The sequence below is a fragment of the Chrysoperla carnea genome, chromosome X (genome assembly GCF_905475395.1).
Source record: "Chrysoperla carnea chromosome X, inChrCarn1.1, whole genome shotgun sequence".
Taxonomy (NCBI): domain Eukaryota; kingdom Metazoa; phylum Arthropoda; class Insecta; order Neuroptera; family Chrysopidae; genus Chrysoperla; species Chrysoperla carnea.
This window is the reverse complement of record NC_058342.1, coordinates 522,597-594,685: the sequence shown is the minus strand read 5'-3', so window position 1 is coordinate 594,685 and position 72,089 is coordinate 522,597. Positions and strand designations below refer to the sequence as shown.

At 40.3% G+C, this 72,089-nt stretch overlaps 1 protein-coding gene and 2 non-coding genes across 3 annotated transcripts; 2 read left to right on the top strand and 1 right to left on the bottom strand.

Moving 5' to 3' along the window:
- Positions 1-27,880: 27,880 nt before the first annotated feature.
- LOC123303169 lies at positions 27,881-30,040 on the top strand. Its single transcript, XR_006535595.1, has one exon. It is a non-coding gene; the product is annotated as a small subunit ribosomal RNA (ribosomal RNA).
- A 924-nt stretch (positions 30,041-30,964) lies between these two features.
- Positions 30,965-31,119, top strand: LOC123303145. The gene has a single exon (XR_006535579.1). It is a non-coding gene; the product is annotated as a 5.8S ribosomal RNA (ribosomal RNA).
- Positions 31,120-34,828: 3,709 nt separating this feature from the next.
- LOC123302273 lies at positions 34,829-36,043 on the bottom strand. The gene has a single exon (XM_044885134.1). It carries the CDS (start codon positions 36,041-36,043, stop codon positions 34,829-34,831), a length of 1,215 nt encoding a protein of 404 aa, XP_044741069.1.
- Between the last annotated feature and the right edge of the window lie 36,046 nt (positions 36,044-72,089).

The following is a 72,089-nucleotide window of genomic DNA, read 5'->3' as shown; positions in this document are numbered from 1 at the left end:
AGTGGGACGAATTCCGCCTAGGCAACCGATAATGAGGACAACCATTTTGACTGAGTAGCCAGGGTTTAGTTATCGTAGTTCTTGTAAGAGATCAAGATAGTTAGCTCGTTTTTGCTCCTCCTTCGTGACTAGGTTCGTTTTTGCAGGCGCAGAGAACTCGATGACGTACATAGTCTTAGATAAGATATCTTGGAGCACTATATCAGGCTTAGTAGCAGAGAGCTGCCTGGTAGTTGGGAACGAGAAATTCCAGAAGATGATGCATATCTCGTTCTAGACGACGGACTCGATCTCGCCTGGAGCGTATGGTAGGACTGGCGTAGGGTCCACTTCATACTTGTGTCTCAAGAAGTAGAACGGCACGCGGAGGGCAGCGTTATGGCGATGTATGTAGGTGTTCGTGACATAAGAAGGACATGCCGAGATGAGGTGCATCAGCGTCTCCGGCTGAGATTTGCACGCTCTGCACATAGTGGTGGAGACTGCTTTCTTATATATATACTTTTGGTGCGTTAGCGTCGCTATCACACCATCTTGGGCAGCGATGATAAAGCCTTCTGTTTCGGACTTGAGTCCAGTTGATCGGAGAAAAGAGAACGTTAGATCAACGGAAAGACTACAGGTGTCTAGATGACGGTAGAACATTCCCTGATGGTCACGAAGAGGGAGCGTATTTCAGCTCGTTTCACAGCTGAACGGAGTCGACATTTGGAGAGAAGGACCACGTTATCATCAGGATCACGATTAGACGGATCAAAAGCAAGGCCCAATTGAGACGGTGCATGTTGTGCTGCAGAGAACAAGAATGCTCCTTTACCCTGTAACGTGATCGCGCATGAGTTCCATAAGAGGGTCAGAACTATTTATGACCTGACAAGCTATTCCTAAAACTACCCTATCATGTAGACATTGAACGGATAGGAGACTTCTACCTCCTTGCTGGCGTGGGAAGTAATTACGGGGTACAGAAGCACGTGGGTGCAAACTACGATTGACGTTCATGAGTTTGCCAGTGCCTCTATCAAGTTCCTTAAGCTCCTCTATTGTCCATTTGATGGAACCAAAAGAATAGAGAAGGATGGGTATTGCAAGCATATTAGTAGCACGGATCTTATGGATCCCAGACAATTCTGATTGCCATATTTGTCGAAGACGGTGCCTATATCTGCCGCGAAGAGGTCCTTGACAGTAGACACATTCTGAATGTGGTTTTCACCGACACTCAAATATGTGTAGAGGTCTTCCTCATCGAGATGTTTCACGATGCTTTCATCTGTGAGCTGCACGTCTGGGCATCAGGGACACGACCCCTCTTACAATGAATGACGGCACATTTACCGAGTCCGAATTCTATGCCCATAGCCTTCGTGTACTGATGGACAGCTTTGAGAGCTGGTGATAGTCTGCTCTCAGAAGAAGCATAAAGTTTCAGGTCATCCATATAGAATAGATGATTTACCTGATGCTTCCTGTTTGTCGGGGGGCCACAACGGTAACCAGTTTCTTCTCGCAAGCGCAAGGAAAGGGGCATAAGGGAGATGCAGAATAAAAGCGGGCTAAGGCTGTCGCCTTGATAGACACCACGCTTATACGTTACCAGATCTGTTGAGACAGTACGTTTACCACATCTAATGGTAAACTTGGTCTTCCACAAATGTAGCAGCTCTTCGATGCATCTGATGATATCGGGGTGAATTTTCAAGCATTTGAGCAGCACCAATATGAGTTGGTGCTGTTGTAGCTGGAGAGGTAGTGTCAAATGCTTTCCTATAATCCACCCAGGCCATACTCAGGTCGCGTTGATACTGACGGGCGTCTTGACAGATACATCTGTCAACAAGAAGATTATCTTTGCAACCTGATATACCTCGTTTGGAGCAAACGAGGTATATCATGTTGCAAAGACCAAACCGGCTCTATGGTTGTGAGTATGCGTTCATTAAGAATGGAGGTGAACGCTTTGTACACGGTATTGAGACATGTAATCGGGCGATAATTGCTCGGAACTGAAAGGTCTCCTTTCTTGGGAATCAAAACTGTTCGTCCTTCCGCGAACCACGTTGGAAAGGTCCCGTACCCAAGGATGTATGAAGTAAAGTGCCTAGCAAAATGTGCGTGTGTGGAAGTTAAACGTTTCCACCAGAAGTTGCACACAGCATCCATGCCAGGCGCCGAATTATTCTTCTTTCCTTTGAAAGCAAGGGATACTTCATCAGCGGTAACAGATGTTAGGACCGCTTGTTCTGCTAGGCGCGCGTTGCAGAACTTTTCGAACAGTTTGATTGGTCGATTATCGAAGGTGGATTCTCGAACAGAGAAAGGGGTTTTGCAAATAAACGGGAAGGATTCGATACAAAGATCTTGTTCTCTCGAATACACTTCTCGCGTTTAACTAGCTTTTCTGAGCGAGAGCTAGTGCACGTATCTTTTCAATGTTTCGCTGCTTGATAGTGAGCAGGATACACTTGTTTAGCGTGTGGTGTTGGTGCCTGAGTTCACGCGCGAAGGCTCGCACCTTTGGGGTGTAGGGTTTACCAGCTTTCTGGTACTCTAACACACACTCGATACGTGATACCGTCTGTCGAGAGGGGTCAAATTGGAGTCAAGTTGCTCTATACGCTTGCGTGTTTTCTCCTCGGCTGTCTCAGTAGACTTGGGGGCAAAGAGCACACATTGCAGCATAGACTGAGCCATCGATTTCGAGTAGGCTACTTGTGTGATTTAGATGATCGTCGACGATCGGGTTGATTAAAGCAAGGTCTTGTACTTTGGCAAACGTTTTGCGGTACTTGGGACGTTTGCGTTTGGAAAGGTCATTATCGGTTTTGAACAGGATATTTTGAAACCGTCCTTTAAGCTCTTCCAAACGAGTGTTTGGTGGCTCAGCAGGAAGGATCGGAGTTTCTTCTACGTTCCTTCCGTGGTCGAAGTGAGTGGCGTGGCCGTTTCCGCCGTTAACACAGGCAGTGCTGGAATATCTTCGGGTATCAGAGGCGTAGGTGGTGAAGCCTCTAACGCAGGTGGTGGTGGGGTATTTTGACATACCCGATCCTGTGTCTCAGTATCAGATCTCTCACTCTCTAATACAGGCTCATCCTTAGATATTCCATCCTGCGTCTCAGCGACTAATGTCTCACGGGTAGAATGAACTACTCCAATAGCAGCCGGCTCCATCTCACCACCTCGATTCAGAACTGGCAGCCCGACGCCACGCCCCGAAACAGCGCCATCACCTGTAACTACAAAAGATGTCGTACCTTCTAACAAGAGGCACGATAACACGAAAAGTACAGCACAGGAACATCACCAATTTGGACTGCAACTCGTCCAGTCGGACAGGGACAGTCAGACATGCACCATCAGTTTCCAACAGCTACCTCTTCGCCTTGTTGTGCCCCAGTAAGCCATCGAGTGCGTAGAGCAAAAGCCCTATGCAAAAACTCCCTGAAGCACTTGCGGCTACTTGTGGTTGCCACGACCCTATCGAGACGCCATGAACCACCCTCCCACCAAATGGACATGCCATCCAGGTTACGAAAGCGATCGTATGCTCCGCAATCGCACAAGAAGTGCACTGCATCCTCCCATACCACACCACAGAAGCAACCTGGATTGTCCGCCAAACCCCTTGCAAAGAAATGGCTGCAAAGTCGTCCGTGTTCCGTTAGGAGGAAACCCTCCTGGAGGGAAAACTTCCAATTGCGCCACCCATCCATGTCCCTGACATCCGGGATAAACCGGAACGTCACACGGCCCCTCCCTTGTTTGGCACTACCTCTCTTGCCACCAAACAACTGCCCTCTCGTTGATGAGAGTTTGGAGTTCGGCCATACCCATCTCCCCTACCTCTTCATTGCTGAGCAAATCAAATTCCCCAAAGCGGTAACGCCTTTTACGTTTGAAGAGGCCTGCTCTCCTCAATACTTCGAGGTCCCAGGGAAGCATCCCACCTAGCACTTGATGGGCTTCGGTCGAGACCGTCCTACACACCCTGAGTGCCTCATAGAGAACAACCCGCTGTGCCGAGTAGATAGGGACAGTGGAAATCTCGTTAATCCATTTATGCGCGTCACTAATTAGATTTCGAGGCATTTGGCTATTTGTCCGGACTAAAAGTTCTGATACCCCCAGACATCAATATATATAAAGAAGCTGGGTGAACTAGGCGCCGGCCTTGCGCTCGAGAGCTAACGCACTTTTGACACACAGAGTGATAAAAGTCACTTAGTCTCGATGAAAAAAAATTATAGGAATTATAAAACACAGGATCGGAGCAACATCACGTTCCTGCAAAGCGCCTGTAGGGAAAGTGGTCGTTCGGTGGTCCACTCGGTGATATAAATAGTACTCACCCACTTATATAGCTTAAAGAGATTAAACTTCCTGCTTCAAACTCAAAAATATCAGTTGCGTTAAAATGATTTAAAATGTTATAAAACGTAAAGATATATCAAAATTTTTGAAAAAAAATTAAAAAAAAAAAATTTTTTCAGCCAAAAATCTTCGATTACGAACAAAAAAAATTTTTTTTCATAAAAATGAAAATTATCATATGAATTGTAAAAATTACTATTTATTATTCAATAAATACATATTATCAAAGATATTAATAAAAAAAATTTACATATTTTTCGTAATTCATATACATTTTTTTTTTATCATACCCCTTTTTTAAATATACCCTATATCTATATCGTATATGTATACCGATATAAGAGTTATATATGTATATCATCAATTTTTTTCGCATTTCTTATGATAAATAGATTATAAATGTTATATAAAGTTTAGCTTTCAATATTTCATATTAAAGTAATAAAAAAATTTTTATTTTTACATTAATCTACTTTATTATGTTATAAAACGTAAAGATTTTTTTACATTAATATACTTTAATTTATTATAAAACGTAAAGATATTGAAAGAAATTTTCAAAGAATGCATTTTCTAATCATTTTTAATAATAAATGTAGAACTTTTATGAATAATTTTTATTATTATTATTCATAAAACATTGATTATAAAATTATAGAGATATGACTCGATATATACTTGTAACCAATTGTCAACGACCATACTATGTTAAAAACACTGGTTCTCAACAAAACACAAACTAATTTTCAGTGGTCTTTCCGAGCCTTTCACCTTATCTCCTACCACACACTTAAAAATCAATAAATTTTTAAATAAAAGTTATGTAAACTATACACACAAAAAAATATTACAAACTGTCCGTTAATAATAAAACAATAATAAACAGTATAGATACATACAAAAATCCGACAAAAAGGCAAATAGATTACTTTACAATCTCGGCCAGAAGTGTGGTGAGAGGACTCGCCTTCCGTTCGGATGGCCAGTGTTCAAATCTACACACGGTCAACAAAATTTTAATTTTATCTTAATTTATTTTTTCAATTTTATTTCTGTTTTATTACAGAAAGATAAAGCTAAAGAATAGAAACCAAATAAAGGGTAATATGTAAAACAGGTTTTTGTATATTTTCCTGTAAAATAATTTTAAAAATACAAGTAATGTTAATATCTTTTAAGTTTGAATAAAACAAATCACACTTATGCATACAAATGTAATAATAAATAATTAAGGGCTGAAGCACGACTCGTGCTAGAAATCATAAGCTAAATAAACATTGTATTCACATGCTTAAGCGGCGCAAGCCAAAGTATTTATTGTAATTTTACTGTAATTTTTATATTTTAAATAAATAATGTTTTGAATTGAATTGCATTGGTTCTCGTCCGATCACCAAAGTTAATTAATATCAGGCAGTATTAGTACCGACATAGGAGACTTTTCTGGAAACCCCTGTGTTGTTGTCTTTAATATTTATATTTATATATATATATATATATATATATATATATATATATATATATATATATATATATATATATATATATATATTATATATATATTTATATATATATATAAATATATATATTTTTTTTTCGAGAGAGGAGGAAATGCATTATGCACTGAGTGTCGGACCCTCCCCGACGAAAACCTCCTCTCTAAAAACTTCTCCACTCTTGGAACCGCGTGAGCATTACTTCAGGAGTGGAGTGCCTTTTGACTTCTCAGGTCATTCAATCTCCCCTCTTCTCTCTTGCACGATATTACGCACCAGCGCAGCAATTATCGACCAATTTTCGTCACTTCCAAGCATAAAATCTACACAGTCGTCAGGGGTTAGAATTTTGCCTGCTTTTGAGTTTGCCAGTTCAATTAGCAGACTCCACTTTTTGCAGTGAAAGAAGACATGATGCGCATCTTCCACAACATTACAAGCACCACAAAGATCACTCTCCTTCAGGTGGAACCGTTTAGCATAGCTATTAAACCACCCATGCCCGCTAAGAAGTTGACTGAGATAGTAGTCAACTTCTCCATGTTTACGACCCAACCACTTGTATAAATCAGGTATAGGCCTTCGTGCTTAATTAATAAGTGCTTTTATCGGTATCTATTGTCCACCTTTTTTGCCACTCGGCGAGATCCTCATTTACTCTCACATCACCGATACCTCGAGTGTGTCGATATTTCTGACACCTAGTATCTATCTGAATATCGATAGGTAAGATTCCTGCCAGCACCAGTGCCGTGTTTGTAGACATTGTTCGAAAACCACAACAGATTTTCAAGGCAATTCTGCGTTGAACCCCTGAAAGTAGTTTCCTGTATTTGTTCCATTTGAGAGCTCGACTCCATATGGGTGTAGCATACAACATGATTGAGTATATATATATATATATTTTTTTTTTTTTTTGCTATATATATATGTAATTTTTATTAGAAAAAATTATTTGATAATATTTATCGCTTAATACCAAGAGTCGTAGCATTTATAAGTATTATCGCTAGCATTTATTATAAATATTAATAGGTTTGAGTATTTTCGGTAGTATTTATTATAAATATCGATAAGTTCAAATATTTTCGATAGCATTTATTATAAATATCATGAAGTTATATTTAGCTTATTTTAATTTTTATTTATAAAAATTTTTCGCTCTTTAATTTAATAAAGAGCAATTATTATTATAATAATTATTTAATATGTATTATAATAATAATATTAATATTAATATTAACGTGACCATCAGGGAATGTACTACCGTCATCTAGACACCTGGAGTCTTTCCGTTGATCTTACGTTCTCTTTTCTCCGATCAGCTGGACTCAAGTCCGAAATAGAAGGCTTTATCATCGCTGCCCAAAATGGTGTGATAGCGACGCTACCTCACCAAAAGTATGTATATAAGAAAGCAGTCTCCACCACTATGTGCAGAGCGTGCAAATCTCAGCCAGAGACGCTGATGCACCTCGTCTCGGCATTTCTTATGCCACGAACACCTACATACATCGCCATAACGCTGCCCTCCGCGTGCTGTACTACTTCTTGAGACACAAGTATGAAGTGGACCCTACGCCAGTCCTACCATATGCTCCAGGCGAGATCGAGTCCGTCGTCAAGAACGAGAAATGCATTATCTTCTTGAATTTCTCGTTCCCAATTACCAGGCAGCTCTCTGCTACTAAGCCTGATATAGTGCTCCAGGATATCTCATCTAAGACTATGTACGTCATCGAGTTCTCTGTGCCTGCAGAAACGAACATAGTCACGAAGGAGGAGCAAAAACGGACTCAATTTCTTGATCTCTTACAAGAACTACGACAACTACACTCTGGCTACTCCGTCAAAATGGTTGTCCTCATTATCGGTTGCCTAGGCGGAATTCGTCCCACTCTCGAGTCGAATCTTTCTCAAATTCCGGTCTGCAGGTCTCATCTTGGTCACCTTATCTCTCCTATGCAGAAGGCTGTCATTATAGGCACCCTTCGTACATTGAGATCGCATCAGACTGTCTTCAAGTAACAGCCCTTGAAGTTTATCTATTTTTTTTCCTTTTAGTAGGTTCCACATCGCTGCGGTGCAGGGACGGAGCCTGCTTGACCAGGACATCAGGCAGACTTACGTACCCCCGACTCGGAAGATAGACGGACAAACGAACGTCGCGTTGACTGACGGACTGACTCATGTACGAAGGGTGCATATAATGACAGCCTTCTGCATAGAAGAGATAAGGTGACGAAGATGAGACCTGCAGACCGGAATTTGAGAAAGATTCGTCTCGAGAGTGGGACGAATTCCGCCTAGGCAACCGATAATGAGGACAACCATTTTGACTGAGTGGCCAGGGTGTAGTTGTCGTAGTTCTTGTAAGATATCAAGATATTTAGTCCGTTTTTGCTCCTCCTTCGTGACTATGTTTGTTTCTGCAAGCGCAGAGAACTCGATGACGTAAATTGTCTTAGATAGTCTTAGTAGCAGAGAGCGGCCTGGTAGTTGGGAACGAGAAATTCCAGAAGATAATGCATTTCTCGTTCTTGACGACGGACTTGATCTCGCCTGGAGCATATGGTAGGACTGGCGTAGAGTCCACTTCATACTTGTGTCTCAAGAAGTAGTATAGCACGCGGAGGGCAGCGTTATGGCGATGTATGTAGGTGTTCGTTGCATAAGAAGGACATGCCGAGACGAGGGGCATCAGCGTCTCCGGCTGAGATTTGCACGCTCTGCACATAGTGGTGGAGACTGCTTTCTTACATACATACTTTTGGTGAGTTAGCGTCGCTATCACACCATCTTGGGCAGCGATGATAAAGCCTTCTGTTTCGGACTTGAGTCCAGCTGATCGGAGAAAAGAGAACGTAAGATCAACGGAAAGACTACAGGTGTCTAGATGACGGTAGAACATTCCCTGATGGTCACGATTCCGATGATCTTCGAAGAGGGAGCGTATTTCAGCTCGTTTCACAGCTGAACGAAGTCGAGATTTGGAGAGAAGGACCACGTTATCATCAATATCACGATTAAACGGATCAAAAGCAAGGCCCAATTTAGACGCTGCATGTTGTGCTGCAGAGAACAAGAATACTCCTTTACCCTGTAACTCGTGGCTCTGCTTCCACTCTGAAGTCTTTTATTAATTTCGGATTCTTCTTCACTTTTGTCTTCAATTATCAACCCCAAATAGTCGAATTGTCTTACTCTTTCGAATGCATATGCTTTTTCGTTCGATCGAATTTGTATACCATTTTCATTTTCCTCATCATGGTTTCGTAGCTTAAGAAACTTTGTTTTTTGTTCATTTATGGTCAACCCGTACTCTTTAGCTTTATGTTCAAGGTTTTTAAACACAGTGATCAACTCTTGCTTTGTTCTAGTTATAATAGCTGTATCGTCCGCAAAAGCTACAACCTGATGTCGAAAGTGGTTTACAGTTCCTTTTTTTTTACAGTCTGTAATTTACATTCCCGAATAATTACTTCCAGCACCAGATTGAACAGCATTGTGGACAACGGGTCACCTTGCCTTAATCCTTTTTGAACATTAAAAGCTTTTGATATTTTCTCTTCCCATGTTACTTTACTCCAAGTTCTCTTCAATGTCATGAGTACCAATTCAATCAATTTTTTGGGTATCTTTAGCGTCGTCATAGCTTCTATCATTTTTGTTCTAATGATCGAGTCTTATGCTTGTTTAAAATCAATAAATAGGATATGCAGTTCGAGATTTCTATCAAAGCTATCATTAATTATCTCTTTGACAGTAAAAATTTGGTCAATCGTTGATCTTCCCTTCCTGAATCCTCCTTGATACTCACCAATTACATCCTCCATGTAAGTAACTAGCCTTGATCTTAAAATCGGCGCAAACTTTTTGTAAATTACATCCAGAAGGGAAATTCCTCGATAATTTTCACAGAGAGATATGTCTCCCTTTTTATTAATTCGGCAAATCAAGGATCCTCTACATTCTGTGGGTATAGTTTGTTCCTTCCATATTTGCAGGATGAGCTCAAAAATTCTTTTATGCAATACCTGACCACCTGCTTTTAGCATTTCCCCTGTAATGGCATTTTCTCCAGCGCTTTTGTTATTTTATAATGAAGAAATAATTTGCTCTAATTCTGACGAGATTGGCTCTTCCAAGGTAACTTCCACATTTTCACATACCGGCTGAGAATTATTTACTGCATTGTCACTATTCTTTCCTTCATCATCGAATAGCTCTTGAAAATGTTCCTCCCACCGTTTCAAAAATAAAATATATATGTTAAAAAAAAAATTATATTAACATCACTCTTATACGCTTGGTTCAAGAACACCATGATATTTGTAATCCGTTAAAGGATTTACAAAGCATGCGCTCCGCCGTATCGAGTAAGTAAAGAAACGATGAAAGTAGTGGTATTTCACCTACTATATATATCCAAAAATGAAATATATATCTCACACTTAAGCTACACCTCTCATGTCTCCTTAGAATGCCAGACTAGAGTCTAGCTCAACAGGGTCTTCTTTCCCCGCTAATTTTTCCAAGCCCGTTCCCTTGGCAGTGGTTTCGCTAGATAGTAGATAGGGACAAAGAAGAAAGAAAGTTTAACGTGAGGTACCTGCTATTTTAGCCTTACCCTCACGCCCCCATGGAGACGGGATTGAGATACGCTCAATCAGTGCGCCGAGAGCAAATTGCCAACGGCTACCAATTCTTCCTTTCGGTGTAATCCTAGGAAAGCTCCTAGGTGGAGAGCGCGACCTACCTAAAACACTAGGGACTCTGCAGGTCACCGCCCGAGCAGAGGCCGAAGCCAGACGCTGCTCACCCGCCGATACAATGTAGGCAGGAGTGCTTCCTCAACCGCAGGTCTCAGCAAGCCTGCGCTACCCCCTCTAGCTTGCGATGTTAGCTCTAACACACTGCCCCCACGAGTCTGTCCTCAATTCACTTGCACACACACAGGCAAGGTAAACACCCTTTGTATGGGGCTTGGACGCAAGTGACCCATGGTACCCAATTAACCGCCAGGGTTCGGCGATGTCCCTTAAACATGCCTTGTTATGTCATTAGTGACTACTTGGCATGTCCAGGCCAGGCCAGCGCTCTAACAAACACCAGCCAGGCAATCACATGACATTTTAACAAAATTTAAAATCAAGTTGAAGCCAAGTCGTCCCCCCCCCACCAGATAGAATACAATATAGCCCCTGGTGAAGAGTAAAAGGAAGAAAAAAAAAAATGAGTGTCCGACAATGGAAACATTGTCGGACTAACGCCACAACATAGACAACTGGCAGAAGGAATCCTCTGCCAGTCTAAAAACTCTCAAACCTGTTAGGATAAAATCAAAATGGGATGAGGTCGCCGGGTCACCCCGACGCCACGCCCCAAAACAGCGCCATCACCTGTAACTACAAAAGATGGCGTACCTTCTAACAAGAGGCACGACAACACGAAAAGTACAGCACAGGAACATCACCAATTTGGACTGCAACTCGTCCAGTCGGACAGGGACAGCCAGACATGCACCATCAGTTTCCAACAGCTACCTCTTTGCCTTGTTGTGCCCCAGTAAGCCATCAAGTGCGTAGATCGAAAGCCCTATGCACAAACTTCCTGAAGCACTTGCGGCTACTTGTGGTAGCCAAGACCCTATCGAGACGCCATAAACCACCCTCCCACCAAATGGACATGCCATCCAGGTTCCGGAAGCGATCGCATGCTCCGCAATCGCACAAGAAGTGCACTGCGTGCTCGCATTCAGCCGCAGTAGCAACCTGGATTGCCCTACCTCTCCATTGCTGAGCAAATCAAGCTCCCCAAAGTGGTAACCCCTTCTAAGTTTGAAGAGGCCTGCCCTCCTCAATACTTCGAGGTCCCAGGGAAGCATCCCACCGAGCACCTGAAGAGCCTCGGTCGAGACCGTCCTACACACCCTGAGTGCCCCATAGAGAACAACCCCCTGTGCCGCCCCAAGCACAAGACGGGCGCTCTCAAATCCGATACACTCAAACCAGGCAGCTGCACCATAAAGCGCAGCTGCCTCCACCCAACCTCTAATAAGGATTCTAGCAGACCTCGTTTGTATACCCCACTCCCTGCGCATGACCCTCGATATTATGGCCATGCACTTAACCACTTTGGGGCTGATCGCTCTCACGTGGGCTACCAAACTCTTCCCAATACCAAGTATAACTCCGAGGTAGACCACTTTTCCAACCCCGGCGATACGTTTGGTCTCCCCTCCCACGATCACCCGCATACTGCGACGTTCCGGGTCTAACCTGCCCCACAGGAGCATGCAGACTGTCTTACTGTCAGACACTTCCGCTCCAACCCGTCGTCCCCAGTTATAAACTGGCTCCATCATATCTCCAACAGTAGTTTACAGCGCACGCCTGGAGATCGTCCGCATACGCCACGACTCTGACACCATTGTTCTGCAAAGTGGTGAGAAGCTCATCCATGACGAGATTCCACAATATTGGGCCAGCAATTGAGCCCTGTGGGCATCCCCTCGTGAGCCTCACCCATATTTCATCATTCATATTAGTGGCACACGCGTAACGGTCCTTAAAATAGTCCCGCCACATTCGGAAATCTGCTTCTCCAACGCCAACTTCCACTAATCTCCGCAATACCGCTTCCCAGTAGAGACAACTGAAAGCATTTCTGAAGTTGACAAAGACCCCCAGCATATATTTCCGCTGCCCGTCCTGGACAAAATCACTCACTCGTTGCAAGGCATCTTCGGTGGATCTCCCAGCACAAAACCCGAATTGTGAGTCGTTCCACATATCCCCGATTGCAGCCTCGAGTCTGCCAACCATCATTCTTTCGAGTACCTTTTCAATACCACTCAGCAGACTGATTGGTCTATATGACCGGGGGTCACTGAGTGACTTATCGGACCCTTTGGGTAGTGCAATTACCCTGGCCATTTTCCACACAAGCGGAAAGGTACCCTCACTTAGGCATTCGTCGAAAAGCGCCTAGAGGAAAAAGGGGACCGACTCCCACAAACACCTTATCATTTCGGCAGTGACAAGGTCCAGTCCGGGGGATTTACCCCTCCCTGTCTTCAAAACCGACAGCTCCAGCTCATCCACATCATACACAGCTTCTAGGTCCTGAAGAGCTTCGATGCTCTTCCTCCAGGTTGACGTCCAGGTGTCACACACCTGCAGGGATCCCACCTCCCTCAGTCGTTTTCCTCTGCACGCCCTATAAACCGCAGCCCATGGGTCATCCGAGTTCGCACCCACGAACGTCTGCCAGTCCTTCCGCTTAGCCTCAGCCAACGCACTGAAGTACTCTCACCTGCGGCTTGAGTACTCCCTGCCGAGGAGGAGAGATCGCTCACCACCTCTCCTTCTTTCCCGCTGGAACTGTCTTCTACACCCATTGGCAACCCGTCGGAGCTGCCAAAGCACCTGGGTCCACCAGGGGGTCTTCTGCCTGCGCCATGTACGCCGGCGCCTCAGAAACGTCGCATTTGTCTCCTGCAACCGTCCAGAAAGAACATGCACACCCCAAGGCTGTCCAGCCACACTGGGGGCTACATCGCGAGCAACAGTATCAATTGTGATCAAAATAAGGTTATGATCACTGAATGCTACTTCATCATGCAGCTTCCATGCGAGAATATTAAGTGTTATTATAACGTTTTTATTTGAAATAAATTTTTTAAATAAAATTAAAAAATAAATGACGCTTTCAATCTAGCGACGAGTATGAGAAAATGTTTAAAATATTTTAAGACCAATTTGGTGATGGTCTGACAAAAATCATTATTTTATTTTTTTTTTATTCAATGGTATTTATTATGAATAACATGTATATATTTCTTTTGTAAAAGAAAAAAAATTATATAAATGACATAATAAATATATATTTGAAAAAAAAAAAAATTAATAATAATATATATGTAAGGAAGTATCCTTGGTAACATTGAATTTAGCGTGTAAATAGATCGGTAAGTCAGATCTCCCATTGTATCAAGAGAATCGAATTAAGTCACACGTAGGCAGAATGACGATGTAAGCCACGAAATGCACATGTAAAATTAATTAAGAATTATAAAACTTATTTATAAAATAAATCAAGAAACATAAGTGTTAATAATAACATTGAATGTTGTTTCTTTGTTATTACAGGTAGGGTTAATAATTAGTTTAAGTCACTATTTTATAATTTTTGTATAAAATAATAAAATCTTTGTTATTACAGAGAAACAATTCTACTTATTATTTGCCAATACCTTCATAAAATAAATCAACACATTATAAAACAACATTCTCGTTGGAATTCACAAGAGACAAGATGAAAAAACTGCAATTTACTTTCATGGTTCGCTGTGCAGCAGATCAGAAGTCAAATGTACCGTGTATAACCTCAATTGGTACACCGGACGGCCACGTGTTCGACGTCCCGAATGATTATCAACCAGTACTACTTCACAAAGAAATTATAAAACAACCTGCATTTACTAAAGTGAAGAATACCCTGACAAAAAGACACCAAATGAGAAAGGTATGGATTAATTTAAATGATGAATTATCTAATGCTTACTTAGACGAAGCAGGAAATTTGCAAGTAGGTGATATTTATCTAGAAGAATTAATTGATAAACCACAAACCAATGTCGCAGAACAACCACTTATAAAAATGCTAGAAAAATTACTTGCAAAAAGTCAAGAACAATCAGAGACTAAAAACTTAGGCCAAATAGCAAAACAATTTATAATTGAAAAATTTAGTGGGAAAAACTCAAATGCAGATCAATGGATAATTAGCTTCGAAAAGAAATTTGAAAGATTTAACATTACTGCCGACAATAAAAAAATTGAAATTCTAAAATCATTTATGGATAAAAGAGCCATAGATTGGTATAGTTGCACACTAATGAAACTTACTATCGAAGCAGAATGGAAAGAATGGAAAAAAACTTTTTGCGAAACATTCGTAAATAAAGGTTGGTCTCCAATAAGGTATGCATTGTCATTTAAATATCAAACAGGACTTTTACTTTGGCTAGTTTGTGTTGTGGTGGGCTGTTTGAATCTGCTGTGATGTACCTTTCAGTGTGTGTTGGTTTCCTGTATATGTCAAAATCTAGTTTCTTAGAATTTGTGTTTTTGGAAATTCTTATGTCAAGGAATTACTTGGAAATCCCAAAGATAAAATCAACATGGAACAACAATCGGGAATATATTGCATTGGATGTCAAAATTGTTTGAAGAAGTATGTAGGTCAAAGTAGAAGACAAATTATAACAAGATTCAAAGAACATATGGGCCATTTAAAATATGGAAGAATTGAAAAATCATGTGTAGCCGCTCACGTTATCGAAAACGACCACAAAATCGACAAATCAAACCTTAAGCTCCTAAAATCAGTACCCAATCCTTGCGAATTAGACGCTTATGAAAGCATCTTCATTCAAAAGATGGGTAATGAAGCAATGAACTTGGACAAAGGACCTATTCCAAATTCGGATTTAATAAAAATTGCAAAATCAAGGTTGAATTTCTAAAAGTTGTCAATACGTTATAAAAATAAAGGATTATTTATTTTTATGATTTATTTATATTTTTTAATTTAGGTTTGATTTGTAATTTATTATTTTAAACGTCAAAAAATACTCAAATGGGCTTGCGCCCAAGTATCATGCTCATTGGCCAGACTAGTCAACTGATGGCAGTTGATTGGCTAGCGCCACTGACACTACAATTTGACAGATACTGTGAACAGTATAAATTATAAAAACACGAAAGTAACAGTGTGCAGGCCGCCACCAAATTAGCAAAGAGTAACATTCACTAGCTAATTCTTACTGATGATGACTACTTGGTATTCGAAAATACGTATTTTAAAAATACAAAAACTGATCTAGGAATTGGGGCAAAAATCGAAATTTATAGTGCATTTGAAACAAAACAGAATTAAATTAAAGCAAAAAGTTAATTTAAAGACAATTAATGGTGTGTATAAATCAGAAGAATTAATAAAAATTAAAGCAAAAATATTGAATATAGAAGAATACATAGACGTATTCATGATTAATAATGAAAATTTTGAATATGACTTTCTACTAGGACTAGATTGCATACAAAAATTCAAGTTAACACAAAATGAAAAATTAGAGATAGAACAAAAAAACACTGATCTCACAGAAACAAAAAAATACCGAATAAATTTCAATGAACATGTAGATTTAGACAATTTCGAAGTCTTAACAAATCACTTGAGTCATTATGAAGAAGGTATAATAAAAAATCTGGTAGATAGATATAAAAATATATTTGCGAAAGATAAATATCATATAGGCGTAGTAAAAGATTACGAAGCCAGAATAGATCTCATAATAGATAAATATTGTAGCAAGAGACCTTATCGATGCACAATTGAAGATAAAAAAGAGATAGAGGAAGAAATCTCAGAATTACTTAAAAGAAATCTAATAGAAGAATCATACAGTCCTTTTGCTGCTCCGGTTACGTTAGCATACAAAAGAGACGAAAATAAAAAGTCAAGATTATGTATAGATTTTAGAGACTTAAATAAAATAATAGTTCCTCAATCACAACCATTTCCATCAATCGAAGATCTCGTAATAAAAACAAGAGATTGTAAATATTTCTCAAAACTTGATATAAACTCTGCGTTTTGGTCGATTCCTCTACGAATCGAAGATAGAAGAAAAACGGAATTTGTAACCCGAGAAGGTCAATTCCAATGGACATGTCTCCCATTCGGTTTGAAGACGTCACCGGCTATCTTTCAAAGAATATTAAGTAATATAATAAGAAAACATAAACTGTCAGATTTCACAGTAAACTACATTGATGATATATTGATTTTTTCAAAATCCTTCGAAGAGCATGTAAAACATCTATCACAATTACTAGAAGCCATAATGAAAGAAGGTTTCAGATTAAAACTTTCTAAATGCACATTTGCATTAGATTCTGTGCAATATTTAGGTCACATTATAAGGCAAAACTCAATTTCTCCAATAAAAGATAATCTTATCTCAATCAAAAATTTTCCAGTGCCAAAAAATCAGAAGAATACATGAAAAACTTCCTCTGCACTCAACCAACATTAGCGATCTACGATGCGAATTTACCGATACATGTATATACAGATGCAAGTGTACAAGGTATAGGAGCTGTATTGAAACAACCACAATTAAATGATAATTCAAAAATTGAAAAACCAGTAGCATATTTTTCGAAAAAACTAAATGAATTACGTACTACTTATCGCAATATGATTTCGAAATAATATACCGTCCAGGTAAAGATAACTTAGAAGCAGACTGCTTAAGTAGGAACCCAGTAATAGAATCTCAACAAGACGACGATGATCAATTAAAAATTGTTAATTTAATAAAATTAGAAGATATTTTTGAGAATAAAAAAAAAACAAAAATTTGATAACCAACAAAGATAAATTACTTTTTAAAGACAATTTGTATTATAAAAAAGTTAAAAACAAAGAAAAAATTGTACTGTCAGAAGGATTTTGCAACAAACTTATAGAAAATATTCACAAAAATTTTTGCCATATTGGCATAAAGCAAATGCAAAATAAAATACTACCATACTATACAGCAAAGAATATTTCAGAAAATATAAAAAAAAAAATGTGTAAAAGTTGCGAAATTTGTATAAAAAATAAGTCAAGAGCACAATACAAGATAGGTCTAATGTCTAATCTTGGTCCCGCAAAAGAACCATTCGAAATAGTTTCCATAGACACAAAAGGTGGATTTGGCGGTTCACGATCTACAAAGAAATATTTACATCTCCTAAAAGATCATTTTACAAGATTTGCTTACATACTAACTTCAAAAACACAGAATGCATATGATTTCATTAAGTTATCAGAGAATGTGCTCAAGGAAAATGATATAAAAGCAACTTTAACAGATCAATATCCAGGAATCAACTCAAAAGAATTCAAAAATTACTTAGAAAAAAATAAAATAACGATGATTTTCACAGCAGTTAATGCACCATTCTCCAGTGGCTTAAATGAAAGACTTAATCAAACTTTAGTAAATAAGATAAGATGGGCAATAAATGAAGAAAATAAAACATGTGCATGGACAACTATAGCACACAATTGCGTAGCAAAATATAATGAGACCGAACATACAGTCACTAGGTTCAGTCCAAAATATTTATTACAAGGTGAAGACACCTCAACAGTACCAAATGAATTAAAAAAAAAGAAAGACAATAATATTCTAGATTATTCTACATATTATTTGCAAATACCTTCATAAAATAAATCAACACATTATATGTATATATCTCATATGTTTTTTTTTTTTTAAAGTGAAACTTTTTATGGGACGTTTTGTCATGAGAGTTAACTCGTAGTTAAACATATGCTTTAACAACATTGTTAAACTCCTTTGTCTCTTTCTTATTACCATTTACTCCAGCAGAGTGAGATAGGTCGTGGGACTTGGTAACTGTACATATACTACCATTTATTTATTAAACAAGGATAGTTCAAACCTACTTACATTTAAATCTTATATGTCGATCTTTATTTATTAAATGTTATTAAAGTACATATACCATTATAAAGTAATGTACATATACCATTTATTTATTAAACAAGGATAGTTCAAACCTACTTACATTTAAATCTTATATGTCGATCTTTATTTATTATTAAATGTTATTAAAGTGAAACTTTTTATGGGACACTAGCGTTTTTATTAAACAGAATAGTTCAAACCTACTTACATTTAAATCTTATATGTCGATCTTTATTTATTCATTAAATGTTATCTGTATATATTGTTTTCTGTATATTGTTTTTATTCTCTATTATTTGTTGTTATCTGTATATCTATTATTTGTTGTTATCTGTATATTGTTTCTATTCTCAGTTATTGTCAATGAAGATACAAAAAATGTATGCGTCAGTCCAAAACTAACAGCGTCAAAAGTGAAACTTTTTATGTAATTCAAAAACTGTCAATGAGTGTACAAAAAAATACATTGCAGCAAAGAAAAATTGACTGGAAATTATAATAAAAATGATTTATAATAAAAATCAAGAAAAATCTACAGACTATCCCGAATTAATTACTACGGAAGTTTCACTTGTACGTATATGTATATAGTTTTATGTATATGTAAATAATAGTACGTACAAGTGAAACTTCCGTAGTAATTAATTCGGGATAGTCTGTAGATTTTTCTTGATTTTTATTATAAATCATTTTTATTATAATTTCCAGTCAATTTTTCTTTGCTGCAATGTATTTTTTTGTACACTCATTGACAGTTTTTGAATTACATAAAAAGTTTCACTTTTGACGCTGTTAGTTTTGGACTGACGCATACATTTTTTTTTTTTTTTTAAATTTTAAGACAATAGAGATATTAAAAAAAATTCATGTCAGTAATGGGTGAGACCATCTGATATTTAAAATGAAATTGTAATAATATTATTATACATAAATAATTATTATATGAATATTTTTTTCTTATAATAAGAAAAAAAAATCATATTTATTATTATATATTTAATATTATAAATACAAATAGTTCCCTGGTTGATCCTGCCAGTAGTAATATGCTTGTCTCAAAGATTAAGCCATGCATATCTCAGTACAAGCCAAATTAAGGTGAAACCGCGAAAGGCTCATTATATCAGTTATGGTTCCTTAGATCGTACCCACATTTACTTGGATAACTGTGATAATTCTAGAGCTAATACATGCAAACACAGTTCCGACCAGAGATGGAAGGAATGCTTTTATTAGATCAAAACCAATCGGTGTAAATTTTAATTTGCATCATTTAATTTGGTGACTCTGAATAACTTTAAGCTGATCGCACGGTCTCGTACCGGTGACGCATCTTTCAAATGTCTGACTTATCAACTGTCGATGGTAGGTTCTGCGCCTACCATGGTTGTAACGGGTAACGGGGAATCAGGGTTCGATTCTGGAGAGAGAGCGTGAGAAACGGCTACCACATCCAAGGAAGGCAGCAGGCGCGCAAATTACCCACTCCCGGCACGGGGTGGTAGTGACGAAAAATAACGACACGGCACTCATCCGAGGCCCCGTAATCGGAATGAGTACACTTTAAATCCTTTAACGAGGATCCATTGGAGGGCAAGTCTGGTGCCAGCAGCCGCGGTAATTCCAGCTCCAATAGCGTATATTAAAGTTGTTGCGGTTAAAAAGCTCGTAGTCGAATCTGTGTCCTACACTGTTGGTTCAATGCTCGCATTGTTTAACTAGCATGTTATGTGGGACGTCCTACCGGTGGGTGGTATAGATTTTGTATAAAGTATATTTTAATGTTATTATTTATTTAATGCATTATATATATTTTTTTGTTATGTAATTTGTCGTAAGTGTTTAACCGTTAAGAGCGGTGGCAGCCCCCCATTGCAATCCCGTCGCGGTGCTCTTAATTGAGTGTCGAGGTGGGCCGGTACGTTTACTTTGAACAAATTAGAGTGCTTAAGGCAGGCCCAAATTTTGCCTGAATATTGTGTGCATGGAATAATGGAATAGGACCTCGGTTCTATTTTGTTGGTTTTTAGAACTCCGAGGTAATGATTAATACGGACAGGTGGGGGCATTCGTATTGCGACGTTAGAGGTGAAATTCTTGGATCGTCGCAAGAAGAAGCGAAAGCATTTGCCAGAAATGTTTTGATTGATCAAGAACGAAAGTTAGAGGTTCGAAGGCGATCAGATACCGCCCTTGTTCTAACCATAATCCATGCCAGCTAGCGATCCGCCAAAGTTCCTCCGATGACTCGGCGGGCAGCTTCCGGGAAACCAAAGCTTTTGGGATCCGGGGGAAGTATGGTTGCAAAGCTGAAACTTAAAGGAATTGACGGAAGGGCACCACCAGGAGTGGAGCCTGCGGCTTAATTTGACTCAACACGGGAAAACTCACCCGGAGGCCCGGACACCGGAAGGATTGACAGATTTAGAGCTCTTTCTTGATTCGGTGGGTGGTGGTGCATGTCCGTTCTTAGTTGGTGGAGCGATTTGTCTGGTTAATTCCGATAACGAACGAGACTCTAGCCTGCTAAATAGACGTACTTTACCGGCATTTCAAGACCCATCGGCTGTTTGTTTCCCATTTCATTCATTTTCATGTGTGTTATGTATTGTATTTATATATGCATGTATTTTTGAGATTTAACGATCAAGATTATATTTTGTATATATTGTGCTTTGTGTTGCATATGCTATGGTGTATGGGTACGCAGTTTTTTTATGTGGTTTTTACTGCCGGCGAGGCCCTGGAGGACTGACGTGGAGAAGGGTTTCGTGTGAACAGCCGTTGCACACGAGTCAGTCGATCCTAAGCCCTAGGTGAAAACCGATGTTAATGTTAGATGTGTTTAATAATATAATATAAAATAAATACATTATTATTAATAAATATTATTGTTTTTTTTTTTACAATAAACATTATTAATAAATATGTATAAATATATATATATATATATATATAAATATATACATCAATTGGGCGAAAGGGAAACCGGTTCCTATTCCCGGTACCCGGCAGCGGAACCGTTTATAAGTCGGGCCCTCGTAACGGAATTCGTCAAGGTAACCTAAAAATGCCTGGAGACGCCGTCGGAAGATTCAGGAAGAGTTTTCTTTTCTGCATGAGCCTTCGAGTTCCCTGGAATCCTCTAGCAGGGAGATAGGGTTTGGAACGCGAAGAGCACCGCAGGTGCGGCGGTGTCTGGATCATTCCCTCGGACCTTGAAAATCCAGGTGAGGGACACGTGGAGGTGTCGCGCCGGTTCGTACCCATATCCGCAGCAGGTCTCCAAGGTGAAGAGCCTCTAGTCGATGGATTAATGTAGGTAAGGGAAGTCGGCAAATTGGATCCGTAACTTCGGGATAAGGATTGGCTCTGAGGACCGGGGCGTGTCGGGCTTGATTGGGAAGAAGATTATGGCCAACGTGCCGGGCCTGGGCGAGAGGAAACCATGTACCCTCACATTATCATATATCATGTACCGACATATTATATACATTTTATGTTTATTATATTAACTGTGCATTTAATGTAATGTAATGTATCTAGCTGCTGTATATTGTACTTGTATGATATGTGATATGTGATGATATTATTTACTTATGGTGGTATATATGTTCTATATGCACGGGCATAATTATTATGTGTGTGTTGTTTGGTGTATGTGTGAATTCGAGTTTGGCCTGCGAGACTTTTTTCAACATATATATAATTAAAATAATTTAATTGAAATATATACTTGTATACGTAGATTTTATTATTTATATTATTATATGCGTATTGTTCTCTTCGGCCGCCATTTAACGGTCAACTCAGAACTGGCACGGACTAGGGGAATCCGACTGTCTAATTAAAACAAAGATTTGCGATGGCCCCAGCGGGTGTTGACGCAATGTGATTTCTGCCCAGTGCTCTGAATGTCAACGTGAAGAAATTCAAGCAAGCGCGGGTAAACGGCGGGAGTAACTATGACTCTCTTTGGGTCCAGTTAACAGTAGCTGGGAACTGGCTATTTATGTATATATTTAGTTGGTTTGCATGAGGACATGGTTCGGGTCCTCTGCCTAATTGTGCATGATTAGGTACGCTGTCTCCTCCTCGTGGGGCACCTGGAAACAAATTGTAGATGTATGTTATTAATTACATCCCTTTCGGCTAAGAACAGCCAGACCACTTCCTTAGGGGGTCAGCATCCCTCTAATGGATTATTTTTAGTGCTACTAGTCGTGAAAATATTGCCTCGGATGACACTGCTATACAATTTATATGTGAACTTTGTAATAAACCTTATAACACTTTCGAAGGCTCATCCTATTGAAGCCAACGCAGCGGTTAATGTGGATCGTATTAAAGCCAGATGGTCTCCAGAAGAGTGTCGGCTTCTTGCTGCAGCTGAAGCAGAAGCGACGGTTTCCGGGGTTAAGTTCATGAATCAACATCTGATTCAAGTTTTCCCTGGACGGACTCTTGAATCTATCAAAGATAGGAGGCGTTCTGCCTCTTACAAAGAGATGGTTCAAGATGAAGTGCAAGCTCTACGACTTCGCACGTTAGAAGCTTAACCGCTCGCCCATGATGCTCACACTCAGGAGTTGGATCCCCTGACGAATTCCCAACATCTTTAGGAATCGATTCGTTCACAACTATGCACTCTTATTGAGGGTATAGATGAGAATAGGGGTGATCACGGTAGTCATTTAAAGCAGATTGCCTTAAGAGCTATCGCAGGACGTGATGTCTCAGACCAAGTTTATTCTTGGCTCTGTGCAGCTTTCACTGCTCCTAAAACGACCATTCAGATGGCGCCGAACCACAAGCTCAAAAAGCAAAACGATCGGGGACAATCTAAGAAATTGAAGAGAAGGGCGGAATATGGCAGGATCCAATCCCTATATCGTAACAATGTAGCGGATGCCGCAAGAGAGGTACTGGATGGTGCTTCTGAGAGTGGTCAAATCGATTCGACTGTGTTCGGTGATTACTGGGCTTCTATTTTTGAAACTCCAAGTGCTCCGGGACAGGCTGGACGTTTGTTCCCTCATAAAGATCACCCTGAAGGTACTCTAGACTCCATCTGGTCTCCTATTCACGTACGTGACGTAAAGAACCAGAAGGTTAACATCAAGTCAGCAGCTGGGCCTGACGGCATAAAGCCATTGAAGTGGAACACCGTTTCACCATTAATCCGCACGATAATCTTTAATATCTTTTTGTTGAACGCCAAAATCGACCAAAGAATGTTGAACACCCGGACTATTTTCATTCTGAAAATCAAAATGGCGAAATTACCATCTGACTTCAGACCAATTTCCATTGGGTCTGTTGCCAGTCGTCAATTTAATAAAATTCTGGCGCATCGACTCCAGAATCTTCCATTGCATGATGCGAGACAAGCTGCCTTTATGCCTGGTGACGGTTTAGCGGGTAATCTGTATCTTTTGCAGAGCCTGCTAGTCGCCTCGCGTAGAAATTGAAAATCTCTGCATATAGCAAGCCTTGATGTAGCAAAGGCTTTTGATACAGTTTCCCACTCTGCATTGTTTCAAGTGCTTAGAGAGGCTCGCCTCCCTGAGTTATTTGTCAATTATGTAGAGGGGTTATACAATGAGGTACGAACATCTTTGGTGCACGATGGAAGAATATGCAGGAATGTAAAACTAAGGAGGGGTGTTCGACAAGGCGATCCATTGTAACCCTTGCTGTTCAACTTGGTTATCTCGTGCGCTCTAAACCAGTTGAACCCAGAGGTTGGTTTTCGATTGGATGGTAGTACCATCGTTGGGGGTGTAGCTTTTGCAGATGACGTTCTTTTGATCTCATCAACAACTGCTGGTCTCCAAGATAGCCTAGACCGGTTTACCGGCATACTCGATGTGATGGGACTTCACATCAACACTAAGAAGTCCTTCGCTAGAAGCCAGAAAGCAAGTGGGCGTGATAAGAAGGTGAAGCATATTGCCGAACCCTTATTCACGTTCGCGGGTGTTTATCTTCCACAGAAATCTGTGCTCGATCTGTGGAGCTATCTCGGCATTAACTTCATTAGCAATAAAGTCCGTTTCGGAGATAAACATCTTGAAGAAGATCTGGTTAAGTTGACCAAGGGTCCGCTTAAACCCAACGTATCAAGATACTAACAACCGTTCTACTCCCCAGGCATTATCATGTTTGGGTGCTAGGACGTACAACTGTTGGATAATTGAACCAGCTCGATCTGCAGGTCCGCAAGTATGTTAGACTCTGGCTCAGACTTCCTAAGGATACCAAAGTCGAATACTTTCATACGCCTGTTAAACAGGGAGGAATTGGTATTCCATGTTTAAGAATGGCTATCCCGCTTATGCGTAAGAGTCGGCTAGAATCGCTTGAGAAGTCTAGTTCCCTGTACTTCCAGGCCGCTTAACGCTCGTGGTTGGTTTGTAATCAGCTCGAGTGGTGTTCGCGCGAGGTTATGGTGTACAATTGACCTCGAAAGTGATTGTGAATAACACCATGGCAAAAGCTCTGCATGGTTCTGTAGATGGTGGTGGATTTGGATGAATCACATCGGCGCAAAGTATCGAAATATAAGGACTACTGTAAACTCTCGGAGTTGGTGTCAGCTGAATAATCTGTAGAACACGTTTCGTTTTATAGCGTAACAGCTTCATATCGGGGTATTTGGTCCGCGCTTTCTGCTGGGGTGTTCATGGGCTTAGGTGTAGGCCGTAGGACCCTCAGTACCATCTTTGAATGCGCATTACGAGGATCACATATGAATTGGGTACGCTTCAACCAAATGACTGATCGCTATGCTTAATTGCTTTGGGAATTAATCATATCGATCCGGATTTTGCTGATTTATAGCTGTTACTGTTGTGGAGCGTAACTATATTAAGTTTATAACATCTTAGCTCCGCTCACTACTTACGCACATAGTACCTATGGTACACAGAACAATCTTGTGTCTCATAGTTTCCATTGACTCCATCCTGTTACACAATGAGCTTCACCTGGGCCTGTCGACCGTCTGCCGGGGATGTGGCTGTTTATGTGGGATTCTACCGTATGGCCATGACGAAATAGAGTCAGTGGTGGGTCATGGTCATTAGCAGCCCAATATGAAGGAGGTAGACCTAAGTGTTTTTCCTCTTGCTTAGATAAACCTAAGTGTTTTGCCTCGCACTGTGGGTGCCCATTGGAAACATCCATTGACCCGGTACGCTCGCAAACTTTGGTTTGCGAAATACCAGGGTAGCCACCATAGTGGATCAACGACTGATCCTATAAAATTACGATCATTGTCGTGTAGAAGGGGAAGTATATATGCAGCCACCTTCCGTCTGCTGATTGGCGTCTCTGTCTTATCGTTTTAGGGGAGAGACGCCAGGCTCGGATAGTTGGGTTTCATTACTAGCACATTTCGTGTCATAGGATGACTGACATGTTGCTTCGAGTGGACCACAGAACGACCACTTCCTCTACAGGCGCTCTGCAGGAACTTGATGTTGCTCCGATCCTGTGTTTTATTATTCCAAAATTTTTCATCGAGACTAAGTGACTTTTATCACTCTGTGTGTCAAAAGTGCGTTAGCTCTCGAGCGCAAGGCCGGCGATTAGTTCACCCAGCTTCTTTATATATATAGTCGTCTGGGGGTATCAGAACTTTTAGTCCGGACAAATAGCCAAATGCTTCGTCATCTAATTAGTGACGCGCATGAATGGATTAACGAGATTCCCACTGTCCCTATCCACTGCACAGCGAGTTGTTCTCTATGGGGCACTCAGGGTGTGTCGGACGGTCTCGACCGAGGCCCTTCAGGTGCTCGGTGGGATGGGACCTCGAAGTATTGAGGAGGGCAGGCCCCTTCAAACTAAGAAGGGGTTACCGCTTTGGGGAGCTTGATCTGCTCACTAATGAAGAGGTTGGGGCGATGAGTAGGGCCGAACTCCAAACTCTCATAAACGAGAGGGCGGTTGTTCGGTGGCAGGAGAGGTGGTGCCAGACGGGGAGGGGCCGTGTGACGTGTGACGGACGACTTTGCGGCCACCTCTTTGTGAGGCGTTTGGCGGACAATCCAGGTTGCTACTGCGGTGCTGAATGTGAGGATGCAGTGTACTTATTGTGCGATTGCGGAGCATACGACCGCTTCCGGAAACTGGATGACATGTCCATTTACTGGGAGGGGGGTTCTTGGCATTTTGATTGGGTCCTGGCTACCACAAGTAGCCGCAAGTGCTTCAGGGAGTTTTTGCATAGGGCTTTTGCCCTACGCACTCGATGGCTTGCTGGGGCACAACAAGGCGAAGAGGTAGCTGTTGGAAACTGATGGTGCATGTATGACTGTCCCTGTCCGACTGGACGAGTTGCAGTCCAAATTGGTGATGTTTCTGTGCTGTGTTCTTCGTGTTGTCGTGCCTCTTGTCAGAAGGCACGACAATTTTTAGTAGTTACAGGTGCTGGCGCTGTTTCGGGGCGTGGCGTCGGGGCGTGCCCGTTCTTTTTGTCGTGGCGTTAGTCCGACAATGTTTCCATTGTCGGAGTCTTATCTGTTTCTTCCTTTTATTCTTAACCAGGGGCTATCTTTTAATCTATCTGGGGCGGGATAGAGTCGTTGAGGGTCAGGCTTCACCTGGTCCTTATGTGTGGGGGACTCGGCTTCACCTGGATTTTAAACTTTGTTAAAATGTCATGTGTATAATAACAAAACAAGGCATGTTTCAGGGACAACGCCGAACCCAGGCGGTCAATTGGGTACCATGGGTCACTTGCGTCCAAGCCCCATACACAGGGTGTTTCCACTGCCTGTGTGTGTGCAAGTGAATTGAGGACGGACTTGTGGGGGCAGTGTGTTAGAGCTTACATCGCAAGCTAGAGGGGGTGGCGCAGGCCTGCTGAGACCTTCAGTTGAGGAAGCACTCCTGCCTACCTTGTATCGGTGGGTGAGCAGCTTCTGGCTTCTGCCTCTGCTCGGGTGGGGACCTGCAGAGTCCCAAGTGCTTTAAGTAGGACGTGCTCTTCACTAAAGGGCTTCCGTAGGCTTACACCGAAAGGAAGGTTTGGTAGCCGTTGGCAATTAACTCTCGGCGCGCTGATTGAGCGTATCTCAATCCCGTCCCCATGGGGGGCGTGAGGGTAAGGCTAAAATAGCAGGTACCTCACGTAAAACTTTGCTTCTTCAATGTTCATATCTTCTATCTAGCGAAACCACTGCCAAGGGAACGGGCTTGAAAAAATTAGCGGGGATAGAAGACCCTGTTGAGCTTGACTGTAGTCTGGCATTGTAAGGAGACATGAGAGGTGTAGCATAAGTGGGAGATATATATTTCATTTTTGGGTATATATCGCAGGTGAAATACCACTACTTTCAACGTTTCTTTACTTACTCGATAAGGCGGATCGCATGCTTTGTTAATCCTTTAACCGATTACAAATGTCATGGTGTTCTTGAACCAAGCGTATAAGAGTGATGTTTATTCCCTGGTTGATCCTGCCAGTAGTCATATGCTTGTCTCAAAGATTAAGCCATGCATGTCTCAGTACAAGCCAAATTAAGGTGAAACCGCGAAAGGCTCATTATATCAGTTATGGTTCCTTAGATCGTACCCACATTTACTTGGATAACTGTGGTAATTCTAGAGCTAATACATGCAAACAGAGTTCCGACCAGAGATGGAAGGAATGCTTTTATTAGATCAAAACCAATCGGTGTAAATTTTTAATTTGCATCGTTTCGAATTTGGTAACTCTGAATAACTTTAAGCTGATCGCACGGTCAGCGTACCGGCGACGCATCTTTCAAATGTCTGCCTTATCAACTGTCGATGGTAGGTTCTGCGCCTACCATGGTTGTAACGGTTAACGGGGAATCAGGGTTCGATTCCGGAGAGGGAGCCTGAGAAACGGCTACCACATCCAAGGAAGGCAGCAGGCGCGCAAATTACCCACTCCCGGCACGGGGAGGTAGTGACGAAAAATAACGATACGGGACTCATCCGAGGCCCCTTAATCGGAATGAGTACACTTTAAATCCTTTAACGAGGATCCATTGAAGGGCAAGTCTGGTGCCAGCAGCCGCGGTAATTCCAGCTCCAATAGCGTATATTAAAGTTGTTGCGGTTAAAAAGCTCGTAGTCGAATCTGTGTCCTGCACTGTTGGTTCAATGCTCGCATTGTTTAACTAGCATGTAATGTGGGACGTCCTACCGGTGGGTGGTACAGATTATGTATAAAGTATATTTTAGTGTTATTATTTATTTAATGCATTATATATATTTTTATTATGTAATTTGTCGTAAGTGTTTAACCGTTAAGAGCGGTGGCAGCCCCCAATTGCAATCCCGTCGCGGTGCTCTTAATTGAGTGTCGAGGTGGGCCGGTACGTTTACTTTGAACAAATTATAGTGCTTAAGGCAGGCTCAAATTTTGCCTGAATATTGTGTGCATGGAATAATGGAATAGGACCTCGGTTCTATTTTGTTGGTTTTCGGAACTCCGAGGTAATGATTAATACGGACAGATGGGGGCATTCATATTGCGACGTTAGAGGTAAAATTCTTCGATCGTCGCAAGACGGACAGAAGCGAAAACATTTGCCAAAAATGTTTTGATTGATCAAGAACGAAAGTTAGAGGTTCGAAGGCGATCAGATACCGCTCTAGTTCTAACCATAAACGATGCCAACTGGCGATCCGCCGAAGTTCCTCCGATGACTCGGCGGGCAGCTTCCGGGAAACCAAAGCTTTTGGGTTCCGGGGGAAGTATGGTTGCAAAGCTGAAACTTAAAGGAATTGACGGAAGGGCACCACCAGGAGTGGAGCCTGCGGGTTAATTTGACTCAACACGGGAAACCTAACCAGGCCCGGACACCGGAAGGATTGACCGTTTGAGAGCTCTTTCTTGATTCGGTGGGTGGTGGTGCATGGCCGTTCTTAGTTGGTGGAGCGATTTGTTTGGTTAATTCCGATAACGAACGAGACTCTAGCCTGCTAAATAGACGTACTTTACCGGCATCTCAAGGCCCATCGGCTGTTTGTTTCCCATTTCATTCATTTTCATGTGTGTTATGTATTGTATTTATATATGCATGTATTTTTGAGATTTAACGATCAAGATTATATTTTGTATATATTGTGCTTTATGTTGCATATGTTATGGTGTATGGGTACGCAGTTTTTTGATGTGGTTTTTACTGCCGGCGTACAAATAATTCTTCGTAGAGGGACAGGCGGCATTCTAGCCGCACGAGATTGAGCAATAACAGGTCTGTGATGCCCTTAGATGTTCTGGGCCGCACGCGCGCTACACTGAAGGAAACAGCGTGTCCTCCTAGGCCGAAAGGTCCGGGTAAGCCGCTGAACCTCCTTCGTGCTAGGGATTGGGGCTTGCAATTGTTCCCCATGAACGAGGAATTCCCAGTACGCGCGAGTCATAAGCTCGCGTTGATTACGTCCCTGCCCTTTGTACACACCGCCCGTTTCTACTACCGGTTGAATGATTTAGTGAGGTCTTCGGACTGGTACGCGGCAATATTTCTGATATTGCCGATGTTGCTGGGAAGATGACCAAACTTGATCATTTAGAGGAAGTAAAAGTCGTAACAAGGTTTCCGTAGGTGAACCTGCGGAAGGATCGTTAACGATATATATAAAATATATTTTTTGTATTGTTTTTAAATATTCTAAAAATAAAAATATTATTGATAAGAAATATTTTTTTTTAACAAAATAACATATTAATATGTAATTTTCTCAAAATATATAATGTGTTAAAAGAGATACATTTTGGTTATGATAGCATATTAAAGTAATAAGCCAAACTTTTTCTATACACATAATATATCTGTATATAATATAGAGAATATTATATAAATATTAATAATATTTTTGTTATATGTAAAATATTTTTATATTCAATATTATTATTATTAAACAAAAATTAATTAATAAAATCTATAAATAATTTCTCTTATAAAAAAGTGAAATTAAAAATAGAATATATTGAAATTATTTGTTTATATTTATATAATCTCTATTAAGAAAAATAAAATTATAATTGATATAATCTATACTTTTATTTTTCTATGTTATATAATAAAAATAAAGAAAACACAAGATAAATTTTTTTTAAAGAATAAAATTTATTTTAAATTTAAATTTCTTTATATTTTGTCTTGATATTTCTTTTTTTTTCTTTTTTTAAATTATTATGTTAAAAACAAACCCATTTGTTTTGTATCATATTAATATTATATATATTTATGTAGAAAATAATTAAAAAAAAAAAAAAAAAAAATACATTTCTATAAAATATACCAAATATTAATTATTAAATCTAGCTAGCACTAACAAAAATATCAAAAATGTTATGTATATATTTATTAATATCATAATATCTTTAATTTTATATATATGTTTAAAATAAAATATATAATTTATATTGTAGAAAAATTTTTTATTTTAAAAAAATTTATAAAGATATAAATTAATAATTTTATTTTTTTATATAAAAAAATAAAGATTATTATTAATAATAATACTTACATTTAAAATTTAAAAAGATTACCCTGGACGGTGGATCACTTGGCTCGTGGGTCGATGAAGAACGCAGCTAATTGTGCGTCAACTTGTGAACTGCAGGACACATGAACATTGACATTTCGAACGCACATTGCGGTCCTTGGATACTGTTCCCGGACCACATCTGGCTGAGGGTCGTATACATTATATTAATAAATAAAAGATTATTTTACATATAATTTTTTTTTTTGAAAAAGAAATTTATCAATTATTAAAAAAGAAAATTTATTTTTTCATATTTAATTAAATTGATAAATAAAATTTTTATGAAAATTATTTATATATGAATGTTTTACGCCAAATATAAGAAAAAAATAAATATAAAATGTTTTTAATAGCATTTAAAATTTATATGTTTTTTATTATTTGTCGACATTTTTAAATTAATATATCAATATTATTTTTATCAATTAATTGTTGAGAGCGTTAATTTGTGGAAGTACATTTTTAATTTTAAAATAAAACAAAATTGTTTAGCAAAATCCACTTATCAATTTATTGTTAAAAATATGTTAACAGCTGTTTCGGCTTATTCAACCATTATCAAAACAGTAAACAATATTACGTTGTACACCTTTTTTTATACTAAACTTATTGTGACGCAATATCAGGTGATATTAATTTAAAAACAAAACAATATAAACATAAATATAAATAAATCTAAAATGGGTTAAAAAGAATTTAATTTAAAACTTATAATAATTAAAACTAATGACTAGAAGATTGTAAATGTTAAGTCAGCGCAGAAAACAATGATGAATAATAAGCATCCTTTTGGTCATTAAGTAATGTATTAGGCCTTTTGGAACATTTATAAATTTCCAATCCCTCCAATACATTCATCCTACAACCCTTTTCAGTTATGTGTAGAATGTCCATTTTTGCATTGGGGTGATGTCCTGTCTCCAGCAAATGTGTGGCGAAAGTAGATGCATCTTTGTTGTTTCTGAAACAACGCAGGTGTTCACGTTCTCGAATATGGAAACTTCTTCCCGTTTGCCCGACATAAACCCCTTCACACCCCAAACAGGATAATTGGTATATACCCGACTGCTTCTCTTTATCAATTTTGGATTTGTTATTTATTATAATATTGCCCAATTTCACCGGTGGTTTGAAAGCAGGTTTTATGTTGTATGAGCTCAAAATATTACCGATTTTTACCGATATTTTTCCATAATATGTAATGGAATTGTATCTAATGGATTCCTTATCCTTTGTGGAATAAATGGCCCTTTTTGCGATATTATTCGTCCTTCTTTTTAATATTTGATGAATAAGTTGTCGATCAAACCCGTTGTTAGTAGCTATTTGAGTGATGGTTTCTATCTCCTTTTTTAGGTTGGCTTGAGATAGCGGCAGGCTAAGGGCTCGATGTATCATGGAATTGAAGGCGGCCATTTTTTGAACAGGATGGTGAAGTGAATCTGCCGGGATAGTTGTATCAGTAAAAGTGGGTTTTCTATATACATCAAAAACCAATCTATTACCCATTTTTTTAATTTTTAGGTCAAGAAAGCATAGGGTATCTTCCAACTCGTTCTCAGTTGAGAATTGTATTTTGGGGTTCAATGAATTTATGTGTTCGACGAAATTATCCAACTGTCTGTTTGAGCCATCGCAACAAACAAAGACATCATCTACATACCGGTACCAACATATGATGTGCTGCTTGGCTAATGGAATATTGATTACTCTATTTGCTTCGAAATTCGCCATGAATATCTCTGCCAACAACGGACTTAACGTCACAAAAAATATTATTAAAGGAGTATATAATTGATTAATTTAAGAAAAAATTTTTTATTATTCTTCAAATCAGTGAAGCAAACTATTGTTATTTTAAAAAAAATACAAAAAAAATGTCATCAATTTTAAATCAATATAATACGTTGAAATCATTTTCTAAATTTAAAGATTTAGAAGTGAATAAAAAGTATTAAGTGCAGTTTATTCTATCATATAAAACCAAATTTGGTAGTAAATGGACGTTAGAATTGGAAGATTCATTGATTATTTTACCAAATCGTTATCAAAAATTAAAAAATGAAGAAGTCGATAAAATTTTGGAAACACAACCACTTTATTTAATTGTGAAGGGAGAAAATGAGTATGGCTCATTTGATCTCGAGTTTGTATAACAACAACCATATTTGAATACAATTACAAGAAAAAATGAATGTGGATCATTTGTTAATGGATGTCAACATCAACAACAAAAATGATAATGGAACGTAAATATTTTTTAAATCCATCAAGATCAATAGGCGTTGGTATTGATCCATCTTCTATGGTAGAGAAGATTAGATTTTCATCGAGAAAGTACTCAATATTTATGGATGTAAAACAGTGGTATTTGTTTTTGGAATTGCAATCATATATAATGGTGTATTTACATTCGCCTACATCAATGGGTGAAGAAGAAAATGTAAGTTTCGATGTAAATGGTCTAACCATAACACTTTGTTTAATAAAAAAGCAAAAAGTTATGATAATTAATAAAAAAATAATTTATTCTAATACATCAATTGTTAAAATATTTGAAATAAGTGGTATGTTGTCTTCCATTTTTGATTAATTAATTCAAGTAGACATAAAACAAATAATTAAAAAAATTAATGTATACACATATCGAATGATAAACAAACATCCTACCACCTATTTTGAACTTGAGTATACACTTGAAATGATTGGTCAATCTTGGGGAAAATTAGCTTTTATAATCTTAAAAGAAATATCATATTTTTATCCCAATAAATTGTTATTATAATTTTTTTATGTAATTGTATTCTTTAGTTCATATAATAAACGAAAAAAAAAAAGATTTGTTTTAATTAAGAAAATAATTTTCCTACAAATAAACTTACATCAGCAAAAAAATAAAAAGAACAAAAGGTTACAAACGCGCAAGAAAATTTTGCAAAGTTTGCAATTCAAAAAGTTCAAATACGTAAGTATAGATCAATATTTTCAGAGTATTTAAACAACGAAAATTGGAATTTTATATCTAGTATAGTATAATTATGGCGAATTTCACTTTTATAAATTACTATTATAAAATTACTCTGCCATTGTTTTACATTTTTTTAAAGAATAGTAACGTCAGTGTAGTGAATGCATTGTTAGATAGTGTATATCCCGTTCAACACAATATTCAAAACTCGGAAATACAGGCGATTACAAATCATGGATCAATTCAAAAAGTTTATAACAATTTTTATAATTCGAAAAACGAAACCGACCTAATAAATGTATCGGACGCATTTGAGAAAAATTCGAGAGATTTTTTTAATAGTAATTTTACTAGAAATGAGAATCAAATGGATACGTTAAAAAAATTAATGGAAGTGTTGAAACCCAATGAACTTTTGGATGACACCACATATGACCATCTAAAGGGTGAACGTAAAAGGCGAAGTATTAACGATCGGTTTAATATTCAGCAGCATGTACAAAATGTTGTAAATATTAACACAAAAATTTTACATATTATAAATATGGAAATTCTCGATTTCTTTAGTATCAACTACATTGAAAATGTAAAATATTTTTATATTAATTTCGTCGATGGTTCAATATTTCTACATGATGTAAGGTATTATGGATCTACTGAAAATATTTTTGTTGGGAAATTAAAAAGTAACACTTTAAAGTTAGTCCAGCGTCTGAAAGTTTTAATGAATAAGGAATTGGATTATTTGGAAAAATTCAAGATAGTTAAAAATAAAAAATAAACTAACAAAAAATTTCTAGTTCTCTTTTCAAATCCACAAATTTTATCTCTTTTTTTTCAGTGTGGAAGAGTTGGGAAAGGAAATAAGTGAAAAAATAGTTATTTTAGTATAATTTATTTATTTTCTAATCTTTTTACATTATTTGTAAGTGGATTATATTCAACAATACGATCATGTAAAATTAGACAATATGCACTAGTATTAGGCTTAATATTAGATTTACATTTGAATTCAATTTTAAGATCCACCGGTCCCGTCTTTATTTCACACATTTGGTGTGAACAATTTATGAGGGCAATGGGAGCTATTTCTTTGAATTGTAGTGGTGATAAGAGTGGTTGACTGTTAGTTTTATAATATGATTCTTGAAATTTTGAATACATATCGTATAGTAAAGCATATCGATTATTTTGAAAATCTATATTGAGATCACTATATGGATACACATCCGAGTTTAAAAACACTTTTATATCAGTCAAATTGGCATGATCAAAACGACTCGCATCCTTCTCCTTCAGGTTTCGTCGATTAGTTTGTAGAGCAAAGATAACAAATCTCCCCTTTTCCAAACGTGTTGATGATTTTACAGCCCAGACTTGGTGTGTTGTAGTTGGGAGAACTGGATATTCATACATATCCCAACTACGAAAGCTCATCTTAATTGATTGATTGCTATTGATAAATTTATATAATAAAAGTTTCTGCTCATCATGAAGTTGAACATGTGGAACGTGCCATTGTAGTTTTGTAATTTCAAATTTCATATCATCAGTTGGCGATATAATTGCATTTAAATCATTTCGTGCTCGATTCAAAATTAATTCATGCTTAACATTTGGAATAATTTTCATATAATCTTCTGCGAAGCCAAGAATTCTCTTTAATGGCAAGCAAATATTAATATTACCATCGGAGACATCAATGTTATTTTCAGGACACCAACCGGCATTTAATACCATTTTACTTTCATTAGCATTAAGTGAGATATAATGTTTTAATGTTAAAGTGTGTCCAACGTTGCGAACACGATCAATTTCAATACCATTTATTTCATAGCGTATTTCCTCAAATAAATAAGCCGGATAATTGTTTACCAATTTGGCAGTAGCTGATAGTGTATTATCGCTAGCTTTTTTCACGGTCCCCTCAATATAGAGGAAACTTTCGCAAATTAAAATATTAAAATTTTGATTTTGATTACAAATTCGTATTTCATCACTGTTGTCAAACGACGATAAAAATGGTGAATAGCTATGGTACTCAATTTTTGTAATACTTTCATCAAAGTGAACACCATCGGATATATTAAGCATTTCAGCGCTATCCATTGTTCGATGATAAAACAAGTCCCAAACTTTTCAAATAGTTTCTGTTCTCTGCCGTTAGTTTTCCAATGTTTTTCTTTTGTCCTTGTGTTGATGATAACGGCTTGATACTATATGTTGATTGTTGTCGTCTATTGTTGTACGTTATCATGACACAGATGTAAACGTACGATAATATTCTCACCACGAAAGTCAATTAAGTTACCGTTTTGATCATTAATTTTAATTGTTAGAGATGTTAGCTTCTTAACGTTCACAGGCAAATAAATGATATTTTTTGGAACTTCAACTATTTTATAGCCTGGCTCCACCATCGGATAGAATTCGTGTAATGTATGCATCAATTTATTATTAATATAGGCTCCCGTTGTAATATTGCTCTCGATACGGATAACGTCTACTTTGTTAATATTTACGGGTAAATCTGATGTGTGTAAATAATTGGATTCTAATTCACGCCGGCTGAAACCCAACAATGAGCCAATCGAATTCTCCCTATTGAAATAGAGTTTTTCACTACATCTCACTTCACATTGTAAAGTATTGTTATTTGCTTGAAGTGTTAATGTAATTTTTTTCGGGTGGTTCTTATTGTATTGTTGAAGAAACTCTTGTACATATTGATTAATATCATGTATTTCGTAGGCTCCAACCGGTAACATAATAATTAAAATGTTACCAATATGAATTTGATTACAGCTGTTGTCGACATTAGCGATAGAATTATACGATTGAAAAGTATATAATGCACATTATAATGCACATTTGTAGTTTTTTGAGCCAAAATCAATGGGTGAAAAATAATCGACGGTGATGATTTTTTACAAACAGTTAGTGTATACGATGATGATGGCATAGTAAATGAAAATTTTTAGAAAAAATCACAGTTATTTATAGAAAATTTTCTGGTGTTAATAAAAACTGGATACACAGGTGTCCACAATTGTATGTGTTGAAATCTTGATATCTCATATAATTATAATTTATTGTAGTATCAGCATCCAAATATTTAACAAGCTCCAACGGTGGTTGTAAATTTCCAAAACTATCAAAATATTCAGCTACTACACCGCACTTTCTTTAAGCGCACCAGTGTGCTCTCCCATGTCCTGAATCATCTAAATTTATAATTGCACATTCATTTTTTCTTGGCTTCTGCGGTAAATTGTCACGCATGAAAACACCACGAAAATATGGGATATTTTTACAATATTTATATAGATCTGGTTCATTTAGAGGACGTTTCGGTAGTAGCTTCATTGTTAGTTTTTTGGATTCATGTATAAACCAAGACCGGTCTTGTAGGGCCACAAAAATAAACCATTACCATTATTCAAAGCAATCTCCTCCATTGTCTTGTTATGACGTTGTTTTTCAGCAAGCTGTTTTTTAGCATTACTAGCATCAGTAATGGCTTTAGCAACGCCCGCAGTACCACCGGCTAGTGAACCAAAAGCCGAGAGACCAGCAAATAGGGGAAGTAAGAATGGAAGTGCGCCGCCAACTTTTGGAATTGGGATGATTCGTGGTGTTCTTACATTTTTCCGTTTAATTACTTTTTTAGCAGCAGTAATAGCAATTTTAATTGCATCATTAATGTTGGTGGCTTTTGTTTTCTTTAAAGCATCTCGTGCACTTTTCACGGCCGCTCGAAACGGGATTTTTCTTTGTTTTTTCACCTTCTTCTTCTTCTTCTTCTGGCTCCGATCAACATAACCCATCCCCAATTTAACTTTAGCTTTCATGGCGTTTGTCACAGCCCAAGCAGCAGCTCGTTCTCCAAATCCGGCGTCCGTTGATTTAACACGACTCCACGCTTTATGGCTAATTCTAAATCGGCCTTATGACGGTTATTTAAATCTTTATATTTTGAGTATGCAATATCATGATTTTTACATGCACTATCTAACTTGTTAATTCTTTGATCACCTCTCGCCAATCGTGTGTTTAAATCAGTACCAGGACCACAAAATTGATAGCCGGGTACATGTAGTTCAAATGGTAGGGAATTTATAATGGAAATAACAAACCCTCGACCACAAACTCTCCTCGACGATGAATAACGACTAACGTTTCGGCCACGATAGATCATATTATTTATTGATTTTTTTTTCCCAGCACACACATAAAATATTTATATATATATATATTAGATTAACAAAAATTGTCAACCCTCCACCACCGCACTGCTGCCATCTGGCGTTAGAATCCAAATGATGGAAGCCGGCGTCTAGCTGCTGGATGCCGGCATCTAGCTGTTGACCCATTACGTGTACAACCTTGATGGAATTAGTTCTATCGCAAAAAATGCGTTTTATAAAACAAAATATGGTTTTACCGATACGAAACGCTGATTTCGAAAATACAAAAACTTGTGTCAAGAAACATGGTGAATTGTTACCAAATAGTATACGTGGAATTTTATGTGGTCCTTCAAATTCAGGTACTTAAAAAAACAAAAATATTTTTTTTCTTCAATTATTATTAATATTATTATTGTTGATGTTGATGTTGTTGTTGTTGTTGTTGTTGTTGTTGTAGGAAAAACAAATGTTGTTATAAGTCTCCTCGAACACCCCAATGGTTTAAAATTTGAAAATGTCTATGTGTATTCAAAGTCTCTCCATCAGCCAAAATATCAATATTTAAAGAAGATATTAGAAAATGTAAAAGGATTAGGTTATTATGAATTCTCCAATAACTGTGATGTGGAAGAGGCGCGTAAGAATTCAATATTTATATTTGATGATGTTGCTTGCGATAAACAAGATAATATTCGTTTGTATTTTTCAATATCACGTCATAACGATATTGATTGTCTCTATTTATCCCAATCATATACAGCAATTCCAAAACACTTAATCAGAGACAACTGTAATCATTTAATCTTGTTCAAACAGGATGATTTAAATTTACGTCATATATTCAATGATCATATCAATACTGATATAAATACTGTCATTTGATACATTTAAAAGTATGTGTGCGGAGTGTTGGAAACAAAAATATGGATTTCTAGTGATAGATAAGGATTGTGAAATTAATAAAGGACGTTATCGTAATGGATTTGATACTTTTATACAGATTTAAGTTGTCATCGGTTCTATTTTTATATCGGATCATCGATCATACCCGTTGTTAACAGGTCTGTTTATAACACCACCCCGTTAACAACGCCCCCCGTTGTGTCAACGGATCTCTGTTTATAACGGGTGTGTTACATGGAAAAATAAATCATTTCATCGTCAACCGTTAAACGGATAACTACCCTCTCATTACATTTGTGTGAACAAAAAAAAAATAAATAATGGATGAACAGCTTACAAAAAATATAATTAAAGCATCGAAATCAATTCGAGAAAAGTATAAACAAATTAAGAGTATAAAAATTGAATCTGATCTTTTAGTTAAAACAAATTTGAAACCAATTACCGCACCGTTGGAAGAGATTGTAACAGAAATTAAAGAAAAAAAGAAAAAATTGGATATAAAAAATGTGGAGACATCACCACCATCACCACCTAAAAAAGAAACCATAACACCTCCATATGAAATGGTAAAAACACCATTAATGCTAGATTCAGACAATGATGAAGTTTTTCAAACAACACCCGTTCGTCGTGAATCAGCCCAATTAGCAGCTAGAAGGCTGATGAGTCAACCTAAAGCTCAGGGATATGTAGAACTTGAAAATTTTTTTTCAAAAAATGAAGATTTTGGTGATATAGCAGGAGAATATCTAAAACGTACGCTCACCACAAATACCGCTATCGATCAAACTTTTGGACCACGCTGGGAAGACGGTAAATGGTATATTGGTAATTCTGAGTTACATATACACAATAATAATTTAGAAATTGGTGAGACATCGGACAAAGGTACTCGCGGTCTATACGAATTGCTATTTATGAAGAAATCCGATGAAGATTTGTACAATCAAGAAGATCTAATCAAGTATGGTTTTATTTTGAGAACAACAAATGCACATAGACATAAAAAAGATGAAAATCTACAATTAAAATCGAGTAAAAGTTACAAGTATAATCATATTATTAAACCAATGTTCCCAAACATCAACAATCAAAAAAAAAAGTCGGCAACGGCGATTACCAAACCACCAATTAGCCGGAAAAGATTTAAAACTACTACTGACGATAATAATGATCATAGTAATGGGAAAATAGAAGGCTTAGGCTTAATGCAACTCACTGATAATGTTCATTACACCGACTGGAACGATGTAAATGAAATTTGTCAGCGCCTTAAGGTCCTTATTGCAGCCCAGCACGCAGGTCATTCAAATGTGCAAAGCGAAATATTGAGTATACTCGAGGAATTATATGAAGCCAACATTATTGTATAAATATCAAGCTCCAATCACTCATCACCATCACAATCAATATGAGTGTTGATAAGTTTGGGCGTTCAAGTAGATCGGCTGCTTCATCAACTATACTTCGAGCTAATTCTGAAATAAAAACTCTCAAACAATATCTACTTAAAACAAATGAAAAAATTACTACACTAACAGACAATTTGGATGTCATGACTAAAAATCTAGCTAATTTGTATGTGAAACTTAATGGATTAACATCTACAGTGAATACGAGTTCACACTCATTGGGGGAGTTGACAAAAGAAGTACATGATTATAAAAAAACCATAACGGGTGATTTCGATAATAGCATTCGTAATTTATTTGCTCAATTTGATAAAAGCTTAGAGGTTCTTAAAAGATCGTTTGAGCTAAAAGATGATGAAAATGTGAAAAAGCTAAGTGCGGATGTTGAAAAACTTATTGAGCAGAAGTGGTTTACATATATAACTAAATTAAATAAAAATATAAAGTTATTAAATGAGGAAAAACTTATCGAATATGATATCTAAGAAGCAACAAGTTGTCAACGAACTCCATATACCTGCACGTAAGAATTTTAAACGGAGAAGAGTAATTATAAAAGGTCTGGATGATTTATGGCAAGCGGACTTAGTTGAAATGGGTTCATATGCTAAAGAAAATAATGGATACAAATATTTGCTTACGATTATTGATTCATCAATTGTTGAGCGGTTCAATCGGACTATAAAGGAGCAAATGTGGAAACAATTCAGTTTAAATGGATCATATAAATGGGTGAATCTTATCTCATCATTGATTACTAACTACAATCAAAAATATCATCGTACTATAAAAATGAAGCCATGTGATGTTAATGCTTCTAATGAAAAAATGTTACTCTCCACCATCTACAATAATATTAAAATCACCGACCGACCAAAGTTTAAAATCAATGATCATGTTAGAATTTCTAAATATAAATCATTGTTTGACAAAGGCTACCTACCATCATGGACTGCCGAAATATTTCAAATAAGAAAAATTCGAAACACTAATCCAGTAACTTACCTTCTTAACGATACCAATGGAGCTGAAATTCTTGGTGGATTTTATGAATTCGAACTACAAAAAGTAAAATATCCCAACATCTTCTTAGTGGAGAAAATTCTAAAATGTCAAAAGAATAAGGCGTTCGTTCGATGGTTAGGATACTCTAAGGATTTTGATTCGTGGGTAAATAAAATCGATATTGTTAAATAAAAAAAATTTTTTATATTAAAAACAAATATGCATTAATTTTTTTCACTTAAATAATAAATACAAAAAAATGTTTACATTTGTTTTTTTATATTAAAAAACCAGTCAACAATTTCTTGTAGAGAAGATAATTCCACATAAATATTCCAAATCCAATATTATTTCCACTTCACCAATGCTGAATACGAAATCAACCTGTTAAAGTATATTTCACTAGCTTCCAGAGCTCATGATAAATGTAACAATTACAACAATTATGAAGACAACCATAGTTGTCAAGATGGTGCAGAGAATACCTGTTCCAAAGGTATTCAAGAAACGTCGTTGGTCGTTATATCAAACAAAAAAATAAGAAAATATTTACAGTTTTTTCAAATCCATTCAACATAAACATTTTGCGGACTTTTGAACAATTTTTTACATAAAATGTAATCCGCTTGTTTGTCTACATATATTGTTGCTGTCTTTTCATAGTCCATTATAGTCTCCAATTTATTCATAAACTGCACCAAAGTGCAGTCATTCTGCCATCCGCCAAAAATTTTCAATCTCCAATAATTTTGAATGTACCAATGTCCCATTAGTACATTTTCTTTATAAATTGAGGCCTCCGTCATTCTATTGTTTTCAGTTTTGAAACACACACTTAGTTTTGACATTTTTGTTGATGTTGTAAAAAAATTTTAATTTTGTACTACAAAAAATGAATATGGAGCTAAAGAAATTCAAGCTTATATACTTCTTAAACACTACTTTGACCTAATTAGTATATCCGCCACACGACTTTTACAAACCACAATAAGTTTTTTTGAAGATAAATGACTATACTTACAATTTTAATTTAAAAAAATAAAATTAAATTGTAAATTCAAAAAAATTTAATATCAATATATACATAAATAATTAACAATCAATAATATTTTTTTAGTTTCTTAATTTATAATGACCCCATGCATATGTATCAAAACTACCATCAATCATACATCTTTTATCATCATTTCCGCTTAACGCTACCTTACTCTCTTCAATACTATACAATTTATGTTTAAATGAACGTATACATTTTTGATTTTTGATTTATTCAAACACTCATAATAATCATCAAAAGTTATTTGATTTTTTACAACATCTCTCTTAATACCTTTTATCTTTTTCACAATATTTTCATTATCATTATCAATCTTATAGGCATACATTTTTTATCTTAATCCAATAAACTCAGTCATAATCTTTCCATTTAATTCATCCTTCAGTAATCCAGACACTTTTTTATTAACTAACGGCATACCATAAATATTATTCGGTTCATAATCGCTTGTATCAAATCTATCTATATATGCTTTCTTAATCTCATATATGTCATCGGTCTCAATGCTATAGATTATTGAATCCGTATCAGTGTATAATCCTTTAGCCTTATTCCCAAATTTGGGTTTGACATAACCATAATGAAAATCATTGAAACAGGTTTTTGCAATATCTAAAGTAGCCATTCCCACAATAATCGGTCTATTGAAATATAAAGATAGATTTTTCATTTCAATTGCTACTAAATTTTCACTAAATATTGTACGATTATAAAAATTCGGCTTAGCAATCAATACTTTTACACCATATCGACCAAACCATCGTGTACGTAATTTTACTACCCTTCTTTTTCGAATATTTTCCATAGTTTTCCCAAACACAGCATTGTTCATTAACTTGTAAAATTTTTTTTCAAAATTGCTCTTTGCTTCAGCTCTCATTTTTATATTCAAATCGATGTATGGTTTGAGCCATGCTGACTGATCAAATTTTAATATACGATGTACTTTTTCTAAAATCATCCCATATTTTAAACACTGTTTTAAATTTCTATAATGCAAAATATATTTTTTCTTATCGTACAATGTTGCAATAAGCTTTTTACTTTTTCCCCCCGGAGGCTTTTCGTGAGTGGGACACATGGGAAGATCATTATGGATATCATGTATATCATCTGGATATTTTAAATCAACTTCAAAAATGTACCCTTCTGGATTATCATCCGGTATAGACTTTACATCAATGTCCGTATCATCATACCCTTGAAAATTTTTTAATGGGAGACACTGTTTCATTGCCCAAGCATACATACCATTCACAGCCCAATACATTAAATATTCACTCTTTTTATTACAATCATAATTTGACATATATTTATTATTTGCTTTAGCATATCGATTACTGCATTGGCTTAATCCACCACGAGTACCTTGCTCCACAAACATTATCATATCAATATCAGTTAGTAATTCTAATTCGACTTTCGTATATTTTAACATTGCCTGCCAGGTTAACCCAGGTAAAGTATAATAATGACAGGGATCTAAGTGGTATTTTTCCAAACACATATCGCGAAAATTTTCAAAAATATCAGCAAGTAATAAAACATCTGTTTTTAAATATAAATCACTATATTCACCCAAGGTTTGTATATTAAAGGCTTTCCACACATTTTGAGCATGTCTGTATTCATCAATTGAAATTTTTGAATCAGTTAAAGTACTAAAAAACATATCAATTGATGGTAGAGATTGTTCATCTAATTTAGTTAAATCACTTATATAATCATATGGGAATACACCCTTTCGCGTTAGTAATTTAAATTTATCATTATCACCATCAAAACAATTTTTATACAATATTTTATACTCGCTAAGAAATGCTGCTAAATTTTCTAACGATGCGTTTAAAAATCGAAATGAATCTATAAATTTTAATTTGATTTTTGTACCTGTCACCTGTTTTATAAAAGAAATATAGTTTTCTTTTGTCAGAGGTATTAAACTAATACTACCTTTAAAGGTTGTAGCTATCTCTTCTATAATTAAATGCGCATCATATCCACTAAGATTATGGAATACAATTGGTATAGTATGGGATTCATGATAATTTAAATTACAATCCGAATGGGCTACTCCCCTAAACGCGCCTGTGAAATGATTATGATCTAAAACTCGATCCGTAGCAGAGAGAGGCTCCCCACAAATATGACAATTAGTTACCATCTTAATTTTTTCTTTTTCACTAGCATTTAATTTGATCATTGGTACAGGATTTTCAATTGTTTCATTAACTTTGTCCGCTAAAGTTTTCAGTTCCATTGCAAGCCATCTTTCACAATTTTCACCTCTGTATGATTTATAATAATTTAGTTTATTTTTATATGTACAACACACATAGTATCCAACACTGTAAGCAATATGTTTTTGATAGCATTTTGCTTTTTTACCAACACATTTGTCTATGGGCGCTAACATACACTCAAAGTCAACATAAACAGAAATGACTGTACGCTCTTTATTTGCAAACTTTTTAAATTTCATTATTTTTTTATCTGGAGCTGGTAAAACAACTTTACATTTATTATACTCTCCACATTCTACACTATGTTTTTTAATTTTATTTCAGACACAAAATATTGTTGACATCTATCACAAATATATATTGCCCCATTATGTTTACTCATTTGTCTTGATATGAGTCTTGATAAATTCTTTATCCAACAAAAATGATATTTAATATTTATATCATCATTATCATGCTTGATACTATCAAAATCAAAATTGTCATCATCTTCTACATAAATATTTTGTATCATTAACAGATTAACATGAATTGTTTGTTTTTTTGATGTTAAAAACACTGGCTCAACACTATATTTCCCTTTTTTACACAATTTCAAAATATATACATTTATACTTAACCCATTTAATTTTTCAAATTTGGGGACTTGTTTCAATGTCATTGGAAAGCTAATACCTTTTAATTTCAAAACGTTCGAATAGTGTGGATATGAACTCATTCTGTTTGAATTGTTTTTTACTGGATATAGGGCTGAAGTTACTGCCCATGCAAAGCATGCTCCATCAATATTTTGAACATTCACACAGGCTTATTTCGCTTTAATATATTTTGGTAATTCTATGTATGATGAGCCTCTTAATAATTGACATTTGTTTATATGTATTCTTAAATTAACTATGTCCCTTAATGCCCACCCACTATCACGTTCTTGAAATTCTTCCAATTCTGCTAAAAGTGGCTCCTTGACATTAACCAAAAACCATTTTTTTAGATCTGTTTGACGATCGATAATTACATTCTTTGTATTAAAGAATTTCATTGAAGATACATTTTCATTATCAATAAGCTTAAAAAACTGACAACATAATGATGTATTCACTTTTATGAATTCAAAACGGTTTAAAATGTTTTTGATTCGCGTACTAAACATCATTACAGCGTCCTTCAAAAAAAATTTAGGTTCTTTGCAAATTAAATTTACTATTACACTTGTCCTTAAACGGCTTTCGAATGCTGACTCGATGTCTTCCCACTTCATTCCACGAACTTTTTTCCCATTGACATAACTACCGCCCTTATGTAAAGATGATTTTATTTGTTCGCGAAAGCTTATCATTGTAAAAATACAAGCTTCCAAATGGCTTTTTGTTGAACACTCGGACTATTTTCATTCCGAAAATCAAAATTGCGAAATTACCATCTGACTTCAGACCAATTTCCATCGGGTCTGTTGTCATTCGTCAATTTAATAAAATTCTTAAGGATACTAAAGTCGAATACTATCATACGCCTGTTAAACAGGGAGGAATTGGTATTCCATGTTTAAGAATGGCTATCCCGCTTATGCGTAAGAGTCGGCTAGAATCCCTTGAGAAGTCTAGTTCCCCGTACTTCCAGGCCGCTTCCCGCTCGTGGTTGGTTTGTAATCAGCTCGAGTGGTGTTCGCGCGTCCTGCGAGGTTATGGTGTACAATTGACCTCGAAAGTGATTGTGAATAACACCATGGCAAAAGCTCTGCATGGTTCTGTAGATGGTGGTGGATTGAAGGATTCGCATCAGGTTCCTGCGTCTTCAGACTGGGTCTCGCTTCGTTCCTCCTGCCTCACTGGAAGAGACTATGTGGACTTTCACCATATTCGAGCGAACACCATACCTACACGAGCCAGAACTTCTAGTGGTCGCGACTTCGATCGACAATGTCGAGCTGGATGCCAAGCATCTGAGACGGCACATAAAGTCATCCAGAAGTGCTTCAGAACCCATGGGAGTAGAGTCGCTAGGCACAATAAGGTGGTTAGTATCGCAGCCGCAGAACTTAGGCGTATTGGGTGGGACGTCGTCTGTGAACGTGCGTTCCTTACGAATCAGGGTAAGCGAAAACCAGATATTATTGCTTCACGAGATCGTCGTGTTGTGGTAATTGATGCCCAGATAGTAGGAGACGGTTATCCATTGGATGAATCACATCGGCGCAAAGTATCGAAATATAAGGACTACTGTACCGCACATAGTACTTATGGTACACAGAACAATCTTGCGTCTCTTAGTTTCCAGTGATTCCATCCTGTTACACATTGAGCTTCACCTGGGCCTGTCGACCGTCTGTCGGGGATGTGGCCGTTTACGTGGGATTCTACCGTATGGCCATGACGAAATAGGGTGGGTCATGGTCATTAGCGGCCCAATACGAAGGAGGTAGACCTAAGTGTTTTTCCTCTTGTTTAGTTAGACCTAAGTGTTTGGCCTCGCACTGAGGGTGCCCATTGGAAACATCCACTGACCCGGTACGCTCGTAAACTTTGGTTTGCGAAAAACCAGGGTACCCACCATAGTGGATCAACGACTGATCCTATTAAATTACGATCATTGTCGTGTAGATGGGGAAGTATATATGCAGCCACCTTCCGTCCGCTGATTGGCGTCTCTGTCTTATCGTTTTAGGAGGGAACGCCAAGGTCGGATGGTTGGGTTTCATTACTAGCACATTTCGTGTCATAGGGTGACTGACATGTTGCTTCGAGTGGACCACAGAACGACCACTTCTCCTACAGGCGCTTTGCAGGAACTTGATGTTGCTCCGATCCTGTGTTTTATTATTCCAAAATTTTTTTTATCGAGACTGAGTGACTTTTATCACTCTGTGTGTCAAAAGTGCGTTAGCTCTCGAGCGCAAGGCCAGCGCCTAGTTCGGGGTAAGGCTTAACAAAGATAGCTAGGTACCCCACGTACGACAAATACATATTAATGCCCCTATCTACTCCTGCCACCGGCCGTAGTGTCGGTGGGACCAGAGCATACTGGTATCAGCCGGGTCCCTGGTTGGCGGATAGGAGATGCCGATCGGTTTGCACCAACCACTGATTGATTGGAGCTTGCTCCCCCGGACCAAAGTTTGCGAGTGGGAAGGAAAACCCATAAAACCATATCCTGGTGTTGTCCAGTGGCGATTGTGCTGTAATTTTTCCTACTGTGTTGATGTATTCCTATATGTGGCTGGCCGATCTTTCACTCACGTTGGGAGTGGCCGAAGCTGATCTGGGATCGGCAAAGGTCTGATGTGCGCTGTGCGCTGCCGATACGTGTGTGGCTGGGAGGTCTAACGGCTAGCTTCGGCCCCTGGCCAGGAAGTGTGCGTTGAACACAGGGTTCGGAACCTGTGTTGCTCCGAGCGGGTAATGGCACGTCCGTGAATTCCGGTGTCGTTCTTGGTAACCCCAAGTGAGTGTTGGGCCCCTGAGTACAGGGGTGGTAGTAGCCGATGCCTACAGGATCTGTTGCTGCTTGGGTGTACCTGTTCCCAACTATACTCGGCTCGCTCCTTCACACACGATTAGTCGTAAAATTGAGTATATGGATGAGTCAAATAAAATTGGTTTAGCTGGAGGCCAGTCGTCAGCCGGAAAGGGCGACAAAATGGAGACGGACGGTGCGCATAAGGGCCAAGCCGAAGGCTCTTGGCACACCGTGGGAGAAAAGAGGCGGAAGATCGAGCCCAGCGACTCAAGATCGAGTACCACTGAGTCCGAATTTTCCGATTCGGAAGCTTCGGGCTTCTGCGAACGGGCAGCGGCTTTGAAAGAAACCGCGAAACATGCCATGATGGGCTTTGCTGGGTCTAGACATAGGCAGGCCCACATATCTGAGCTTGGCATGGTCTATGCCAAATATAGGGACCTGGTGGGCGCGCTAATGAAACGAGTCGGAGAGCTCGAGAAGGGACAACCTGTCCCTTCACAATCTCCTCCAACTATTGCTGGCGAATTGGCGAGCTTTAAGGAGGAGATTCGGGTGATGGTTTCTGGGATCATGGCGAAGCACATGTCCCAAGCGGTCCGTGTGGTACCACAGGTGGCTAAAGCGCCACCACAGGTACCTAGCACGAGCTCGCTGGTGACGAAGGCCACACCAGGCCCTTGTGGCACCAGAGCTGCCCAGCCTGCGGTTAACGAGGCCCAACCGCAGAATAAGAAGAAAAGGAAGAAGAAGAAGAAGAAAGGACCTGTGAAGTCCTATGCGGTGGTCGTAAGATCTGCTGCGGAACCCCTTACCGGTGATCAGGTAAAGGGGAAAATGCTGGAGTGCGTCAGCCCGCCCGAAGACGTCCGAATTAGGGCTGTTCGGAGGATGCGGGATGGTCTCGTTATCGACCAAAACGGCTGAAGAGGCAGAAATGCTTAAGCAGTGCGGCGAATTTCGTGCGGGCGGTCTTCTGGTTGAAGACCCGAAGGGTCTTCTGCCTAAGATCCTGGTGCATGACGTGCCAAAATCCTGCACGGATGAGAAGCTGGTTACCGCGGTAGCCAAAACCAGCTTGAAAAACCTGACCCTGGAGGAGTGCAAGAAGCGATTCAAGGTAGTCAACAGGATGGGTAGGGGTGATACCCAAAATGTCTTGTGCGAACTACCAGCAGAGTGACGGAAGACTATCCTGAAGGAGCGCAGGATATACGTTGGCTTCCTGGCACACAGAGTGATGCCCTTTGATAGGGTAGCTCGGAGATGCTGGAAATGTGGTAACGGTGGGCACAAGGAGGATGATTGCAAATCTACTCCGCGATGCCACATTTGTACTGGGCGTTGGTGCCCCGGTAATAATAGGGCAGCCAGTCCCGACTGCCCTGAATATAAGAAAAGGATGGAGATCCTACGGGGCCGTCTAATAACTCAAGGTGGCTCTTAGGATCGCGCAGCTAAATTGTCAGCGGGCTTACGGAGTGATGTGCGACTTACTGGGAATGGACGCTAATGCCACATCTGGGTTGTGGTTCAGCATAGTTCTCGACCAGAGGAGGCGGAGGTCAGCCATCCGCGGCGAGATACTTGAGGAATGGATCATAACGCGGAACTTACAGGTGCTTAACGAACCCAATCAAGGGTATACGTTTCAGAATGTCAGTTCTTATGGGAGCTGCATGATGAAGTAGAATTCAGTGATCATAATCTTATTATGATCACAATTGATACTGCTGCTCGCGATGTAGCCCCCAGCGTGGCTGGACAGCCTTGGGGTGTTCGTGGCGTGGACTGGGAGGTCTACAAACATTTTCCATTTTATGGAGCTTGGCGCTGATGCCAGACTTCGTGTTCTTTCCGGATGGTTGGAGGAGACGAATGCGACGTTTCTGAGGCGCCGACGTACATGGCGCAGGCAGAAGGCCCCCTGGTGGACCCAGGAGCTATGGCAGCTCCGACGGGTTGTTAATAGGTGTAGGAGACAGTTCCAGCGGGAAAGAAGGAGAGGTGGTGAGCGATCTCTCCTCCTCGGCAGGGAGTACTCAAGCCGTAGGCGAGAGTACTTCAGTGCGTTGGCTGAGGCTAAGCGGAAGGACTGGCATGCGTTCGTGGGTGCGAACTCGGATGACCCATGGGGAGCAGTTTATAAGGCGTGCAGAGGTAAACGACTGAGGGAGGTGGGATCCCTGCAGGTGGGTGACACCTGGACGACCACCTGGAGGGAGAGCATCGAAGCTCTTCTGTACGTCTTCTTCCCAGATGCTGCAAGTTGCAACAGGCCATCAACGGAAGTGGCCCCACCGGTTCGCGGTCCGAACCAAAGTCAGGACCTAGAAGCTGTGATTCATGTGGATGAGCTGGAATTGTCAGTGTTGAAGATGGGGAGGGGTAAATCCCCCGGACTGGACCTTGTCACAACCGACATGATAAGGTGCTTGTGGGAGTCAGTCCCCCTCTTCCTAAAGGCGCTTTTCGACGAATGCCTAAGTGAGGGTACCTTTCCGCTTGTGTGGAAAATGGCCAGGGTAGTTGCCCTACCCAAAGGTCCCGATAAGCCACTCAGTGACCCCCGGTCATATAGACCAATCAGTCCGCTGAGTGGTATTGGAAAAGTACTCGAAAGAATGATGGTTGGCAGACTCGAGGCTGCCATCGGGGATGGGTGGAACGACTCGCAATTCGGGTTGTGCTGGGAGATCCACTGAAGACGCCTTACAACGGGTGATATATGCTGGGGGTCTTTGTCGACTTCAGAAATGCATTCAGTTGTCTCTACTGGGAAGCGGTAATGCGGCGATTAGTGGAAGTTGGCGTCGGAGAAGTAGATCTCCGAATGTGGCGGGACTACTTTAAGGACGGCTACGCTTGCGCCACTAATATGAACGATGAGATTTGGGTGAAGCTGACGAGGGGATGTCCACAGGAGTCAATTGCTGGCCCAATATTGTGGAACCTGGTCATGGATGAGCTTCTCACCATTTTGCAGAACAATGGTGTCAGAGTCGTGGCGTATGCGGACGATCTTTTGATCCTCGAAGGTAGTTCCAGGCGTGCGCTGGAAACTACCGTTGGAGAAATAATGAAGCCAGTTCATAACTGGGGATGACGGGTCGGAGCGGAAGTGTCGGACAGCAAGACAGTCTGCATGCGTCTGCGGGGCAGGTTAGACCCGGAGCGTCGCAGTATGCGGGTGATCGTGGGAGGGGAGACCAAACGTATCGCCGGGGTTGGACAAGTGGTCTACCTCGGAGTTACACTTGGTATTGGGATGAGTTTGGTAGCCCACGTGAGAGCGATCAGGCCCAAAGTGGTTAAGTGCATGGCCATGATATCTAGGGTCATGCGCAGGGAGTGGGGAATTCAAACGAGGTCTGCCCGAATCCTTATTCGAGGTTGGGTGGAGGCAGCTGCACTTTATGGCGCAGCTGTTTGGGGCGAGTGCCTCAGATTTGAGGGCGCCCGTCTTGTGCTTGGGACGGCACAGCGGGTTGTTCTCTATGGGGCACTCAGGGTGTGTAGTGCTCACCCCATATTATTTTATCCTAGTTGTTTCGAGTAGGTTTTAGACTGGCAGTGGATTTCTGCTGCCAGTTTTCTTTGTTGAGGCGTCAGTCCGACAATGGACTGTTTTTCTTCCTTTCTTCTTCACCAGGGGCTATCTTTTATTCTATCTGGGGCGGGATAGAGTCCTTGCGGGTCAGGCTTCACCTGGTCCTTATGTGGGGGGGGGGGGCTCGGCTTCAAATGGATTTTAAACTTTGTTAAAACATCATGTGTATGCCTAGTTGGCGTTTGTAAGAACGCTGGCCTGGCCTGGACATGCCAAGTAGTCACCAATGACGTAACAAGGCATGTTTCATGGACAACGCCGAACCCAGGCGGTTAATTGGGTACCATGGGTCACTTGCGTCCAAGCCCCATACACAGGGTGTTTCCACTGCCTGTGTGTGTGCAAGTGAAATGAGGACGGACTCGTGGGGGCAGTGTGTTAGAGCTTACATCGCAAGCTAGAGGGGGTAGCGCAGGCCTGCTGAGACCTTCAGTTGAGGAATCACTCCTGCCTACCTTGTATTGACGGGTGAGCAGCGTCTGGCTTCGGCCTCTGCTCGGGTGGGGACCTGCAGAGTCCCAAGTGTTTTAGGTAGGACGCGCTCTTCCCCAAAGGGCTTCCCTAGGCTTACACCGAAATGAAGGATTGGTAGCCGTTGGCAATTAGCTCTCGGCGCGCTGATTGAGCGTATCTCAATCCCGTCCCCATGGGGGGCGTGAGGGTTAGGCTAAAATAGCAGGTACCTCAAGTAAAATTTTCTTTCTTCAATGTCCCTATCTACTAAGGCATGTGTCCCACTCGAATCCCCCTTTCGACTTGTCACTATCTACTCCTGCCACCGGCCGCAGTGTCGGTGGGACCAGAGCACCAGGCGGGTCCCCGGGAGGCGGATAGGGGATGCCGATCGGTTTGCACTAACCACTGATTGGTTGGAGCTCGCTCCCCCGGACTAAAGTTTGCGCGTCTGAAGGAAAACCCATAAAACCAGTTTTCCTGTGGTGTCTTGTGGCGTTTCGTGGCTGTTCTCTCCTATTGTTATATGTTTCCCCCTATATTTGGCCGGCCGACCCACTATGCATACTGGGAGTGGCCAATACTGGTGTGGGGATACCTCTCATCAGTGGAGGTCTGATGTGCGCTTGCGTTGCTGACGTGTGTGTGGTGGGAAGGTCTAACCACTAGCTTCGGAACTTGGCCAGGAAGTATGTGTTGAACACAGGGGTCGGAACCTGTGTTGCTCCGGGCGGGTAATGGTGCGTCCGTGATTTCCGGCACCATTCCTGGTAACCTCAGGTGAGTGTTGGGCCCCTGAGTACAGGGGTGGGAGCCTCTGATGCCTACGGGATCAGTTGTTTCCCTGGGTGTACCCGTTCTCAATTATACTCGGCTCGCCCCTCCACACACGATTAGTCGCAAAAAGTAGATTATGGATAATTTAACTAAGAAGGATGTTTATTCTAGAGGCCAGTCATCGGCCGGAAGGGATGACAAAGCTGGTGGGGCTGGGTCAGCTGGAAAGAGCGATGGAGCTGGCAGACAGGAGACGATAGAGGTTGGTGGTGTACCTAAGGAAAGCCGGGGTTGCAAAAGACCGCCAGGAACCAAGCGAAATAGGGAAGAAACAGATGAAGATCATTCCGACACTGAGACCCAGGCTGAGGGGAAAACCACGAAAATACCAAGGAAGGGGACTGGGGATAGGACCCAGATGATTACGAGTGCGATCGTGGCAAAACTATTCTATTGATGCTATTCTATCAAAACTAAACTATCGATGCGCTACTATTAAAGGTTAGAAAGTGAAAGGCAGCGCAGAGGGAGTGCAGGCTATTCTTGAGATAGCTGCTGGGTACGAAGCCCTCATCAATGAGCTGATTAAGGGAATGGAAAGTAAGCATGACGGATTGGTGAAGCAGTTTGCTGAGGATGTCAAGCAGCTACTTAGGGGGGAGACGTCTGCATCTTCGACTAGAGATGTTGCGGACCCGGAAGCGGGAAATCAGGTGCTGTCTAGGGGGAAGTCTTACGCCTGCGTGGTTAGGGCTGAAGATATAGAGGTTACCCCAGCAGAAGTGAAAAAGAAGATCGAAAGTATCGCCAGGCAGCACGACACAGGTGTTCGAGTGACGGCAATTAGGACTGTCCGGACCGGGGTGGCGATCGTAACACGAAGCGGCGACATTAAAAGGGATGGCTCAGTTTAGGGAAGCCGGACTGATAGCGGAGGAGCCTCGTGGGATTGCCCCGCGAATGTTGATCTATGCCGTTCCTGAGGACATGGGGGATGACGTCTTGCTGGAGCAATTGCACAGTAAGAACCTGTCTTATAAGGGCTGTACACTGCCCAGCGTGAAAGAGAAGGTCAAAATAATTAACAGAAGAGGAAGCAAGCCAGACGTAAAGAACGTGCTTCTGGAAATCCCCGTAGACTGGAGAACGTTCCTGGTTGGTGGTGGGCGCGTGTTTCTTGGGTGGAGATCCCTGAAGTTTGTGGACACGAATGCAATTTTTTCAACTCAATGAATTTTTTAATTTGTTTATCTACTTTATTTATTATTATTACTTATTATTGTTGTTCACATTTTAATCATGCACACAATATTTACATCATGGTCTTTTCGACTAATTTTGATATTTAATATGTTACATTTATTCGTGAACTAATTATTGACAAATATCTTGTCTAGTAATCTTAGTTAAAGAGAATTGAAAAATATACACTCGAACCAGGACTCGAACCCGGACTTCTTGGATTCATGTCAAGCGCCCTACCAATTAGGCTATTCGAGTTCTAGACACGAATGCAATTTTTTCAACTCAATGAATTTTTTAATTTGTTTATCTACTTTATTTATTATTATTACTTATTATTGTTGTTCACATTTTAATCATGCACACAATATTTTCATCATGGTCTTTTCGACTAATTTTGATATTTAATATGTTACATTTATTCGTGAACTAATTATTGACAAATATCTTGTCTAGTAATCTTAGTTAAAGAGAATTGAAAAATATACACTCGAACCAGGACTCGAACCCGGACTTCTTGGATTCATGTCAAGCGCCCTACCAATTAGGCTATTCGAGTTCTAGACACGAATGCAATTTTTTCAACTCAATGAATTTTTTAATTTGTTTATCTACTTTATTTATTATTATTACTTATTATTGTTGTTCACATTTTAATCATGCACACAATATTTACATCAGCTTCCACCCGAACCAACCACCCGGCGACGTGCCTCTGGATATGCAAGCCCATCTTGAACCTTGACCTTCTGAATAGCGACCTCCTGCTTGTAGGTCGGACAATTTTTGTTACGAGCCGTGTGTGCACCTTTGCAGTGCACACACTTGAAAGGTTGGACGCATGAACTGCCTTTGTGTGGCAGCTTACCACACACACAAATTTCTTTTTTATTACATTTCGATGCAAGTTAAGATTAACTTTGGTGATTCCACCAGTGCTCCTCCCCTTCTCCACTTAATTCGTTGGGCCGCAATGATACCTTGCGGACCCAACTCCTTTTTGATCTCCTCAATTGTACAGTTGAGGAGATCACTGCAGTGCACAACCCCTTTGCTGTAGTTCAAGGTGGGATGAGGTGTGATGTTCACCTCATCGTCTCCCAACCTTGACATCGTTAATAATTTTTCTGCCTGTTTGGCAGAATGAACCTCTATAAGGAGGTCGCCACGAATCTTCTGGATGCTTTTAACACGTCCAGCCGACTCATAGACCACCCTTGCTAAACAGAAGGGACTCGATTTCTCGAAGGACCCTTCCATCTTCTTCACAACGAAGAACCTCTTGGAGTTCTTCGTTATTCCTTCGGGGGCAGCCAATGGCATTGGTTTACCACCCTTTCACCTTTTTTTCTAGGGGGGTTTGGTCCCCCCGACGTTTCAGAACTAACCGAGACGCCGCTCGGGGCACTTCTCGAACACTTCTCGCCTGGTTTCGGACGGGACAGGCAAAGTGTTCCGACCGGTACTGGGGATCCGACCCCCTGCACCGTAGATTTAATAATTTTCTCGTTGTCTTGCATTAAAAATTACATTTTTCGTTTGGAGGGGTTTTCCTTCCCCACGCACAAAATAATTTGGTCCGGGAGGAGCAAACTCCTTACCTATCGGTGGAGTAGTGCAAACGATGAGCAAACGATGAGCATTCCCCTATCCGCCACCCGGGGACCCGCCCAGTAGGAGTTGGCTTCTCCTCTGTTGAGTACTACAGCAAAGTGCAGCACCCCCCAGTGCTGGGTACTATTATTTATTTATTTATTTGTTTATTTATTATTTATTTATTTATTATTTTATTTTATTTTATTTTATTTTATTTCATTTATTCTATTTTACTTTATTTTATCTTCTTTAATTATTTTGTTTATTTGATTTTAGATTATATCCTCCTGATGAGGGGATCACCCGCAGGAGGTGGCGTGCCCTGAGGTTGGTCCCGGCGTCGGGCTTGAGGCCGTACTACACCCCCCCCCCTCGCAGAGGAGGGGGGGTGTAGAATCGGAAATATGGTTTGATGTTAATATATAGTGATGATATTTATTTTGTTATTTAGTTATTTAGTCGATTTTGTTAATCTTTCGTTATTTATTCTATTTAAATATTTATTTACCTCGTTACCGTTAAGTTTTAGTTTTGTTATTTATTTATAGAGTTTATATAATCGTTAAATATTAGAGAAATATATGGGGGGATAAGATTGGGAAATGGTATTCAGGACGTCTAAAAGGTGCTCGATAGAGGATCTGGTTGCGGACATAAATAAGTTGGTCACGTGTGCGCCTTTAGCGTGTTGTAGGTAAGCGCTAATCTGGACTGGGTATGATTGGGTAGCATACCGGCATATCCTGACATACCAAAGGGACCTCGCCCCACCCAGCCGGCAATGTGGGTACCACGGGTCGCTTACACCCGAGCCCAACACACAGGGAGTTTCCGTCGCTTGTGTGTGACGTAAGCGAATTGAGGTGGACTCGTGGGGGCAGTGGTGGCCTACTAGCGCCAGGAGAGCTGCGGAACTCAGCTCGGGTACTGACCTGTCTTAGTCAGTAGGGGTTTAGATAGCCCCCGATCCACACCAAGGTGCTCCGGAGCCTACAATGATGGAGCGTTGGTAGTTCTGGGCTGATATCTCGGTTGCCCGAAACGCGCATTGATTGGGCGTATCCCAATCATGCCTCCCTAATTGGGTGGTGAGCTGCCCAGTTCAGCTGGGATAGCAATGGGAATTAAGCCTTCAAGGCAGGTGTCCCACTCGAATCCCCCTTTCGACTTGTGCCTATCTACTCCTGCCACCGGCCGCAGTGTCGGTGGGACCAGAGCACAGTGGTATCAGCTGGGTCCCCGGGTGGCGGATAGGGGATGCCGATCGGTTTGCACTAACCACTGATCGGTTGGAGCTTGCTCCCCCAGACCAAAGTTTGCGCGTGGGAAGGAAAACCCATAAAACTAGCATCCCTGTGTTGTTCAGTGGCGTTAGTGGCTGTCATTTTTCCTATTGTTTTGATGTTTTTCCTATATGTGGCTGGCCGATCTTTCACTCACGTTGGGAGTGGCCGACGCTGATCTGGGATCAGCAAAGGTCTGATGTGCGCTTAGCGCTGCCGATACGTGTGTGGCTGTGAGGTCTAATGGCTAGCTTCGGACACTGGCCGGGAAGTGTGCGTTGAACACAGGGGTCGGAACCTGTGTTGCTCCGAGAGGGTAACGGCACGTCCGTGAATTCCGGTGTCGTTCTTGGTAACCCCAGGTGAGTGTTGGGCCCCTGAGTACAGGGGTGGTAGTAACCGATACCTACGGGATCTGTTGCTACTTGGGTGTACCCGTTCCCAACTATACTCGGCTCGCTCCTTCACACACGATTAGTCGTAAAATTGAGTATATGGATGATGTGAATCAAATCGTTTTAGCTGGAGGCCAGTCGTCAGCCGGAAAGGGCGACAAAATGAAGACGGGCGGTGCGCCGAAGGGCCAAGCTGAAGGCAATTGGCACACCGTGGGAGAAAAGAGGAGGAAAATGGAACCCGGCGACTCAAGACCGAGTACCACTGGGTTCGAATTTTCCGACTCAGAAGCTGCGGGCTTCAACGAACGGGCAGCGGCTTTGAAAGAAGCCGCGCAACATGCCATGATGGGCTTTGCTGGGTCCAGACATAGGCAGGCCCACATATCTGAGCTGGGCATGGTCTATGCCAAATACAGGGACCTGGTGGCTGCTTTAACGAAAAGAGTCGCTGTGCTTGAGAAGGGACAATCTGTCCCTGCACCATCTCCTCCAACCATTTCTGGCGAATTGGCCAGTTTTAAGGAGGAGATTCGTGTGATGGTATCTGGGATCATGACGAAGCACGTGTCCCAAGCGGCCCGTGTGGTACCACAGGAGGCTAAAGCACCGCCACAGGTAGCCCGCACGAACTCGCTGGTGACGAATGCCACACTAGGCCCTAGTGGCGTCAGAGCTGTCCAGCCTGCAGAGTCAGAGAAGTCAGAGAAGAAGAAGAATAAAGGACCTGCAAGGTCCTTTGCAGTGGTCGTACGATCTGCTGCGGAACCCCTTACCGGCGATCAGGTGAAGGGGAAAATGATGGAGTGCGTCACACACCCCCCCCCAAGATGTCCGAATTAGGGCTGTTCGGAGGCTACGGGATGGTCTCGTTATCGAGACCAAAACGGCTGAAGAAGCAGAAATGCTTAAACAGTGTGGCGTGCGGGCGGTCTTCAGGTGGAAGACCCGAAGGGTCTTCTGCCTAAGATCTTGGTGCATGATGTACCAAAGTCCTGCACTGATGATAAGCTGGTCACCGCGGTGGCCAAAACTAGTTTGAGGAACCTGACTCTGGAGGAGGTCAAAAAGCAATACAAGGTGGTCAACAGGATGGGTAAGGGTGATACCCAAAATGTCCTGTGTGAGCTACCAGCGGAATGGCGGAAGACCATCCTGAAGGAGCGCAGGATTTTCGTCGGCTTCCTGGCACACAGAGTGACGGCCTTTGATAGGGTAGCTCGGTGCTACATGTGCCTAGGTTTTGGGCACATAATGAGGGAGTGTAAAGAAAGCATCAGGAGATGCTGGAAATGTGGAAACGGTGGACACAAGGAGGAAAATTGCAAATCTCCTCCGCGGTGTCACATCTGTACTGGGCGTTCGCGCCCCGGTAACCATAGGGCAGCTAGTCCTGACTGCCCTGAATACAGGAAAAGGAAGGAGATCCTACGGGGCCGCCTAATACCGTAAGGTGGCTCTTAGGATAGCGCAGATAAATTGTCAGCGGACTTACGGAGTGATGTGCGACTTGGGAGTCTGGCTTGTCCAGAACCAAGTGAGCATTGCAATCCTCCAAGAGTCCTATGTGCTGCATGGAGCTGTGCGTGGTTTGCCAGCATGGATGAGAGTCTTGGGCGTTGGTCGTCAAAAGGCTGTTATAGTCGTCTGCGACCGGGCCCAGGACTGTATGCTGGTTGAGCGGTTTTCCACCGAATGCTGTGCCTGCGCATGGGTCAGCGGTCGGACGGGGCAATACCACATTTGTAGTGCCTACTGTTGGTTCGGCGGCCGTATTGAGACGGATGTGGATGTCCTGGACCCAATGGTGCTGGGTTGCCAAGGGCAGCTCATACCGGGAATGGACGCTAAGGCCACATATGGCTTGTGGTTCAGCAAAGTTCTCGACCAAAGGAGGCGAAGGTCAGCCATCCGAGGCGAGATACTTGAGGAATGGATCATAACGCGGAACTAACAGGTGCTTAACGAACCCAATCACGGGTATACGTTTCAAGGCCCCGCGGGTGTAAATGATATTGACGTCACTCTATGTAGTGGCGACTGGCAAGAATGTCAGTTCTTATGGGAGCTGCATGACGAAGTAGCATTCAGTGATCATAATCTTATTTTTCAATTGATAATGCTGCTCACGATGTAGCCCCCAGCGTGGTTGGACGGCCTTGGGGTAGAAGCTGTGTTTGATGTGGATGAGCTGGAATTGTCGGTTTTGAAGATGGGGAGAGGTAAATCCCCCGGACTGGACCTTGTCACTGCCGAAATGATAAGGTGCTTGTGGGAGTCGGTCCCCCTCTTCTTCAAGGCGCTTTTCAACGAATGCCTAAGTGAGGGAACCTTTCCGCTTGTGTGGAAAATGGCCAGGGTAGTAGCACTACCCAAAGGTCCCGATAAGCCACTCAGTGACCCCCGGTCTTATAGACCAATCAGTCTGCTGAGTGGTATTGGAAAGGTACTCGAAAGAATGATGGTTGGCAGACTCGAGGATGCCATCGGGGATAGGTGGAACGACTCCCAATTCGGGTTTCGCGCTGAGAGATCCACTGAAGATGCCTTACAACGGGTGAGTGACATTGAACAGGACGGGTGACGAAAGCATATGCTGGGGGTCTTTGTCGACTTCAGAAATGCTTTCAGTTGTCTCTACTGGGAAGCGGTAATGCGGCGATTGGTGGAAGTTGGCGTTGGAGATGCAGATCTCCGAATGTGGCGGGACTACTTTAAGGACCGCTACGCTTGCGCCACTAATATGAATGATGAGATTTGGGTGAAGCTAACGAGGGGATGTCCACAGGGCTCAATTGCTGGCCCAATATTGTGGAACCTGGTCATGGATGAACTTCTCACCATTTTGCAGAACAATGGTGTCAAAGTCGTGGCGTATGCGGACGATCTTTTGATCCTTGTTGAAGGTAGTTCCAGGCATGAGCTGGAAACTACCGTTGGAGAAATAATGGAGCCAGTTTATAACTGGGGACGACGGGTTGGAGCAGAAGTTTCGGACAGTAAGACTTTCTGCATGCTCCTACGGGGCAGGTTATACCCGGAACGTCACAGTATGCGGGTAATTGTGGGAGGGGAGACCAAACGTATCGCCGGGGTTGGACAAGTGGTCTACCTCGGAGTTACACATAGTTTTGGGATGAGTTTGGCAGCCCACGTGAGAGCAATCAGGCCCAAAGTGGTTAAGTGCATGGCCACAATATCTAGGGTCATGCGCAGGGAGTGGGGTATAAATTCGAGGTCTGCCCGAATCCTTATTAGAGGTTGGGTGGAGGCAGCTGCGCTTTATGGTGCAGCTGCCTGGTGTGATTGTCTCAAATTTGAGAGCGCCCGTCTTGTGCTTGGGGCGGCACAGCGGGTTGTTCTCTATGGGGCACTCAGGGTGTGTCGGACGGTCTCGACCGAGGCCCTTCAGGTACTCGGTGGGATACTTCCCTGGGACCTCGAAGTATTGAGGGGGGCAGGCCTCTTCAAACTTAGAAGGGGTTACCGCTTTGGAGAGCTTGATTTGCTCACTAATGAAGAGGTTGGGGAGTTGAGTATGGCCGAACTCCAAACTCTTATCAACGAGAGGGCGGTTGTTCGGTGGCGGGAGAGGTGGTGTCAGACGGGGAGGTGCCGTGTGACGTTCCGGTTTATTCCGGATGTCAGGGACATAAATCGGAGGCGCAATTGGACGTTTTCCCTCCAGGAGGGTTTCCACCTAACGGGACACGGACGACTTTGCAGCCACCTCTTTGTGAGGGGTTTGGCGGACAATCCAGGTTGCTACTGCGGTGCTGAATGTGAGGATGCAGTGCACTTCTTGTGCGATTGCGGAGCATGCGACCGCTTCCGGAACCTTGATGACATGTCCATTTACTGGGAGGGGGGTTCTTGTCATTTTGATAGGGTCCTGGCTACCACAAGCAGCCGCAAGTGTTTCAGGGAGTTTGTGCATAGGGCTTTTGCCCAACGCACTCGATGGCTTGCTGGGGCACAACAAGGCGAAGAGGTAGCTGTTGGAAACTGATGGTGCATGTATGACTGTCCCTGTCCGACTGGACGAGTTGCAGTCCAAATTGGTGATGTTCCTGTGCTGTGTTCTTCGTGTTGTCGTGTCTCTTGTCAGAAGGCACGACATTTTTAGTAGTTACAGGTGATGGCGCTGTTTCGGGGCGTGGCGTCGGGGGGACCCGGCGACCATACCCCATGCTGATTTTATCCTAGCTGGTTAGCGAATTTTTGAGACTGGCAGAGGTTTCCTGCTGCCAGTTCTTTTTTGTTGTGGCGTTAGTCCGACAATGATTCCATTGTCGGACTCTTATCTGTTTCTTCCTTTTTATTCTTCACCAGGGGCTGTCTTTTAATCTATCTGGGGCGGGATAGAGTCGTTGCGGGTCAGGCTTCACCTGGTCCTTATGTGGGGGGACTCGGCTTCACCTGGATTTTAAACTTTGTTAAAATGTCATGTGTATGCCTGGCTGGTGTTTGTAAGAACGCTGGCCTGGCCTGGACATGCCAAGTAGTCACCAATGACATAACAAGGCATGTTTCAGGGACAACGCCGAACCCAGGCGGTTAATTGGGTACCATGAGTCACTTGCGTCCAAGCCCCATACACAGGGTGTTTCCACTGCCTGTGTGTGTGCAAGTGAATTGAGGACGGGCTCGTGGGGGCAGTGTGTTAGAGCTTACATCGCAATAGTCTTAGGGCTTACGGTGATATTTTCATCGGAAGCTGCATTTTATGCAGAAAGCAAGCCACTTCACCCAGTGATACTAGGGACCAATATGAATGATTTCATCCGAGGAAACACAAATTTCATCCACTGGAATTCAAGATGGCGGACCTTTTCCAAAATGGCGTCTGCCTACTTTAAAAAATTTATAGAATCAAAACGGTTGCACCGATTTAAGTGGTTGAGGTGTCAATCGATTCCTATTAACATCTCTAATCAAACCAAAAACATACCATTTAAAAAAATAAAGATGGCGTCCGAATATTAAGAAAAATGTGTAATTTTTCCATAAATTTTTTCATTCTAGTGAAAATAACAACTAAATATCCTATGATATGGTCACATATTTTTTTATTTAAATAAAACCTGATTATATTAGCTACAAAATAAAAAAAATTGCTTGACAATCCGTCAAGTAGTTTTTGAACTATAAGCATTACAAAAGAAGCGTCTGGTTTTGAAAGCCTTCATTACACGTAATGTGATGCAATGTAATACTCCAGTAGACATGTACTTTCTACCTGGAAAGTACTCCGAAGTTAATGAAATTTTTACAGGCTATTTGGGGGTACTCTAGGATGTCTATAATAAGTTTTCGACCTTGAGAATCCTGTGCTTACTTGAAGGGGAGGGGCAAAACACCAAAATTTTCGGACTTTTAACAGTTTTTCGCTTATATCTCGTTACTTAAGCCAATTTTGTGATCTATAGTCGCTTATAAAGTTGTAGAACATTAAATTTGCTAAAATTTGGTATCTAAAAGGATTTTCTAGACTCATTAGTGTCCGAGATACAGCCGATCAAAGGTAGACAAAGTTACTCGAAATGTAAAAAAGTAGCCGAAACATGAAGGTTTTGTCCCTATAACTATTTATTACCATCATATAATGTTAATATTAATAATCACACATCAATATCAACAGTTAAATTCAACTAAGGCCACAGTCCAACCCCCTACCCCTTCCCTAACTATCCCCCTTTCCCAAACGTGAAGGTCTCTCATTTTAATGTAAAAAGTGCATTTTTAGAAACCTTCACCCACATCAAATACTCTTACGTTGTACACACAATGTTATGTCAAGGGGTGGGAGGAGGTTACGCCGACCAAGATTATTGTTTTGATATGCAGTTTTCACACTGGCATTACGAATTTTTTTGCTTGCGTTTATTCTTTTATAAGGGTTTGAACAAATAAATAAAATATTAATGGTTTGTGATTTTGGAATGTCTTTAATTATTTTAAAAACTATACATTAAAAAATTTGGAAAGGCTTGGAAAATTTAGTGGAAAAAATTTTCAAAAATCAAATTCAGGAGATAATTATGAATAATTGGGATTAAATAAGTCTCATAGAGGTAACACATCAAAGTCGATGGGCTTGTCTTTATCATGTAATTTTGGTGAAGGATAAAAGGGAAGATTTGTGGTGTCCTCACTCTCATTATTCGTATCAGCTTCGTTGGTGTCAGGCCGACCAGCCTTTTAACAGCTGCAGCTTGCAGTAGGACAACCACTCGTACACTTGCAGCTTATTATATGAAGCAGATGTTATGGAGCAGTGTCCGTCGTTGTGGTGATGGGTACCAGACCTGGAGACCTGCATGTTGTTAATAATTAAAAAAATACCTACCTTGTTTGGTAAACTTCCGTCCCCATTGAAAAGGGTAATGTTGATGGCTTTCTTGACTTCCCACCCACGCCTAAACTTGAAAGTAGGTCTTGTATGAGTGGTACTTGGCAGCATCTCTAGTTGACGGTAGTCTGACAAGCTGACATTTCATGTTTTTCCAAAAAACATCAATGAAAATGTTTGTGAAATTCGATAAAATAAAAAATGCTACCCCAATAATGGATGTTTTTTTCATTTTCAATCAATCAATTATTCAATTGCGGTAAACTTGATTAACAAAGAAAGAGATTGTATTAACAACTTTACTTATTTACATTAAATAAGGGCTTTATTACTAAATATCATACACAATCACTTGAATAATGTAGTTTACATTTTCCCACAAATTTTTAAACTTTTCCGAGTTTTTTAATGTATAATGTTTTAAATAAAAACATTCCGAAATCATAAAACAAAATTATTTTGAATGAAAATAATAATTACTGATGAAAAAATTATTATCTTGAAAAAATAATAACGAAAATATGGAAACTGCATATCAAAACAATAATCTTGGTCGGCGGAACCTCCTCCCACCCCTTGACATAACATTGTGTGTACAACGTAAGAGTATTTGATGTGGGTGAAGGTTTCTAAAAATGCACTTTTTACATTAAAATGAGAGACCTTCACGTTTGGGAAAGGGGGATAGTTAGGGAAGGGGTAGGGGGTAGGACTGTGGCCTTAGTTGAATTTAACTGTTGATATTGATGTGTGATTATTAATATTAACATTATATGATGGTAATAAATAGTTATAGGGACAAAACCTTCATGTTTCGGCTACTTTTTTACATTTCGAGTAACTTTGTATACCTTTGATCGGCTGTATCTCGGGCACTAATGAGTCTAGAAAATCCTTTTAGATACCAAATTTTAGCAAATTTAATGTTCTACAACTTTATAAGCGACTATAGATCACAAAATTGGCTTAAGTAACGAGATATAAGCGAAAAACTGTTAAAAGTCCGAAAATTTTGGTGTTTTTGCCCCTCCCCTTCAAGTAAGCACAGGATTCTCAAGGTCGAAAACTTATTATAGACATCCTAGAGTACCCCCAAATAGCCTGTAAAAATTTCATTAACTTCGGAGTACTTTCCAGGTAGAAAGTACATGTCTACTGGAGTATTACATTGCATCACATTACGTGTAATGAAGGCTTTCAAAACCAGACGCTTCTTTTGTAATGCTTATAGTTCAAAAACTACTTGACGGATTGTCAAGCAATTTTTTTTATTTTGTAGCTAATATAATCAGGTTTTATTTAAATAAAAAAATATGTGACCATATCATAGGATATTTAGTTGTTATTTTCACTAGAATGAAAAAATTTATGGAAAAATTACACATTTTACTTAATATTCGGACGCCATCTTTATTTTTTTAAATGGTATGTTTTTCGTTTGATTAGAGATGTTAATAGGAATCGATTGACACCTCAACCACTTAAATCGGTGCAACCGTTTTGATTCTATAAATTTTTTAAAGTAGGCAGACGCCATTTTGGAAAAGGTCCGCCATCTTGAATTCCAGTGGATGAAATTTGTGTTTCCTCGGATGAAATCATTCATATTGGTCCCTAGTATCACTGGGTGAAGTGGCTTGCTTTCTGCATAAAATGCAGTTTTTTTTGTTAAGCCCTATGACTACAAGCTAGAGGGGGTAGCGCAGGCCTGCTGAGACCTTCAGTTGATGAAGCACTCCTGTCTACCTTGTATCGGCGGGTGAGCAGCGTCTGGCTTCGGCCTCTGCTCGGGTGGGGACCTGCAGAGTCCCAAGGGTTTTAGGTAGGACGCGCTCTTCACCAAAGGGCTTCCGTAGGCTTACACCGAAGGGAAGGTTTGGTAGCCGTTGGCAATTAGCTCTCGGCGCGCTGATTGAGCGTATCTCAATCCCGTCCCCATGGGAGGCGTGAGGGTAAGGCTAAAATAGCAGGTACCTCACGTAAAATTTTGTTTCGTCAATGTCCCTATCTACTATCTAGCGAAACCATTGCCAAGAGAACAGGCTTGGAAAAATTAGCGGGGGCAGAAGACCCTGTTGAGCTTGACTCTAGTCTGGCATTGTAAGGAGACATGAGAGGTGAAGCATAAGTGGGAGATATATATTTCATTTTTGGGTATATATCGCAGGTGAAATACCACTACTTTCATCGTTTCTTTACTTACTCGATAAGGTGGAGCGCATGCTTTGTTAATCCTTTAACGGATTACAAATGTCATGGTGTTCTTGAACCAAGCGTATAAGAGTGATGTTAAAATATTTTTTTAATATATATTTTTACTTTTCTATTTTATTTATATTTTATAGTGAGTGATTTATAATTTTAATTTTATTAATTACATTAATATAATACTCCAGCGTGATCCGATTCGAGGACACTGCCAGGCGGGGAGTTTGACTGGGGCGGTACATCTGTCAAAGAATAACGCTGGTGTCCTAAGGCCAGCTCAGCTAGGACAGAGCGTAGAGCAAAAGGGCAAAAGCTGGCTTGATCCCGATGTTCAGTATGCATAGGGACTGCGAAAGCACGGCCTATCGATCCTTTTGGCTTGAAGAGTTTTCAGCAAGAGGTGTCAGAAAAGTTACCACAGGAATAACTGGCTTGTGGCGGCCAAGCGTGCATAGCGACGTCGCTTTTTGATCCTTCGATGTCGGCTCTTCTTATCATTGCGAAGCAAAATTCGCCAAGCGTCGGATTGTTCACCCGCCAATAGGGAACGTGAGCTGGGTTTAGACCGTCGTGAGACAGGTTAGTTTTACCCTACTGATGACTCGTCGTTGCGATAGTAATCCTGCTCAGTACGAGAGGAACCGCAGGTTGGGACATTTGGTTGACGCACTTGGTCGAGCGGCCAATGGTGCGAAACTACCATCCGTGGGATTATGCCTGAACGCCTCTAAGGCCGTATCCTGTCTAGTCAAAGTTGGCAACGATATACCTAGGAGTCCAGTATCAGTCGAAAGGCTCAAATCAATGTGATTTTATTAGGTAATAAATTTATTTATAAATTTATTATCGCACGAGCCCTTTATTTGCCGTATATGATTATAGAATGACGGCCAGATAGCATGTTGCTATGTTCATTCAATCATTAGCGGTCGATTATGGGTCAATTTTTATTATATATTCGACGTCAGGACTCGGAATCGTTTGTAGACGACTTACGTACCTGGCAGGGTGTTGTACTCGGTAGAGCAGCTTCCACGCTGCGATCTGTTGAGACTCAGCCCTTGAGTTGGGGATTCGTTTTATTTAATTTATTTAATTAATTATAAATGAATTAATAAAAATAAAACGAGATTTACCTCACAATTATTTAAACAAAAATACACAATTTGTTTTAAATTTTAAGATGTATTAAAAAAAAATGATTTTTTTTTTTTAAATACATTTTTAACTTGTAAAATGGGAATGTAATGTTTTACATTTCCCTGTAATACAAAGGGAAGGGTATTTTTTTCAAAATTTTGAAAAAATTACTCTTTCACATACCCTTCCCTTACGAAGGCTTTTTTTTCAAAAAAAAATTTTAAGCCTCTTCTATACAAGAGGCTTTTTTTATCATTTTATTTTAAAGCCTCTTTTACAAGAGGTTTTCTTATCAATAAATTTATAATAATAATATTAAAAATAATAATAATAATAATAATAATAAATCGGGCTCAGCCCTGCTATGAAATAGATGAGACAATAATAATAATAATTTAGGAATAGCTTGTCAGGTCATAAATAGTTCAGACCCTCTTATGGAACTCGTGCGCGATCATGAGTTACAGGGTAAAGGAGCATTCTTGTTCTCTGCAGCACAACATGCAGCGATACGTGCACTAGCTCTCGCCCGAAAAAAGCTAGTTAAACGTTTGTATCGAATCCTTCCCGTTTATTTACAAAACCTCCTTCTCTCGTCGAGAATCCACCTTCGATAGAGCAAATCGATGGCTACTGGCGTGATTTATATGAAAAGTCGACTAGTGTAGATAAAAATATAAGACAAATCAAACTGTTCGAAAGGTTCTGCAACGCGCGCCTAGCAGAACAAGCGGTCCTAACATCTGTTACCGCTGATGAAGCATCCCTTGCTTTCAAAGGCAAGAAGATTCATTCGGCGCCTGGCATGGATGCTGTGTCCAACTTCTGGTGGAAACGTTTAACTTCCACACACGCACATCTTGCTAGGCACTTTACTTCATACATCCTTGGGTACGGGACCTTTCCAACGTGGTTCGCGGAAGGACGAACAGTTTTAATTCCCAAGAAAGGAGACCTTTCAGTTCCGAGCAATTACCGCCCGATTACATGTCTCAATACCGTGTACAAAGCGATCACCTCCATTCTTAATGAACGCATACTCACAACCATAGAACCGGTTTGGCAGATGATATACGAGCAACGCGGCTCCAAACGAGGTATATCAGGTTGCAAAGATAATCTTCTTGTTGACAGATGTATCTGTCAAGACGCTCGTCAGTATCAGCGCGACCTGAGTATGGCCTGGGTGGATTATAGGAAAGCATTTGACACTACCTCTCACCAACTCATATTGGTGCTGCTCAAATGTTTGAAAATTCACCCCGATATCATCAGATGCATCGAAGAGCTGTTACCTTTGTGGAAGACCAAATTTACCATTAGATGTGGTAAACGTACTGTCTCAACAGATCTGGTATTGTTTAAGCGTGGTGCCCCTTATGCCCCTTTCCTTGCGCTTGCGAGAAGAAACTGGTTACCTTTGTGGTCCCCCGACAGATAGGAAGCATCAGGTAACTCATCTATTCTATATGGATGACCTGAAACTTTATGCTTCTTCTGAGAGCAGTCTATCTCAAGCTCTCAAAGCTGTCCATCAGTACACGAAGGCTATTGGCATGGAACTCGGACTTGATAAATGTGCCGTCATTCATTGTAAGAGGGTTCGTGTCCCTGATTATGATGCAGACGTGCAGCTCACAGATGGAAGCATCGTGAAACATCTCGATGAAGAAGAGCTCTACACATATTTGGGTGTCGGTGAAAACCACATTCAAAGTGTGTCTACTGTCAAAGAAGCTCTTCGCGGCAGGTATAGGCACCGTCTTCGACAAATCTGGCAATCAGAATTGTCTGGGATCCATAAGATCCGTGCTACTAATATGCTTGCAATACCCATCCTTCTCTATTCTTTTGGTTCCATCAAATGGACAATAGAGGAGCTTAAGGAACTTGATAGAGGCACTTGCAAACTCATGAACGTCAATCGTAGTTTGCACCCACGTGCTTCTGTACCGCGTAACTACCTCCCATGCCAGCAAGGAGGTAGAGGTCTCCTATCCGTTGAATGTCTACATGATAGGGTAGTTTTAGGAATAGCTTGTCAGGTCATAAATAGTTCTGACCCTCTTATGGAACTCGTGCGCGATCATGAGCTCCAGGATAAAGGAGCATTCTTGTTCTCTGCAGCACAACATGCAGCGTCTAAATTGGGCCTTGCTTTTGATCCGTCTAATCGAGATCTTGATGATAACGTGATCCTTCTCTCCAAATCTCGACTTCGTTTAGCTGTAAAACGAGCTGAAATACGCTCCCTCTTCGAGGATCATCGGCATCGTGACCATCAGGGAATGTTCTACCGTCATCTAGACTCCTGTGGTCTTTCCGTTGATCTTACGTTCTCTTTTCTGCGATCAGCTGGACTCAAGTCCGAAACAGAAGGCTTTATCATCGCTGCCCAAGATGGTGTGATAGCGACGCTAACTCACCAAAAGTATGTATGTAAGCAAGCAGTCTCCACCACTATGTGCAGAGCGTGCAAATCTCAGCCGGAGACGCTGATGCACCTCATCTCGGCATGTCCTTCTTATGCCACGAACACCTGCATACATCGCCATAACGCTGCCCTCCGCGTGCTGTACTACTTCTTGAGACACAAGTATGAAGTGGACCCTACGCCAGTCCTACCATATGCGCCAGGCGAGATCGAGTCCGTCGTCAAGAACGAGATATGCATTATCTTCTGGAATTTCTCGTTTCCAACTACCAGGCAGCTCTCTGCTACTAAGCCTGATATAGTGCTCCAGGATATCTCATCTAAGACTATGTACGTCATCGAGTTCTCTGCGCCTGCAGAAACGAACATAGTCACGAAGGAGGAGCGAAAACGGACTAAATATCTTGATCTCTTACAAGAACTACGACAACTACACCCTGGCTACTCAGTCAAAATGGTTGTTCTCATTATCGGTTGCCTAGGCGGAATTCGTCCCACTCTCGAGACGAATCTATCTCAAATTCCGGTCTGCAGGTCTCATCTTCGTCACCTTATCTCTTCCATGCAGAAGGCTGTTATTATAGGCACTCTTCGTACATTGAGATCGCATCAGACTGTCTTCAAGTAACAGCCCTTGAAGTTTCTTTTTTTTCTTTTTCATTTTCTATTTTTTAGTAGGTTCCACATCGCTGCGGTGCAGGGACGGAGCCTGCTTGACCAGGACATTAGACAGACTTACGTACCACCGACTCGGAAAACAGACGGACCAACAGACGTTGCGTGGACTGACGGACGTACAGACTACACGGCCACAAGTCAGTGAACTTTCTTCAAAAGACGTAGCTGCCTTGTGAAGATTTGTGTCTCTCAAGGAGATGGGAGGCTCTGGGGTGTAAATCCTGTATCCTCTCTCCCTCCTTGGCAGGCATGAATTCGTTAATTTCAAATTTTAAATAATAATAATAATAATAATAATAATAATAATAATAATAATAATAATAAGGTATCTTCCAGGGAGACTCATTGAGCCCCCTTTGGTTCTGTCTCGCTCTTAATCCACTATCACATATACTCACAGATTCGGGATGCGGTTTCAAGATAAAGTTCGACAAAGAATTCCATAAAATATCTCACCTTTTTTACATGGATGACTTGAAACTGTATGCCTCCACACAAACACAATTAACACATTTAATGCGACTGACTGAAATATTCTCTGCTGACATCCGGATGGAATTCGGTACTGACAAATGCAAAACACAACACATACATGCTGACCCAGGAACGCCTGTTTTATTTGACCTGCAAAATGGTGGTGTCATTAGCCCCATGGAGGAGGGACAATTTTACAGCTATCTTGGTGTGCTGCAATCACAAGGCATCCCACACACAGATATAAAACAAACACTTACACAACACTACATACAAAGAATTCAAAATATACTCAAAAGTGGTCTTGATGGTAGAAATACCGTTAGAGCCATCAACACATACGCTACACCATTTCTCACATATTCCTTCGGAATCATAAAGTGGACAAACACAGACATTAAAAACATACAAATTAAAACACGAACAATCATGACAAAACACAGAATACACCACATACACTCATCATCAGCCAGGTTGGTTTTACCACGGTCTTTAGGAGGACGTGGTCTCACAGATATCCAACTATTACACGATCGCCAGCTCCATAGCCTACGCGAGTACTTCCAATCTGAAACACACACATCACACTTACACAATGCCATAACATCCGCAGACAAGTCATACACGCCACTTAACATGCACACAACACAACACTCTCTTCCACCAACCAAAACACAACACACATCCACAAACATGCAGACATGGAAAACGAAGGTTTTACATGGAAGGTATTTTCATGAGCTTAGCCACGACTGTATTGACCGAGAGGCTTCGCAAGCCTGGTTGACCAAGTGTAATATCTTTCCGGAAACCGAGGGCTTCATGTTTGCAATACAGGATCAAATTATACATACACTGAATTACAAAAAACACATACTCAAAGACAACGCACAACAAACAGACCTATGTCGGCAATGTCGACAAAAACCAGAAACAATACAACACATTACATCAGCATGCTCACGTCTTACCCAAACAGATTACAAACACAGACACGATCAGGTAGCAAAAATAATACACCAAAAACTCGCCATAAAACACAAACTCACAACAGACAACTCACCATACTACAAATACACTCCATCTTCAATTCTCGAAAACAACACGCACAAATTATATTGGGATAGAACAATTATCACAGACAAGGCGGTACACTACAACAGGCCAGACATTACACTTATACACAAACACACAAAAACCACATTCCTCATAGACATTGCAGTACCCAACACACACAACCTTCAGTC

Bases quoted from the DNA above. Each gene is read 5' to 3' on its own strand.
- LOC123302273 (XM_044885134.1), bottom strand. From the start codon at position 36,043: ATGGATAGCGCTGAAATGCTTAATATATCCGATGGTGTTCACTTTGAT.